The sequence below is a fragment of the Rhea pennata genome, chromosome Z, assembly GCF_028389875.1.
Source record: "Rhea pennata isolate bPtePen1 chromosome Z, bPtePen1.pri, whole genome shotgun sequence".
NCBI classification, from domain to species: Eukaryota; Metazoa; Chordata; class Aves; order Rheiformes; family Rheidae; genus Rhea; species Rhea pennata.
In genome coordinates, this window is record NC_084702.1 from 37,550,097 (window position 1) to 37,622,185 (window position 72,089).

Sequence of the window (72,089 nt, forward strand, 5' to 3'; positions counted from 1 at the left end):
GTGCCTGCTCTGGCATTTGCCTGACCCTTTCCTAAACCAGTTCAGCTTGCTTAAATGGGCAGAAAACTAATCCAAGAACAGTAACAAGCAGTGATTGTTCTTCTATTACGTAGTTTAGAAGTAGAGAGTATGCAGGAAAATGCATGCAGTAATTCTGCTCTATAAAATACTGATAAGGCCTCACTTGATATAGTCTATTCAGTTATAGATACTGTTAATGAAGAAGACTGTGGATTAATTAAGAGTTCAGAGAAGGGCAACAAGAATGAAAAGTACTGAAAATATGACCAACAGAGAAGACTTCGGGACCTAAGAGTTCAAAAAAGACCTTTTGGGTTCAAAAAAGACTGAGAAATCACAAGAGTCTTTCTCTAATTTCTAGAATAAACATCATTTTAAAACTTCTAAAAATCTGTATTTACTGTTATCATGTTTATTGTGGCTATAAACTGCAGCACTTTAATACGGAATAAACTCCTATATATCACCCATAAAAAGATAATTACACTAAGAGAAATTGGTTTTTAAATATAAGAATATATGAAAGAAGCTGCCAGGCAAATCATACTTTTTTTGTCAGCGTCTGTGGGCATTTTGTTTCCATAGCCAAAACTACTCAGGCCTCCAGGCCTTCTTAAAAACCTACAATACAAGTACCTACGACCTAGTTTTCAGAAGCTCACAATGATCAAAATTCAAGAACCCGGAGGGCAGCAGTAATGGCGAGTGCTGTAGTGTCGAGTGCACTGTTGTGCAACAGGAGGAGGCACATCAAAAAGCAGCAGCCAGGACTGAACTCAGACAAATTCAACTCAGAAGAAAATGCATTCAATGGTGTTTCAGAACCAGAGTAAATTACCACACAAGGAAAGAGGCTTCCTGTCTCTTGATGTTTGCAAACAGCCACTCGCTATTTCTCCAGAGAACTTACATTACTAGAATAACCGAGCAATGCCTCCCAGAAGCCAAACACAGGGTCTTCTCCCCCCGGGGCACCCGTCCCCATGCCCCCGGGGATTACACCGGGATGATGTGCACCCCTCGCCAGTGGGAGGCAAGCGCCGCCTGCGGCCCACACGAGGGGCCAAGCCCCGGAAGCGGCGTGCACACAGGCCGCCACTGCCGCGGAGCGGGCAGCGCCAGGCTACGCGCCCGCCCGATGCTCACAAGTCTTATTCTGGATTAATTCACCCTTCAGGGAGGGTGAAACAGGCAACTGGCCGATTAAGAGCTGATGTACACAGCCACTGCCTTTCCTGGCTCTGGCAGGAAACTGCCCCCCTGCTGCTCGGGGTTATGTAAGCGACTACGGCCCTGCCGCAGGTGGAGCCCGCAGGCCGCAGCCGCCCCCGCAGCCGCCGCTCTCTGCGCGCACCGGCTCCCGCCCCACCACGAACATGGCGGCGGCCCCCTCACAACCGCCCCCTCACAACCGCCCCCCCCCCGCGCCGCGCCGCCCCCTGGCGGCGAGGAGGGCGGTGCCGCGCCGGGCACCGCCCTCCTCACCGCCAGGGGGCGCTGCCGCCGCCGCCGCCCGCGCCGCAGGCGCCGCGCCGCCAGGGCCGGAAGCGACGCGCGGGGTCGCCGCCGTTGCTAGGCGGAAGTGCGGCGGGAGGCGGCGGTTGGCGTTTAAAGGCTCCGCGGCGCCAAAGGGCCACGAGTGGCGCCGCCGCCTCCCCCCCCACGCACACACGCACACACGCACACACCTTGCGGCCCGGAGCAGCGGCAGCGGGCGGAGCGGGGAGATGGTGTCCAGAGCCGCCGACCGGCTGCTGATTGTGGTCTCCGTCCTGGAAGGTAGGTGGCGGGCGGAGGGTGCCGCGTTTCAGCACCGCGGGACGAGCCGGTGGTGCTGAAGTGCCGGCGCCAGGTCGGGTGTGGGGCGTTTCGCGGCACCCCCGGCTCGCAGGCCGCTAGGTCGGCTCGGTCCCCGGCGTGTGTGGCGGCGGCTGCACCGGGGTGATTCCCGGTTACGTGGATCAGCTCTGCCCAGCTTGTTTTGGGGAACAGTTTGCCCAAAATATTGTTTAAAAGAATGGTGAAAACATCCTTGCTTTCCTGAAAAATTCTAACTGTTCTTAAGTTACTCTTTCCTAATACCTAAGCCTCCTTTGCTGTCATTTAAATCTCTTATCGCAGCCTTTCCCAGAGGACATGGAGAATAGCTTGTGACCGTTCCCACTGAATGAAGCCTTTATGCAGGCCGAAGTCGTGCATCCCATTAGTCATCTCTTCTCCAGGCCAAAGAGACCAACATCATTAGCTCTTCCTTATGGGCTAGACTCTCACCGTCTCTCTGGAGTCTTTCCAGTTATTTACAACTTCCTTGAAGTGCTACCCCAAACTGGATGATGCTTTACAACGTTGAGTAGAGCATCACCTGTCTGTCCCCAGTATTTTTTGCATTATTCCAATGTTATTTATTAGGAATCCACCATTACCCCTCTTAGTATTGACTTGATTACTGAGCTAATCATTTGTTATCTTGTATGTGTGCAGATTATGCTTGCTGAGGTGTAGTGAGTGTGTGCAAATGTATGTTTGCTGAATCCTTTCTCTTTGAAGTGTGTGCTATTACTGTTCTGACCTTAACAACAGTTCTGTTGTTAAGATTAATTTAAAGTCAGATCTTGTCCTCTAAAATGCGTGTAGCTCCTTCCACCATCATCATGTATGTTCCCTTTGTTTTGGCACTTAAATTATTGAAGAAAATATGAAATCATATTGAACCCAGGACATATGCTTCCAGTCAAGTAGTAAATAATTGCTAATAACAAGAAGTAGTTAGGAAAAAACACATTGCTTTTTTTTTTTTTTTTTTTTTTTTTTTTTCCTAGATGTGGAACTGTGGGGTTAACTCTTCAGTAAAGCCAAGATATTTCATATTTGCTGTTTGTCTCCTGTTTACTTGATCTAGTGCGCTATTAAGAGGAAGAAAGAAACCAGGCAACAGATACGACTTAATCATGAGAAATCCATGTTAGGTGTTAATGTTTTGTTATGTCTAGATGTTTCACAACTGGTTTGCTTCATGTTATGTTCTCCTCTCTTGCTTCTGATCAGTGGGAAAATTTTTAAAATATGAAGAACATACATTTTCCATATCATCTTTTGAACTTAAAACTATTTTATGTGATTGTTTTTTCTATGAAGTAATGCTGACTTTTTTTTTTTTGTTTTGTTTTCTTTTTTTTTCTTCCCAGTGAAGTTGTGGTAATTATACTGTGTATTTTTGCAGGGCGCTATTTTCCAAAACGACCAAAGCGTATGCTAATAGTTGAAGCGAAGTTTGACGGTGAACAGCTGGCTACTGATCCTGTAGAGCATACTGATCAGCCTGAATTTGCCACTGAATTAGCTTGGGAACTTGATAGGAAAGCACTTCATCAGCACAGGTAACATTAAAAATTAAGTGTGAAATAAAGTTAATTTGATTTGGAAATAAATTTTCTTGTCTCTACAGCTGGTTAGATATGATTTCTGTCTTTTAACTGTACACTGACATACCATATTGTTGCCACAACAAACAAAAGTGGTATGTGGCAAAGCAAGTGATGTTTAAACAATTTGAAGAGTATATTTACCTCATTTTAAAAAAAATCTGAAAGCAAATTAGTTACACTGAAGTCAAACACTGAATTCAAGCTTTCTTGTCTATACTGTGTCATGAAACAGAATAGAATTAAGTTAACTTCAAACCTGAAAAGCCTACTTAAAATATTTTTAAGGACATCAAGTAGAAGAGCTGGAAAACTGAGTTTAGTTTCCATATCTGTTATTTGGTCCTCACTAAAAATATGGATGTGGTATTATGGTTCTGTCCTGTGTATGCTCAATATGGCAAAAGTACAAAACTAGGAAGCTACATTCTCAGCAATGGCAAGTGTATGAATAATTGTGCAGAACTGCTGTTGCTCGAACCACTGGAAAATATCTTTGTCAATAAGTTGAAAAGGGCAACTTCATAACCTCATGAGAAAGCATAAGGTACACTTTGACATTTTTCTAAAGACTTTGTCTATGTTTCTAGGTATGTTTACATAAATCTTTCACATAAGTCATACTTTTTAAATGCCCTCACACATGAAATTCCAATTTTATGTGAATTGCTCTAACTATTTCATATCCATTAGAATGGATTTATTTGTCGCTACTTTTTTTTTCTTACAAAACTTACTGATTTGTTAATTGTGTCTCACTTAATGCTGTATTTTTAGGAATTTGATGTAAAGTTAGTTGCGGGCTTATTAGAACTAGTTATGTAACAAATTTTTAAAAAATTATATTGTCAATATGCTTGAAACTTGTGAATTACTTTTGTGAGCTAAATGCAGTTGCAGAGATTATGTTTATATTTTTGATTTCAACTGAGTTATTCTTACAGGCTGCAGCGCACACCTATCAAACTCCAGTGTTTTGCGTTGGATCCTATAACTTCAACTAAAGAGAACATAGGCTATATTGTACTTGATTTAAGAGCTGTCCAGGAAAAGAAACAGGTATACTATTGGCTCTCAATATATTAGTAATTGATGTTTTGACAACAGTTCTCTTACAGGTACAACAGAACTTGATATAAGGAATGGACGTAATTTTGGGGTCTTTGAAGAAATCTAACTTTTATTTGATCACGTATTTCAGTCTCTTTTTTTTTTAAAAAGAAAGATCTTAATTTTCTATAAAAGAACATATATGTCCATATATATGACAAATGAAAATGCTTTTGTATTCATCTTATTTAAATGATGAAATATTTTAAGCTGCTTCCTACAGAATGAAAAAACTAAGTATGGAGATTTTTTAAAAATTCTTACACTTTTGAATTTGAAAAATGAAATATTTGTGAGAAACATTTTACTTGCCATGATTTAATCACCTGGAAAATTTATCAGGGTAACTGATGAGTGTCCATTGTCAAATAAAGACTTTAGGCTTTTTCAAAAAAAAAAAAAAAAAAGAGGAAGTCTTTAATAATGGGCCTCTTCAGAAGATTTCTTAGGTGATCATAAGTTATACTTCAGCCAAACACAATTTTCAAACACAAACTAGATGACTGAATGTGACTTCAATGGACTACATGTTCTAGCCTCTTAATACAGTGTGGAATCAATGTAATATACATAGGCTTTTGATGAATTAGACTTACGTTCCACTTGGTCAAAACATACCTGGATTTTCTAGTACCCTGGTTTCTTATTTTGGCATTGTAAACCTTAAGGATTTGTGATCCTTGTTGTTTCCTATGCAGTCTTTCAGCTGAGAACTTCTCTCTCATAGAAGTTCTCTCTCAGAGAAGAGAGAAGATTCTCTCTTTTAATTACGAATTTATAGAATGTTTTGCTTGCTGATTTGTTTCATGTGCAAGCCAGTGGAAAAGAATATTTTCAGCTCTTCTGCGAATCATATAGATCTTTGTTAATATACTAATCGCTTAGTCAAAATGAACCATTTTTTGAAATGCCTATTGAGGTACTTTCCTATGTGATATGGTAGAAAGGCAAGAGCAAATTTATTCTTTAATGTATCATTAATTTATTTTAATATTCATTATTATTAATATAACATTATCTTAATATATCATTATGTTACGATTGTTCTTGTTTTTTAAATGTGTTTGGTTTTTATTTCTGTTTTTTGTTTTTAATTATGTAGACACCAAAATGGTATCCTTTACTTAGTAACAAGTACACTAAATTTAAATCTGAGATACAAGTAGGTGTTGTGTTGGAAACTGATACAAAAGCAGTGGTGGATGGTTTTAAAGCAAAGGAGGCACCTCCTAGAGAAGGGAAAGGTAAGTAGCAGAATAAAAATATCGTTGTCTTTTAATTATAAAAGGTGTTTCTTATGCAGGAAGAATATAGCACCTTTTGCAAATGTTGTATTGGTTTGAGCTCAAAGAGCATTTTATTGTTATAGCACTTCCTATACAAATAATTTACAGCCAACTAATGTACCTTGTCATGATGGGTATAAACTCTTATAAATATGCTTCACTTTGACAACTGTGTGACTTTCAGCTGGACAAAGATGCAAACTTTGCCAATCAAAGCCAATCTTTGAGACTGAGGGAGCTGGAGATGCATAGCTACTTCTAGCGGCATTTTAGTCACATTTCAGGGCTCAGGAAAGTTCTGTAACTAAAGAAATAAGAAAGGAAGAACTTCATAGGATGTTTTTCCAGTGATGTGATTCTAGAGTAGTGCAGTTGGAAGGTTATGAAGTATTGGAATATTATAAAGCAGGCCAACAAATAAATGATCTTTTTCCTCATCTAATGTAAACTGTTCAATACTTGAATCATATTACGCTGATAATATTTTTTTTTGAGGTTAGGTCCCCTTTAGATTAACTGCTGGGATTCATTCCACTTCTGAATTCCATTCTACGCTTCTCTCAAAAGTAATTAGTGAAACGTATCAAATCGTAAGTGTTGAGTGCTAGGCAGTACAAACTGGTTTGCATATTGCATATTATTGCGTATTCCCTTGAAGAGGCTTTGTATTTATCCTCTGATGAAGAAATACAGATGAGCAAATCTAGATGAGCAAATGTAAAGTCTTTGATACAGTGAACTCGCCATGAGTCAACCGGTCTACAGGATCTATCTAGTGACATATTTTTACCTCATGCTAGAGCTGGATCTATTAGAGGTTGTAGGCAGCACTTGAAATACCTTAGGTTTTTGCAAGCTAACTTCTTTGAGATGGACAGTGACCATGGAGCAGCTGACATCATGCTCGCTCATCGTCAGAGAAACTAGCATGCTAGAATCCAGTCTAATGAAATTAAGTTCCAGATTTTAATAATCATTGTAATACTAAATTAAAATACACACTAGTATTCTAGCATTCTGTCTAGCATTATCTTCAAAACAGATCTGTTCTCATTGAATTGAAATTAATTTACAAACTTCTTTTTAGCTATTATTAGAGGCTTAGACTTTCATGCTGAAATGTGATAGAACTAAACATTCAACTTTGTATTGTACTTGTAAAAAGAAGATTAAAAATAAAGGTAATTTTTTTTTATATGATTACAAAGAAACATGAGTACATCATGCTAAGCTTCTCTGTCTTTATTTTTATTTTCCTTTCCTCCCCCCCAACCTCTTTTTCCTTCTCCTTTCTTAGTATCCACCCTTCTTTCTGGACTGGACCCTAAAAGTATTGTAGCAGTCCTGAATGAAGAGGAAGGCTATCATCAAATTGGACCAGCAGAGTATTGTAGAGACTACTTTGTTCTGTCTGTAACTATTGTATTTGCCACACAACTAGAACAGGTTTGTTTCATTGCTACATTTAGTTTCTAAGAAGTACTATGCTACGTTTCTATTCTGACATGTTTCTACTTTAGAATTTTTGTTATCTTTTAAGTCTCCTGCAGTAAATAGTCTTGTCTGCTTATTGAATTAATATAGATTAATTTTAAATTAAAAAAAAAATTTAAGTGCCTACATTTCAAATTACAAGTGAAAGATTATTATTCTTTTGGGACATCAAATTGTAATGCTTTTATAAATTATGCATTACTCTAAAAGGTGCCTGTACAGACAATATAAAATTCATCTTATAAACTAGTCTTCAAAATGTAAAAATAATGACAGGATTAGTAAGTCTGTAGAGGACTCAACTTCACCACCTCAGCTGTTTTCCAGGGAGAAAGAGGAAGACTTCAAAGCATCAAATTTTACTCTGGAGCACTTTGCCTAAAGTTAGAATTAAAACTGGTATTGAAATTAAGATTTGACTGCATTCTTCTGTATATAACATACTAGTACTACCATATGTATGTGATGACCAAAGGCCTAAAATTGGGTAAAGCAATAAAAAACCTTGCCACTAGATCTTCTGGAAAATTCTCTAGCAGAAATAGATTTTTTCCTAGAAGTACACTATCTCAGGTATGTTTTAAGCTTAGCCATCTTTCAGATAAAGGTTAGAATATAGCAATGAAATATAATCACCCTGTTTCTTCAAGTGTAGTTACAGGTATGTTAAGCTTAAGTGCTACAGTTGTCCAGCTGTTAAAGCTTGAATTGAAGTACACAGTTGATAAAACTTAGTATTCAATGGAGAGTGGTGCACATATGCCAAACCTTGACTAAAATTAAACACGTTTCAGAGCTGTAAGCTCTGGTAATGGTAGGCTTCATATCCTACCTAAGGGAAAGACTTACCAGCATGGATGAAGTCCCATGCTAATGTGACTATTTCAGCTTTGAGACCTCAGCTGCTGCAACTCTGCTGTGCTGCACTGATACAGTTGGGTTTCTCTGCACTATCTGATTTCAAACTATGGGCAGGCCCAAGTTACCATGAAAGTATGACATGATGTCAAGTCAGATTTTATTTGATCTGAAACTCATAGCATATGATGCTCTCTCTTCAGAGGAAGTGCTTAGATTTTCTATGTCAGAATTACAGGTCTTTATGAAATAAACTTAACTGTGATCACTCTGGGGCAGCTTGTGCCATTTTTAGCATTGAACCTAGAGTTGCAATAGCTAAGGGAGGGAATAGTTCTGATTCTGTTTGTTCTGATAACTTAGGTGACAAAATATTATATGATTATATTATTATATGATTATATTGATGTCTAAACTGCATTGTTTATTTAAACTACAAATATTTTGTAAAGGCACTGCTTATTTCTGAGTATTCGTACAGTGCCTGACTTCACTAAATATGTGACATTATTACAGCCCTTGATGCCGATACATCTTGCAGCTAATTTTAAATGACCCATTTTGAAAGTTAGTAGTTTGTTTGCGAAGTCAGATTTTTATTCAGCTTGAGTAATAATATAAAAGCATTTCTATTAATTTTTTATTAATGTACTGCAGGCTGTGATTGAGATCAGCTGCTCTGAAGCTTGCCATCAATTTAAGCTCTTTAATTTCCAAGCTAATGCTTAAGGGTTACTGTAACTATATATTAACGAAAAAGAGACATTCTTCTTTTGCCCTTCTTTTAGTTAGTTCCTAGTACTATGAAGCTTCCGGAACGACAACCTGAATTTTTCTTCTACTACTCATTACTTGGAAATGATGTCACCAATGAACCTTTCACTGATTTAATTAATCCAAACTTTGAGCCAGAAAGAGCTTCAGTTCGAATACGTAGCACAACTGATGTCCTCCAAGTTTATCTCTGTGCACAGTCAAAACTGCAGGTAAGCTGTTTCTTTTCAAACATGATTATGTAAATGAAATAAGTTTCCCCCCTCATACTGAAACTGGAAGGAATTTCCATTTCCAAAGGTAGACAATATTACAGTATTTTTGGCCCAAATATAAAATTATTTTTCCTGTGCAAACCAAAACTGATTATGAGGGAAACCCTATTAGCAAGTTTCTCAGCTCAGAGCAAGTAGTCTCTTTAATATGGCAGCTATAGCAAGCTGGTAAAGTTGCACTTCACGACAAAAAGTATTGCTGAAACCTCCAGTGGGCTAATTTAGCATCTTTGACAGCTCTGAGCGCTGGGACCTCCTCTGAACTCAGACCATCTGCAAGCCACAGTCCTGCTCTGTGCTGTCTGTGATAACCTTACCCACAGCAGCAGCTCAGGCCACTGGAGTCTCTTGCTGAGATTCCAAATTCACTGCCATCAGCACTGTTTGTGAATAAAAGGAGAGTTCTGGATTTGTTTTTTGTTTGTTTGTTTTTAATTTCTTAGCTGCCAAATATTAATTTTTAAATTAAACTCTAGCCATATATATTTGATATGGGATATTGCTTATCTTTATCTTGGGTAGTATTTAAAATCTCTGTGGTAATCTGCTTCTGGCTCATATTTAACTCATTACAAAATGAGACAATTTTACTAAGAACAGCATAGAGTTTTTAGTTGATAAATAATGCACATATATAGTTATAGAATGTAAGTCTTGCATCTGGACTCTTTTTAAAAACTGTTCTTTTTTGCCTTCTCCGTACTAGATTATACGCTTTAAACTTATATGGACCGTTTTAACTTTGTTATTGTTTGCTAGTTTAGAAAAAGGCTTTGTTTAACTTTGTTTCATAATTTTATGTCACAATGTTAAATATTTTTCTTTAAGTCTGTTGCCTTGATACAAAATATTACGTACTTACATATTTCATCTGTGTTATTTTTCATCATTTTCATTTTGAATAGTTCAGAACGGTATTTGTCATGAGGTCAGATCCACATGTTTGTTTACAGCTTTGTTTCTCTGACCTCTGACTAGGCTTCATGAAGTTAATGAGGTATATGTAGCTAGATAGATTGGTAGCTGGAACATTGTAGCAGTCAAGTCTTCATCTTCTAAAAAAGTCTATTAAATATAAAGATTAGGAATAAATTGATCTCATCTGCTAAAATGGTGCAGAACTGACCTTTTTTATCTGAGGAAATATCAAATTGGCATGTACATTTCAAGGAGAAATATGTATACTAAGCTGTGAATGGAGGAAACAGTTGGAATTAAGAACAAAGCTGATTTCCTGAAACCCTTGCTATTAAAGTGAAGTCTAAATATATGCACACAGGCTGAACTTTCAAATAACTCAAATTTTTTTCTTTCTTCCGTATCTTGCCATGGTGTATATTATATGCTTATACCATATACAATTCATACTGTCCTTTAAAAGCACTTAAAAATTTGAATTTGTCATCCAGAAAAAAACATTGACAGGTAGCATGCAGTGATCTGCTACTATGCTAGCCCTAGGGAAATCCCCACCTGCTCAATATTGAAATTTCATAGCTCTCTCTTTTTTAACTACTCCAACCCTTGTTCTCAGCATACAGGGATTAGGGTAAGGATGCAGGTTTTAATAATTATTTTTATGCTACCTCTAGCAGTGGTCCAGTTTCAGACATTTCAAGTGGAAATACACACACCAGTTATTTTCTAGCACTTTTATATATATATACAGATCCATCTTTGCTGTGGGGACCAGTCTCTTGGAAGCACTGAAATACCGCTGTCTGGACTGTTGAAGAAAGGAAATGTGGAGATTGATCAGCGCCCTGTGGCAATAGAAGGAGCATTCATCCTTGTTCCGCCAAATAGAGCTAAACAAAAACTGCCGCAGTTGCCTTTGGACATGGCTCCTACTGTTGGAGTGTCTATAGTTCTGCAAAAGGAAAGCTTATGTGCCCAGGTATGGCTCACATTTATTTTTGGTTTAGATACTGTTGCACAGTTTCATTTAAAAATACATAAATATATTTCTAAATCATATTTGTCACTTAAATATGTAAAGAAAACTCTGAAGGAATGAGTTGCATTATATGAATCATCCTTTCGCTTCCTCATTTTTATCTGTGCCAGAAAAATAATCTCAAAAAGAATCTCAAACTATAAAAATGTTGTAGACAAAGTTTTTCAATACAAGAGATGATCAATAAGAAAACCATATTATTTCATTCAGCCTTTCGTCCCCTTAAATGCTCCAACTGAACCTGAACACCAACAGAACAAAGTTCTTTCACCTACTAGAAGAAAAACAGAGGGCTTGGAGCAGAGATGCCAGAATGTCCCCTCTCATACCGACCAGTCTTCTCCGACAGAAGATGAAGCAACAGAAAGTGAAATGGAAAGTCTTAAGTCTGACAAAGGCATAAAACTAAATAAAACCGGTATGTGGCATATACTTTTCCCCCTAGTTACAAAAGTTCAATCTTGAATCACAGACGTGTGTTTTAGGCAAGTAAGAACTATGTATGTGGAAAAATTAACAGTGGGAGAGCAAGTAATGTATTTTGAATGTCGTAGTTATTTAAAACAATTGGAAGAGCCAGACTGCATAGATAACAAAGTGACATGGATGGTCAGCAGCTTGAAATATAATACCAGAAGTGTTTTGAATTTTCTGAATTTGAGAATGGGGAGGTTCAGTACAAAATCATGAAGAAAATGATTTGTCTGAAGAAAAGATGAAATGATCCAGCATTCAGATTTATTAAGTAGGAAGGTAGAGGAAATGCAGGATTTTTAAGTGCAAGATGAAAGTTTTTAAGGGCCTTTCTGTAGGAGGTGGCATAATCAATTATGAATACAAAAACATTTGTACTGTGTAAATTCCTGGACAAAGACAAGCAGGTGGGGGTTTTCTGTTCTTTGTTTTAACGTTAATCCCGTTGTAGGACACAGGGAGTTGATAACCCACAGAGCTATTCTAAGGCTTTTGCTTGTTTGATGTTAACTGAAGGGCCAGGTCGGCCAGGGAAGATGAGGAGTAACGAAGATGAAAGGGAAGAAATACTATAATCAAAGAGTAAAGCTCTGAGGAGAGAATGTATTTGTTAGCTTTATCTTCAGTAAGGTTTAGCAAAGAAAGTTGAATGGTTATTTTCTAATTTTACTTCTATTACTGTTTTTTTGAGATTGGTCCTATATAGGACCAGTTCTGTAAAGAAAAATCTGTATCTTAAGACTTGCTCCCACAGATTGTCTCCTAATTCAGACAAATTTCATTTAATCAGAATAGCCCTTATGTAAGCAAGGATTAAGCCCTTTATATGAAACATATCAAGAACATATAAAGAAAAAATGTTATGATCGCAGCAATAAATTTGAATCTCTTGCTTTTTGATTTTTGTTTTGTTTTAGTAGCTCTCTATGCCTTAGCAAGATGAAAAACATTATCATTTCACAATTATCTTTCAGGGCTGGTGGCTGAGCCTTGCAAAGAAGTTAACAAACAGTACTCTGAAGAGCTACCAGTTTGCAAATCCCAAAGCAGAGCAAAGTCACCTTTACTGTCAGAGCTGCAAAGTAATGCAAAATATTTTTTTCAAAATTAGTATGTTGAATGGAATTTGAATAGATTCAGATAGCTTAGATTCATTTTTAACTGTAGACTGCTTGCAGTTTTGTATTCATATGTCTTAAATTTCTATCCAGCCATTGAATTACACAAAGCAATTCAGTGACATTCAGCCATTTCAGGTAAAAATTAAAATTATTTAAATTAATTCCTATGTTATGCTGACTAGATGATACTGAAGTAATTTTTCATTTTTAAATATTTTTACTGTTAGTTTATGGAGTGGGGTTTTTTTTTCACCATCAGAAAAACTGAATTGCCAATACTAGCAACAGTGTATTTTTTTTAATGATAATAGCTGAAACACATGAGATGACTATGAAGAAAGACCATTAGAACAGCTAGCAGTTATAAAAGACAATGGAGTGTTTCTCTGACAGGTTTTTTTGCCTCTGTGCTTTACAGTCTTAAACAGTTTTGGAGGCTGCCTTTCAGAGACCTTGTCTGTAAAACTTAGTTTGACCTTTTGTTCTTTGAAGGCACAATTGGAGGTTTAGGCACCAGCATAAGGGCTTGAGAAGGTTGGATGACTTCTCTGACTAACTTGATGCAATTGAACAGGCTGCTTACTCTCACTGTAGCTTCTGTTTCCTGCTTATAAAATGGCTATAGCAATAAGTGGTTTTGATAAACAGATGTGCTGTTTACAGATCTAGCTATAGAGTTTCAGTTTTTCTTTCAATAGTTAACCTTCAGCTTTGGAACAGAAATCGCAGCATCCTCACTTGAGGTAGTGTAATTGACTTGGTGCTCTGTCTTTCCAGGCTCAAGTAAAAGAGGTTAATTCAAAGCAAACTAAGTTAGTACAAATTATTTTCTGGAAGCCAGCTTCTTCTGCGTGCACTCAAGTCGTCTAGGAACAGTTAAACAAACTGTTGAAATGGAAGACTAAAATCCTGCAGCATTCCTTTGCAGAACTGAATATTTTAGATGTTTATATAATTTTTTTCCAACAATAGATATTTACATAGCTTTAAAAATAAAAGATAATGAGAAAAATAGTCTTCTGTAAAGTTTTTTTTGTTGTTGTTTAAAGCAGCAATATACAGGTGGAATGAATATCTTTCATATTTAGTATTAACTTATATTAGAAGGAATAGAAGTCTTTAGGTAACCATCTTGTATATACTTGCATTTAAAATGTGAGGCACATCTGTAATATATTATTAAAAAAAATCGTAAAAACACATGCACAAATCTCTTTATTGTGTTTTTAGCTGACAGTGCTCCAGCAGCTGTATCTCAGTCCAACCCTGTGGGTGCATCAAGTTCTTCTGAGCCTGCTTCAGCACAGAAAATTGTCATTCCAGCAGCCTCTCACCATTTTTGCTTTTCAATAGATTTACGAAGTGTACATGGTCTGGAAGCTGGGTTTCCAGTAAATTGCATTTTAAGGTATGATTTATTTTGGTTGATCTTATTCTTGGCAATAATAGCATTCTTCAATACAAAACCCACCTAATTTGAACTTGACATTCGCAGCAACATGCTGCCTGATGCTTTTTATCTTCACATAGCTGCTTTTAAGTAGCCAAACATTTTGAAGTGTTCAACTAGTTCATCACTCAAGAATTGTAGCATTAAAGGTAATACATAACACTTTGCCTGCATTGGAATTTTTATTCTCTCTCACTTGAGTATCAGAGCCCAGGCAATACAGATCACTATTCAGCCATTAGAGGAAAAGGAATATTACTCGTTACCTCGCTTTCTGGCTACCTTTCAGGCTGATTGAAGGAGTGATTTCTGTAGCTTCTGTGTCTCCACAGAGCTAGTTGTTGTGTTTTAGTAAGCTACAGATAAACTTGTATCTTTGTGTGAGATACTGAATCTAAAGGAAGCACACTTCAGCCTTAAAGGGAAGAACCACTGAAGTATCATTTTGAGAGGTAGTGCTAGGGATTTTTGGATGGTCTCTGCATACCAGAGGCAAACCTTATTAAGAAGAAATAGTATTTGTTATTAGATTGACTTAGGACATTACAAGGAAGAAGAGCATTTAGATACATGAGCTTTGTGTGTTTGAAGCAAAAGCAGCAAGCTTCACCTGTTAGTTTGGAACAATTGCTTAGAGATTAGTTTGATTATGTTACTTCCTGTTAATGTGAACAAGAAGTATAAGATCGTTTCTGAAGCATAAGCAGATGTTGGCAGGGAGGAGGGTGAGGCATTAGTCTCTGAAGGTGAGAGACAGATACGGAGGAATAAGAACTAAAAGGATGAAATATCAATAAAAATAAAAACATTGAAGTCAGCATCTCTGTATTCAGTTAATTTTTTTACATTTCCAGTAAACAGCAATTTTACTTTTTTTTTCTTTTTTTTTTTTTTGCTAAACAAGCAAACAAGACCATCCCTACATCAGTGAACTCTTGGTCCTAAACTCTAAGGAAGACCTAAAACAAAACAAACAAAAGTTCTACTGTTAGAGAGTATCAGTTATCGATGACACATATGAATTCAGTGGTTCAGAGCAGTTGTCACCACTATGTTAGTTGCTGTTTCACATTACATTTTCTTTTTCAATCAGTGATGAGTATGGCAAGAAATTGAAGAGAGAAATTGTGAAACGCTTCAAAGCTAGGATTTCTGATCAGTTGCATTTTCACTGCACACCTGGAGCATTGTTTCATTCAGGTCTAAACCAACTCTTTAAATGATATTTACAGAAGCAGTTGAAGTATGGAATTTTATAAGTGGCAGCAATTGATACAGCATTATTGATTAATCAGCTGACAGCATCAGTTTAAGAATATAGTTCTATTTTCTTTTTTTGTTCTGATAGCAAGGCCAGTTCAAAAAGTTTTTGGCTTCCCCTTTGTAATTTTATCATTCACTGAGTTGTGCCAATAACGTTGTTTATCAGGCCACATGGTAAATCATATCAGAAAAGCTACCTGACTTCTGATAACCAAGTTTCAGTTCTGACACTGGGTAAAAGTGTACTTGGTTATCAGTTACTTCTTGTTAAACCATGCAGATAGTGTTAGTTGTAAGTAAATTTATATTTACTTCTTTTAATTAAATGCTTTTATATAGTTCTGAGTATAGTATTCTTTCCTCCACAATTTTTTATTTAGAATGAGAAATAGAACTTTTAATTAAACAAGGATTAACTCCCATGGTCCTGAATGTCAGCATAGATTGTTTCTTTGATGAAAAAGTTTTAACAACAAATGTAGGTGATACTGGATCAGTGCCAAAGTAAATAAAAATTTTCGAACATTTGAGAGCAAAATTCCACTGTTGGATATATTTATGCAACTTCCATTGACAAGTTGTACCCCAATAAGACTTCTGATTTGGTTTTCCTGTTGTACAAGTATAAGAAAAAAGTATATATTTGTTGTTTTGAATATTTTCTGTTATTTTTGTTAGGTACTCTTATCCCTTTTTTGGTAGTGCAGCACCTATAATGACAAACCCGCCGGTAGAAATCAGAAAGAACATGGAAGTTTTTCTTCCCCAATCCTACTGTGCATTTGATTTTGCAACAACACCTCATCAGCTTCAAGACACCTTCTTCAGGTGACAACTTACTACTTTTAATTACATTGAAGGTTTTTAATCTCTGGTTTTATCACAGGTTCAAATCTTTTAGTTAAGATCTTCAGTTCAGTTTGAGAATTTAGTTAAAAAAAAAAATCAAGCATTAATGACACAGAAAAATTAACACTGTTTTTCCAATTCGTATGGTACTGAATTTAAAGGCAAGGATTCTAGAACTCCTGCTCCTGTCTGTGAGTACTGATTCACATAGGGATTACTGCTTACCAAAACAGGTGATGCTATTGCTCTATGTTCTTAAATTAGAAGTTGATCAATTACTTTAACAAAGTACTTTTATTTCTATTGAAATAGATAGTTTTGTTTGTTTTTTTTCTTTTCAATATTTGACTATCTGGTATTTTTGAAATACAGTAGGTGCTAAGAGAGTTAAGTACACTGAAGGTTGTGGCCCAATAATTCCACATTATCTAGAGATAATTCCACTAGCTGTTGATAGGTGATTAAGACATGGAATAAAGTAATCGTCAGAACAGTGGTATTTTGAAAGAAAAGGCAAAGGAGAGAAATTCTGTGAGTGGCAGTGACTAGACCATATTTGTACGTATTCATAAATGGAGATCTCCATTCAATCAATCATTTTCACTGCAGTATTGTTCCCCTCTAATAACCGAAAGAAGGAATGCTGACCTGACTAAAGTGATAGAGAAGGTACAAAGCTGGGAGTTGGTCTCATTCCCCTCTGAATGAGAGGGAGTAAGCCCATGTTGTTGTTTGGCACTTGTGACCAATGTGGATTTGGGAAGATACATTTAGAAGGGGATGTCCTTGTCCCAAAGGAAAAGGAATGTGTCCTTCTTCCGTATTGATGGTTGCCACTAAAATCATTCTTTTGTTTTAGGTTACCCCTGCTTGTTGAATTGTGGCACAAGGACAAAATAGCCAAAGACTTGCTTCTAGGGGTTGCAAGACTTCAGCTTTCAAATGTTTTGGCTTCGGAAAAAACTCGGTTCCTGGGGGCTAATGGTGAACAGTGCTGGCGCCAGATCTATAATGAAACGATCAGTATCACAGCAGCACAAGGGTAAAAGTTTTTTTTCAAAAATTACCTACTCTGTAGCTTGTTTTGAAGATTTGTTTGTTTATTGTCTTCCTGAAAAAGGGACAAGCTCTTCCTGTTTACTTTTTTTTTCTCTGATTTGAAAAATGTTTCTAACTTGAAAAATTGAGTCATTCTTGAAAGGCATGTGTTCCAGTCACACAGATGCACCGATAGCCCTGCTGCAGACAAAATGAGGACATTTGTTGTATAGATTTTTCATGATTTTGGAATTACTTTAAACTCTCCTAACTTGCTTGATAGAATCTGAAAATAAGCATATAAAAAAAAAATGTTGACTAGTTGCATGTCAGCAAAATCACAGCTAGGGTTCCTGTTAGTCTTTTTGTGTAAAAGAGTTGTTTTGCAAAACCCTTGAAAGTTATAATGTAGATATTTCTGTCAATACATAAATATTTATTTCAAACACATTTACAAATAATCTTACTGTTGTATTAGAAGTTTTAGAGAATGAAAAACCAAAAATGAATAGCAAAACAAAATAGTGATTGTGCGTTTCTACTGTACTGTCAAATTAATAGAAATTTATTATCTCATGAAGTGGGTTGCTTTCATTTGAAGGAAGTCCTGTTTAGTTTTTGCTTTAGTTTTTTTTTTTTTTCCCTAGTATGTATTTTGAAAATTATGTTTAAACTTGCAAGCTTTTAAATTAAATCAAACTTAGATTTTTGTGGGAGATGGGAAGCAAAAATCAGGGGACTGACACAAACTGATACATTCCCTCTCTCCTAAGTAGAATATTGACTTTGCTAGAATTTTTATTATGTGGAAGATAACATGGCCTAATCCTGTGAAGAGTCATGCTTTATGATTTCACTAGATGTTAAACTTTGCTTCTCTAAAGAGGAAGAGTTACTGTTAAAATGAGACCTGTATTTGCACAAAATTTAATAACCACTAGATGGCATTCTCAAATATAATTAGCTTTACGCATTTTGCTATGCTGATACATTTTTAGCTTTGCTCTTTTTGGGCTAACATTCTTTATACACTAATATGTTAAACTGGCTTTCAATAACTCCTATTTCTGAATGGTCTTGCCTTGAATTTTATTTTTTTTATCGGTACAAAATAGAAGGTATTAAGAAATTTATGCAGTAATTTATCTTAATTTATGTATGGTACAAATTTAGTCATTTTTATCTCTGAAATAACAATGTAGAAGATTGCAGTCCTCTAAAAATATTTTAGTGTCTTCTATTAGTTGATGTAATAAAAATGGTCGTGCTCTAATTCCTTTTATACCTGCTGGGACAGAAAAATTACATGGAAGTCAAAGTCACAGCAATTTCTGCAACCTTTTGTTGCAAACTACTTGATATCTGATGCTATAGCTTGCAGGCTTTAAATGATTGAGTAGTTGTCTTTACATCAGTGTGCAGTTGTAGCTGAAACCATAGTGTTGCTTCTGACCTATTACAGATCTATTCTACAGTGTGCTTTCACATTAGAGTAGTAGTAACTCTCAGCTGCGTGATTTCTGTGTGTATTCTTTCTCTTAATATCTTTCTAAGCAGAAAATTACCTTTGTTCTACTGCATTTTGTCCATGTTTGCAGAGATAGGACATTTGGGGACAAACTGTTCTACTAAAACAGTGCAACTGTTTCTAGAACACAGATTTGAAAAATATTTCACTCTTAACTGGACTCTTTACTGCTGTACTAAAACAGATATTTACCATAAGAGACTAACTGGTTTAAAGTTGTCAGTCTTCTGTTCTGAAGCTTCTAGAAATGTGTTTTTAGGGATCCGTGGATGGCTTAGCACAAATGATATCTGAAGTGATTTACTATGTTATGGTTAACTAATCTAGACAAATAATCCATAATAAAAGTTGTGGATAGTTTTTAAAGATGTTTAACACCCTTTAAAAAAGTAGGACTGATGAATTTCATTGAATATCTCAGAATGAATTCAGCAGCAAAATGCTATCAACGGTACTGCTTGTTAGATATAAGACCAGGTAAAACTTCTGAAACGTTCTCGTTACAAACATGCGTTTACTATTGTAAGCTATTAGTTAAATAGGGTCCCAATTACAAGCACGTCTTTTAGAGCAGAAAGCTTTTAACTACTACTGAAACTGTCATGAGTCATAAACCTATTGTAGATCTGTAAACTCATCTTTAAATTAAAAATATATATGAGAGAACATGCTAAGGCTTTTGGTTAGGCAACTGCTTTCAAAAAGTCTCTTACATGAAACCTTTCAACATTTTAACTTTGCTGTTTTACATGTCATCTTATAATTAACCTTTTATATTTTTAGGACAGTCTTTATTAAAATAATGTCTGATGCTATTTATAGGTCAAGTAACAGAATAGCAGAGCTTTCTTATACCATCGCTTTGGAAGACTATGGGCTTGTGAAAATGCATGAAGTTCTGGTGTCGGATTCTTCTCAGGTAAACTTTCTCTTAATTTTATACTTTCCCTTTAACGTTTAATTGAAAAGTTGAAAAGCTCATTGAAAAGATTTCTAATTAAAAAAAGTCCATTGTTGTTACGATCAGTGTATAGGTGCTGGTCAACAGCAGCATGTCCCTCAGCCTCGTGCTCCAGAAATCCAGCCAGAACCTCGAGAAACTCTTGAGTACAAAGCAGCACTGGAATTAGAAATGTGGAAGGAAATGCAAGAAGACATTTTTGAAAATCAGGTTTTTAGTCTTTTTTTTCTTCTATTTTCTATATTGCAGGACTTCTTGGAGAAGCTTTAGCAAGATTAGCGGGAGGCATATTAACTGCAGATTATTTTTTCTAGAACTTTGCCACTCTTTCAAAAAAGAAATGCTGTGGCTTGTGCAGAATATATAAACTTAAGAGATGTTTTCCATAGTCTTAAGGAAAAATGCCAACTCTTTACTGTTTATTAAGTGACTGAAATAGGCACCAAGAATTAAAATACAGAATATTCCTCTCAATTTATGAATGTAATAGAAACCCAAGATACAGATTATTACTATTAAATACTAATGTTGTGTTTCTTTTATTCTCAGTCGAAATCTGCTGTCGTCTTTCCACTGTTGAAGTAATTCTGTTTATACTATGAATGTTGTTCTTAAAGTGAAGTTGGCCATTCTTACAAAGGGTCGCATATTTCTTTCTGAAAGATATTGAGACTATAATTTCTATTTAATTAGGATATTCTTCTCAAATTTAGGCTGACTTTGCATCTTAGTTTTTAATATTGTATGTGAGAAGTATGCTATATTATGCTATTGAGCATAATTAAATAGAGGATGTTTCAATATCAGAACTGAACCTTGAGTTACAGTATGTCAGTGTGTTAAATTTAAAGTTTTCTTTTTTATTTCACTACTCAAGGCTTAATTCTCTCAGTGTTCTCTCCTTTATAGTTGCAACTTTCTCTATAAGGTCTGCACATGCTAAAACATGCTATATGGATCTAGGAAAATGTGGTTTCTGGTAGCTTCTTGTATTTCTGAGAGTTTCTAACTTCTTGATAACTAGCTTTGTGCTTTCAACCATTTGGAGGGTGTTGGTTTTTTTGCTTTTAAAAGCTTAAAAAGAAAGAAATGGCCCATATGCAAGCACTTGCAGAAGAATGGAAGAAAAGAGATAAAGAGAGAGAAGCATTAGTGAAGAAAAAGGTAAGAAACTAATTCTTATAATCACTAAAAGTCTCATCATAAATACCAGACTGCTATGAAATCAAACAAGATATTTAGTAACTAAAAGATAAAACAAAGGGTTTGTCATAACAGTATGTGTATCAGTATATATGTTCCTAGCCCTAAGAATACAAAAAAATGTAAGGTTGCCCGTAATGATAGAAACTATTTGATTTACTTCATTTCAAAGCAAAGACTGGTGGTACATGTCATTTAGTGTTCAATTAGAAACTTCTATGTTGTCTACCTTTTGTAATAATATCTGGACAGAATCCTTGTTATAAATCCTTTAGTTTAGTTTTCTTTCTTTGGGGGCTCTTTAATTGCTTTTCACTTGCATGGTCAAAAAGCATTTTCTCTACAGATCAACTAGTTCATGGTAACCTGTTCATATGTCTGAGCCTGTATTGTATTAGAAGTAAAGGATTTCTGCCATAACTTCATCATTAAGACTTGGAGACTTATTTTATATAATATAGTTCTGAATCTAATATTGCACATATTTTATATCATAACAAAATTGAAAAACCAGTTTTAAAATTTAGATTCTTTGCTTCCCTAAAAGATTATTTTTATTGCAGGAAAAGACTAAAAAAAAGTAATTTTTTTTTAAGGTAGCAGAATACACTGTTTTGGAAGAACAACTTCAGAAAACCTTGAGAGATCTAGATAAGCGAGAGCGACAGCTTTATAGTGCAGAATCAGAGGTAAAAAAAAAATGTTTGGTCTTTTAAACACTGCAGTTGCATGAGGTATTTCTATAAAGTTTTTCTGCTTTTTCACATAAGACAGCACACAAACATTATTAGTGACCCATGCAGCTATTTCAGCTTTTATGCATTCACATTGATACAAAAATGAGCACTACTTTGTAGCCAAGTATTTGTTACAGCTGTGCATATTTACTAAAATAAAAATTCAGCAAACTCTTATGTTCTTCAGTAGTGGCAGGACCAAGGAGGACAAGGGAGAAAGCAGTAGCCACCCCACTCCTGGATTCTAGTGCACACCCTACATCTAGGGGGGCAAGACGAGGAAACAGGATGGGAGTTTGGGGAAAGCTAGTCATACGAAAAGAGAATAGAAGAAAAGAAACTTCCCATTTTCCTACTCCGGAACACTCTCATAATTTTATAGGTGGGCTGCTACAGTGATTGTCATTTCAGTAAATTATATTTTTACTCCTGCAGCTTGGGTAATAGTCTTTTTTATCATATTAATTCCTTCTGAGCTTGTAAATCAAATTAAGAATGCTCCCAACACAGGATTGGCTTGCTCTGCCTGTGTCCTGTTCTGCACTGGGGCTGTCTTTCTACCACTGAAGATACAGTTTGCACTGTAAATCACTCCTGACTTTACCTTTAACTTCTATGCAAAATATCTGGTGATCACATTTGGCTGAATGCATTTCTGGGTAAAAATATTTATTTTGAATCTCAAACATGTTTGTCTCAAAAATTTCTCTAGATTTAGTTAGATTTTTTTGAACGCTTAGAGATAATGAGTATTCATTCAGGATTCCAGAAGTGTCTAGACAAAATGATTTAGAATTCATTCAGCAATTACATGGTTTAAGAAATGGGCAATTTAAGGAGATTTTTGTTCAACTAGCAATTATCCAGGCCACTAACATCCTTCTAGAAAGTTAAAATGTGTCAAGGACTCTTTTTTTTTTCTTGTTTAGCTCAATGAGAAATGCTGTCAGTACGCTCATTTTGAAGAATGGTATCTTACTAAGCTGAAGATGTTGTCTTGGCTGTAGCTGTGACTTCACTGTTGTTTCTACATAGAAGGGGAAAGTGTAGTTTTTTAACCAAATAACTGTAATTTTTTATATATATCTATATATGTTCTCTCAGTTAGGAATCTCATTTAGAAATTTAGGTGAGGGATACAGGTGGCTTCATTTTTTATAATAGTTAAACAAGTATATTTGTGGCCCAAATATAGTAACTGGCAGGTTATTAGTTAGATTAAAAGGCAACATAGGAGGATACATAAGATATATAGGTATCAAATGAATTTCTGTTGTTTAATTTCTAAATCTGATAAGTTTTTCTATCATAAATATATAAAAGAAAGCTCTCTTACTGATGGAATAATATAACTTAATTATGTGTCATTTTTAAGCTTCAAAGAGTGAAGAAGGAGTTACTAGCAGAGCATGAGCGAAATATGCAGGAGTTACAGGATTCTGTACGGCGAGCCAAAGAAGAATGTGCACATCAGGTTGAGCTGGAACGGTCAAAAATCAAACAGCTAGAAGAAGACAAGCTTCGCCTACAGCAGCAGGTAAGTGCATTTAAATTTTTTTCTTTTCTTTTCCCTCTCTTCCTAAATAATCATTTATTTATTTTTTAGTAAGCATGTGAAATTGAGCATTGATTTGAGGCAAGCTCATTTGTGCAATGTTGTAGTGAATATTTTGATCTCCAGTTATTCAGTGAGTCTCATGCTGGGATCCATCTCTGTCAGTGTTACAAAGCAGCAGGGCCATTTTGCAATTCCATGGCTGGTTGTTTTGTTTTGTTCTGGTTTTGTTTTTGTTTTTAACGCTAAAAATTAAACTGCAGCTACAAGTATATAATACATGTAGAAGCTGTGCTTTGAACTGCATTATACATTTTGGTAATTCAGTAAATTTAGCAATTTATTAGTGAAATATCTAAGTAGCTTGACTGGGTAATTCATTATGTAAATTCCATTGTAAAAAAAAAATCTATCATCTTTTTACTGGGAAAAATTTATCTTGATATTATGATCTTCTGTTCATAGTAGTACTTGGAGTAAACAGAAGAACATAGATCATATTTGCTTTGGTCTTCTGAAATACCCTTTGAATTAATGAAAAGACAGCTGTTTTTTTTGAATGTTAAAACATAGCTTAACTTCTAAAACTTAGTATAGCTTTCCTGAGCAGTTAACAACAAATTAAGTGCATAAATGTTGTAAGTACATAAAATTTTAATAATACTTAAAAACTTTTCAAAGTACTTAGGTTATGTAAGTAAGTGAGGTATTTGCTGTAGTGTTTTTCATTTCTAATAGGAGAGCTGTTGGTAATCCCATAGTAGCTTTGACTAGTTGAAGAACTGTGTCTGCTAAGGGAATATTTTTGTATTGGGAAGAGCTGTATTTTTCTTAGTTTAATATTAAACACTAATATTAAGCTATTTCTTTTCATGTCAACATATGTTAACTACAATACAGTGAAGTTTTCTAATACAGCCACAAAATAGAAAGAAAATGCTGCCAATCTAGGAGATGCTAATCTTAGTTTTTTCACTGAACAATCATTAAATTTATATAAGCAGTTTCAAACAGCAAAACACAAGCCACTTCAAAGTGACAAGTGGGTCAGTTCTGCATCACAGATGTGTTGGCAGCTAATAATTCTGTATCAGTCCAGACAAGATAGGAAAGTTCTTCAGACTCAAACAACCAAATGCCACCACCTGCCTTGGACTCATCTCCTAAATTCATTCTTTTGCCTCCCACTACCATCATAAATGCCCTGTTAAAAACAAACATACTGTATCAGACAAATGATTCAGTTAGTCCAGCACTGTGTTGTAGCAATGACTGAATTTTGAGGGGAAGAAAATAGGAAATCGGACAAGTAGAAAACTGCATTTTGAGATATTCACCAAAACCATCACTTATACCATAAGCCAGAGGCTGCACTTTGTATTTACTAGCCATCAGTGAAAGTATTCCTCGTGTCTGATCCCTTTTAAAAACAATTTATATTCTTAGCATTGCAACATCCTGTGAAAGTGAGTTCTACAATGTGTTGTATATTTGAAAAAAAGCTTCCTTTTGCTCATTTTAAGCTTGCTGCCTAATAATATTTTTGTGTTGTCCCTAATACTATACTGCTAGAAATTAAGAACAGTTGAAATCATATTGGTTTTATAATGGCATCTATTCCATCAAGTATAATAAGGGCTTTGTAATTGAATAATATTTAATAGAGGAAGAACATAAGGTACTCTATCTCTTAGAACTTTTTTATTGGATGTTTTCTTAGTTTATTAACCTGGTATATTGAAAATGTTAGCTATTTAAACATTTGACTTGCATAGTTTCTTTAGAGCAAAATAATGTAATGTATTGGCAAGAAACCATCTTTCAAGTTTCTTATTTTTAAGATGAGAAGCCAAGCTCTGTCTTTTTTGGTATCTTCAAATGCAGAAGTATACTGTGAGGGCAGAGGTACATAGCTTTAAGTCATTAGTCACTGAAGCCTTTCTGCTTCAGCATTTTTTTAAAAATCATTATTTGGCTGTACAAAGTATTAGTTGTTTCCTCTTCCAGACATTCCTAAACAAGTTATGTTGGTGGAACTGAGTCAGTAATAAAAATTTAATGTAGCAGATAAAAGTGGGCTTTCTTAAAAGCTGCTATGTATGTAAATCTGAATAGTTTTGTTTTCTGTGTTTCTTTTGCAAGTCTCCTTTTAGAAATGCAAACAGCAGTGTTTATAAACTTTAATCTCATTATGGGAAGAAAGACTTGTTTTTCTTTCCAGTAATAAAGCAAGGGCCCCCTTCAAAATTCTTCTTATTAAAGCATTGCTGTGTGCATCATCAAGAAATCATTAATTATGAATGTGTGGTTTTCAGTGTCTGTTTTATGTCAGGTAATTGACAATAAAATGTTTGGTTCAAGGACTAGCAAGTTCTGTAACAGAGTTCTTTGTGTATGGGATTTTTCTGTTAACTTATTTAGATATCTGGATATTTTTAATGCAGCTTTATGAAGCAGAAAATAAGTATAAAACTTTGGAGAAGGAGTTCCAGCAGTACAAAGAACAACAAAGTTGCAAACCAGAAATTCGTCTACAATCAGAAATAAATCTTCTCACTTTAGAAAAGGTACCTTGAATTTTTCTAGTCTTTAAAAACTGGCACAGTGTTCCATTCGTTGGTAAAGGAGGTGTAAGAATAGTCTTTCATGATTAACCTGGTTAATTTGTCCATTTTGTTTTACTTTTCCCAACAATTTCTTCAGTTTGTAAGCACTCAGAGACACCTAAGGTCAACAGTTGCCTTATATGCATAGAGGAAATTGCAGGACTTTGAAACAGATGAGGAAGGAAAAAACCTAACCTACTTATTTAAATGACTACCTCCATTATTTATACTGGGGACTATCAAGCAATCGGTTCATAAAATTAAGTAAAAAATAAGAATTTCTTGTTTTCTTGTGAGGGTTAATTTAGACTGATATACCATTATATGTTTGGGGGTGTGGTCTGGTTTTGTTTAAGTATTTCTAAAAAAAAAGAGATTGTGTTACATATCAATGGAACAGAATCCCCATCTTAAGTTGTATTTTTGGAAACCATGGACACATTCAGTAGAGGATATTCTACTTAATTTAGACCACATAAGCGCCCACAATTTTTGTGTCCACAATTATTGAGAGTTTTGAGTTAAACTGTTCGCAGAATATTTTTTTAAAAATTAGGCCAGATCTTTTGGCAAAAAAATGCACTCAGTTATACAGCCAGTCTGCATGTTACTATATGCTTGAGTCATTTCTAACAATAGTACAAGCAGATGATTCAAAATGTTTTTGTCTCTGCAGACTTTTTAAAACTCTTACTTTAGTTATATTATTAGACTATTTATTTTTGTTAGATGTGTTTTTTTCTTTTGATAACATCTGTTTCAAGATCTTGCCAAATGTAACAGTAAATAGATTTTGTCTGATTAAAAAAAAAAGTCACTCTTTCAGACTTGTTGATAGGAATGTTTCATTTTTCAGGTTATCATGCTCTGTGTACTTAATATTAAAAGGCATCCAACTGAAACAGAATTTTTCTTTTGCAAAAAGCACAATGAATTATTTCTGTCCAAAAGTGCCTAACAATTTTTTTAAAGATTTACTATTTAGACAGTAAGAACAGAGTTATGCAATATATACATAGATCTTAAAAATGAGTTGAACAGGTAAGTGCCACATTCTTTTCTCTGAAATAGATATCTTGCATTAGTTCCAGGGGAAAATAATATCCACATACCTTTAAAAGCAAGACTTGTCTATTAGTGTTCCTGTTAAATTAGAGTTTATAGGCTTGCTATATGAAAAAAATGGAAGGGAGGGTCAGGAAGTTTTACTAATTTGAGATTCTTAAATTTAAAAGGTTACATCAGCAGATTTAGTGCTAAAATCTAATCTTTTCCTTTTTGTATAGACTGCTATCCAGTAAAAATAAGGCTATATTTTAAACAAGAAAATGTTCATGTGCCATAATATTTATGTTACATTATATAACAGCTTTAGATGATGTTGTATATTACACTACATAAACACTTTTCTTAAACCAGACCCTTTGTATATATACATCCTTCAGTGATTGTTACTGCTGTTATTGCTTCAGCTGATATGATTTTAATTGCTTTTAGGTTGAACTTGAAAGAAAGTTGGAGTCAGCTACCAAGTCAAAACTCCACTACAAACAGCAATGGGCAAGGGCTTTGAAAGAACTCGCGAGGTTAAAGCAGGTATGCTGGTCTTTTTCTTTTGTCATGAGACAGCCAACTTAGTGCAGCGTTGGAAGCCGCTTATGATTACTGTATGTTATTAGAGATTTTCATCCTAATAGTGTAGTTTTTCTGGGTTTTTTTTTTCCCATCAAATAATTGATCAGACTTTCCTAAATAGCTCACTTCAGAAATGAAATTTTAAGCTATTGCTTGAGATGAGGTTTTTCTTTTGGGAGATAAAATTAGAAGTTCTGACCTATGCTGATAACTGCCATATGCCCCCTACATCCTAGTCAGCTGCAGTCTTAATTGTTTTGTATTTTATTTGTAAAATGAGTAAAGAATATTAAAAACAAAAAGCTTTTAAAAATACTTTAAAACATGCTGAATTCTTTAAAAATAGGTAAACTTGCAATAATCAAAATTGCAGATTACTTCCTACTTTTGAAAATCTAATTTTCAATAATAAAACAGTATGCTCTAACTGCTGTGTTTTAATAGAGCTCATATATGAGGCTTTAAAATACATTCTTCAAACTTGTAGTAGTAGCAGCTTCATCCACACTGAATGCATATGCCTTTGTTTCCTGTCATCATCTACCCTTCAGGAATTATAGTAAACACTAGTTAAATAATATACTTAAACTGGCAGCATTTTCATTGGCCATGATGAACAAATGAGTAAATCATTAAACTCTGTTGCTGAACAAACCTTGACACAGGCCTAAAGCTTCAGAATTCAAGTTAAGTAAACACTTACCTGACTTCACACTTACTTTCTGCTTGATGAAAAACTTTTTAAAGAATTATAGGTCCTACTTCATTCGTAGTTTTAGAATTTTATCTTTGCAGAAAGTAGGAAGCTACACCTCTGTTTTCTGATTGATCATTACTTTTTAACATTTCTTTTAAAGAAAGTAAACACTATACAGTGACTATTAACTATGAAATTAAACTCAATTTTATTTGCTGTCTTCAAATATTTTTTTTTTGTTGTTGTTGTTTTTTTTTTACTATTAATTAAGGGAGTCATGAGTTGTCCTTTCCAATTTCTGAAATACCTATGCTTAACAAAGTTGTTAGAAAGAGAAACATATTCCCTTAATCAGAAGGATAAGATTTATTTAAGCAGCCATGAAAAGGCCAAACTAGTTTTTTCTTAATGCCATATTTTTTAAAAAAAATCTGTGTAGAATAAAGGAAAAGCCTGTTGCTTGCCAGATCAACACTAAGTATGTATCACCATCGGATTTTTATTATAAATTTCATCACAATAGATCTGGCAGTCTGAATTTAGTAACAAAGGCAGATGATTTCAGCTGACTCTTGCTGAGACTTATGGCCTGAAGCATGAAAGTGAGTTGGCATGTACAGTAAATTATGCTACCTACATCTTTTAAAGGGATTGTTCTTTAATGTAAAGGTGGGCTCTTGTATTTTTATACTCCTGTGCTTCATCATATTCTATCAATAAAGGATTTAAATGACTTTAAAGAGCCAAGTAAAAGTTAAAGCAGAGGTGATCAGGCAGCCATTTACTGTGTTTTAAATAGAAATTTGGAAACTTTCTCCAGGAATTCTAGATCTGCTTTAGTTCAGATGATTTGTGCAATTGCACATAGTTTGACCAATTCCTTGTTTAAATTGGATTAGTACCATGTTAATTTTGCATTGCCTCTGGTGAATAGCCACAGGGTTGTAATCTGTGCCAGTAATTTGTCACACCAAAGCCCTCTAGAGAACTATACAAAACATTTGTGTAGTGAGGATTAGACGCTGAAAGCCATATCTTAGATTGTTAATAAATGTTAATGACAAAACCCAGCTGGTAAGTCTTGGAAATGAGATCTAATGCTTTGTGCCCATTGCCAAAAAAATGTTTAAACAGAGATTTCCATTACTCAAAGGTGACCTAGTACAGTCAATTTGTGAATTAAAGAAGCATAATCTACAGGCTAAGCATTTAGTAAAATGCTCTTCTGACTTGCAACCATAAAAGTCAATGTTTCCTTAATTAAAAAATTTCCTTTTACTTTAGAATGAGTTGTTAGCACACATCTGTGGTGCTTTTATATTTTGTAGAATGAGATATGCACTATATAACTTAGAAAACTATGGGACTGTTAACAGAAAGAGCTCTAAACTTCTCCATGTCTGGTATTTTGAACGTTAAATGCAGCACCAGCCGTTACCAGAAAAAGCCCAGAAGAACACTAGAACATTTGCATATCATGCTCACACCCCTGTTACTGAAGCACAGAAGTTAGCACAGTTTATAAAGCTGATTGAAAAACTGTAGGCTTTACAATAATGTAACCCAGCTCATTTCTTTCTTCTCCTCTTTTTCTCTGCCCATTGTATTAATCATTTATTTATCAAACACCTGTGCAGCTTTAGGAAGACAAAAATTTCAACAAGTTATCCACATATTTATGTGCACCCAGATAGGTTTTTATTATTTTTAAAGGTATGAAGAACTTTGTCGTTTAAGATTTGCTGGCTAGGAGACCTGTAGATGCTACACAGATGAGACCTATATAGCTTTATGTATTTGAGCATTGTTACAGAGAGCAATTAAACTACCTACACAAGATTGTACGCATGCTTATAGAGGTTTGAGATACAAAACGTAGTAGCTGTTTGATTATAAGAAATAGCTTTTTAAAACAAGCACCAAAGCTAAGAGAAATGTAACTTTTGGTAGCTAATATCTGTTACACAATCTAGAAAACGAAAATAATCTGAAAATAACACGCATATGTTATTCAGTGTTCCAGGGGAAAGTGGTTGGTTTTGTTTGCTTTAAGTCTTTTACTGTATTTGTACCCTACAAATATGTTCAAAGCAGCACTGATGCTTTTGTTTAATACCACATGGACCTTACTGGCTGGATGACATTCATTCTTTCTTGGTCCAGCCTCCTGTTTATCTACACAGTAATTAATTTGATTAATTTAGAAGTAATTTAGCCAAAGATGGGATGTAAATCTTTGTTTAAAAAAGAAAAGAAAGGGGGAAAAAAAACAGTTGGAGGTCCAAGTCTTGGTTAAAAACTGTGTCTTGAAACCATCCAGGCCCCCCTACTGACTTGTCAGCTCTGGGTTATTTTCAGAAAACTTTACTTGAGTTCCTTAGCTTCAATCGTAAGTTTTTCCCACAGACTTGCATGGTATGTGTGAGTGGGAGAGTGAATAGTGGCTGCTATTTAGCCATTGTTTAGTCTACTGTATGTATGTTTACATCTCCCTTTTGGATTTATAGGCAGCTATGGCAAAATAAAGATTGTGCTTCCTTGATTGAAGAGCCTCTTAGCTAGAGCACCTGGTGGCATAGAAGGATTCTTTTACCATCTGATTATAATTGTTCCCCCCCCCCTTTCTCATTAGGGGTTAATTTCTATTTAATCCCAGTATTTCTATAGTACCATAGGCTTCAAAACATGATTGAAGGTTCCACCATGCAAACTTCTAAAATGATGCTCATGTTCTCAAACACTTATATTACTGAGATGCAAACTAATGAGGGAAAATAGTAAAATATCAAAGTCAATGATATGATAACTAGTATGTGCCTCTTTGATTTTTAAAAGGTATTGTTTGGATTGATTTGGCTTTGATTTGTTTGATTAGAGTTGTAAGAAAAGGATGGCAAGGGTATCAAATTAATAAGGGGGAAAAAAGCTTTGTTAATCTCCTATCAAAATAGCTGTCTTTAGTCTAGCAGCTTCTGATTCTGGAATTTTAAAATGTAAAATTCTAGAACACACACGCATATTCTCTCTGGAAAAACTGTATGTCTACATCATACAGAAAGCCTTCACTATAAGAATTTTAAATGTGTGTGTATGTATGAACTCATGTGCAAACTGAGATACATGTGAAAACACTTTGTATGCAGTTATATGTGTGTTTTTAAGCAAAGTCTATAAAGAATGAAATGAAGATTTTGTTAGTGAGACTAAAAGTGCTGGACTTCTTTTTTATTAATACTATAAGTCTACACAAGTGTTTTGTTGATATTGTTCTCTTTCATTTTTGCAAGATCTCTCAGTAAATTCTGATAATTTTAAGTACTTTTATGCAATGGAGTTCAGTACCTCCTCTGTTTTTGTGGTTCTTTATTTTTTTTTAAAAAAAAAAGAACAAAACCAAAAAAACCACCACTGGTTGCCCAATGATTTTTTTTAAAGACTCTCTCTAAAGTGGCACTGGTTTCATCACCATGATGAGTAAGAAATCCTTCCCTCTCTCCTGCCCTAAAAAAAGACAGTCTTTTTATGGTCTCTGAACAAGTCAAAACAAAATTGTATATAATTTTTAAATTGGTGCACCTCACTTCTTATCAAACAAATGTAAATTCTTTGCCATCTTCTTATATTGGTGGATTATTGGGAAATGCATTTCTACTGCTCTGCTATGAATGTTATACATAGAGCAAGTTTGTTATTATTCACCCTATAAACTGTTATGACAGACTTTTAAAGAAGTCAAAGACTAATGTTGGGAAATGCATTTTAAAGTCACATAATACTAAGTTTATAACTTAAATTACACACTGGAACCATCATAAATGATCCCTTCCTGCTTGCTTTCATGTCTCTGAATTAGACTGGTATCAAACCTGATGTTAAGGGAAGCTTACCTCAGGAAAAAAAAATGTTAATTTATTCAATATTTCATTATTAAATATCATATTATTCTTTTAAGATGCTACAGAAATTCTCCCTTTTCATTGTTATAGGACTAGAATTAATCTGCTTCTTTCCCAAATAATGCCAAATATGTCATGTGTATATCATAATGATATTAAACTTTGCTTATGCACTTAGACCACATAAATGTGATTATATTAGAAGTATAATCTGAAAGGAAGTCCTATCCAGTGTTACCTTTAAAAACAAAATATCCTGATAGTAGTTTTTGTCCTTCGTGAAGAAAAGGAGCACTTGGTAGTCTGCATCCACCTTATTTCTCTGTAAGTGTGGGGATATTGTGAGCACTGCTGAGGGTGCTCAACACTGGAGATTTCTAGACTTTCTTCCAGGAGAGAAACCTCAAGATGAACAGGCAGTGAACAAAAGTTGCAGAAGGTCAGTCTTGCTTTTCCTTCATCTGTTATTGGCTTTAGCATTGTTCCCTCTTTTGTCCTTTCCTTCCTGACATTGAATTTCACTAGATGTGTTTCTTCATCAAGGAACTTGTGGTTCTGAAACTAGTTTGTTCAATGAAGGCATGAAAGAACCAACTGATATCCTTTCAGATGGGGGGGGAAAAAAAGTAGGAGTTTTCTATCCTCTTCCTGATTTGACTGAGCTTAAGATGTTCCATTAGTGTTCAGTATATATACTTCAAATGTGCACTGTTTTCTTTCAGAGTTTGTTTTAAATACCCTTTTTGCTGTCAATCTGACACTGTGGGCATGCTGCCAAACAGCAGAAGCCTCTGGATCACTGAACTTTCCTGCTTCAAATAGCAAGGTAGCAAATTATCACAAGATTTCTATGCCTGGGTGCTGCTTATGGCCAAGGTACCATTCTGTCTCTTCCTTGAAGATGCAACTATAAGAACACTCTTGCAAAATTTTACCTTCTTATTCAATTGGAGAATAGATTCTTCAAACTTAAGAACTGAATTAGAATATTTCTATTCAATAGAGTTGCAGCTGCGTAGTGGTTTCAGTTTATTCTGTGCCTCATTATATTCTGTTTAAATAGTAGGTAAAATGTCTTATTTTCTTTCCTGCCGTGTTAAAGTCTTGCCCCACTCCTTGTGAGTGCTACTCCGTATCAGTTTTCCGGTAGTTAGTTTTCAGATCGTTTTCCCCAGAACCTACTTTCAGAAAAACATGTCTCCTAGAATTACTGAGATAAACAAACTTGATAAACTCCTGTTAATGCCCTAGCTTCCTATGACAGTTTTAAACAGAGCACACTTAGAGCATGAATTAACTGGACTACAGAGCTAAGGGACATTTCTTAAAGAAATTCATTCTGTTCTCATAATCCAGAACAGTTCATTGAACTAGAGCTAATCATATGTACAAATTAATAGAGCTAGCCAGGATAGAAGAGGAAAAAGACATTTAGACCTCCCGTCTTCTATAAAAAATCCAAATTACGGCCTCAACTAAGAGAAGGATGTCATAATCTCATCCTCCACATTAGTGGGGTATTCTTCCTTTAGCTTGGAAATTGAATTAAGTAACTTCTGAGGGACTGACAAGACTCTTATTGTTGCCAGATAAGGTCAACAGGAAAAGCAGGTTGAATTAGATGAGTTAATTCCAAAAGTAGAATTTGAATATGCAGCCACTAGTGTTTTCACATCAAGGAGACTTATAGCAAATTTCTTCAAAAAATTTGCAGTCTAATCAGGGAAAGCATGTGGTCCCCAGTCTGAAGAACTAGATTCCTTAACCTTTATTTACAGAAATTAGAAATTTTTAAATTTGGTCTATATTTAACAACGGAGCTACTGTTGTTACACCAAGCTATTTGAGACTTTATCATTTTATTTTATTACCCTACATTTAGCATCTACATCCTACAATTAAGGAGATTGGAGCTTGCACTCTACACAGATCATTGTTTTGCTTCCGAGCAAAAGGACAAAAATTGTATGCTTGAAATTTGGCTTTACTGTGTGGATGTTATTGCTTATTCAGGTATTTAGAAACCAGAGAACACTATTGTGAGCTTCTCTGATTTTGTAAGTAGGTAATACAAGTTGGCTGATTCTCCTGTGTTAAATACTGCTTGAACACTTATGCCTGATCTATAGCGTTTTTCTAATACAAATGTTTAGTGTAATTCTAAATGTTCCATGATTGAAGAAGCTGCCAACATGTTTGGTATATTGTTTCAGTAACTAATTTTCATTGTTTTAATAAATGGCATCTTCTTTGCAGTTGGAATTTTCCTAGTTTTGACTTTCAGCCATTGCCTCTCTTCGCAAAAAGAAAAGAATTGGCAATCTGATGTGAAATGTCCATCTAGCCCAGATTCCTGTCTCTGACAGTGGCCAACAGGAGATGCATAACACCTAGGAACGAGGCTTGGACATCTTGGAATACTCTCCAGATGCCAGCAATCAGTTACTTAAGTACATCATGAGCCAGAGTTTGCGTTAAGACTGTCATGTTTAACGACCATCAATGGATGTATTCGTGATTTTGTTTCCTTTCCAAGCTCATTCATATTTTGCTCCTCATAATATCCCACTTTAACAACACTGAGTAAGTAAGTTTGGATCAGCAGCAAATTTTGCTTCTTCCATAATCACTGCCTCATGTATGAATTTATCAAAGAGTGCAGAGCTCTCCTTGCTATTGTGAAAATGATCAATACCCATCCTTCCTCTGATCTTTTAATCACTTGCTAATCTGACAGACAACTTTATGAAGCTTTTGGTGTTTGTGGTTTGAGGGCTTTTTTTATTTTAAGACTAGTTGGAGGTGCGACTTTTTTACAACAGCCAAGTTCATTCTTCCTGGTGGATCCCTACAGCCAATTAATTTTAACTATGGTTTCAGCTAGTTTGTCCACTGTGGAAGCAAGTACTGGCAGTTCCTGGATCATCTTAAAATCTCTTTAAAAAATGGGAAAACAGTTTTTAATTCCTGTGGTGTCAACACCAATTTTAGTGATGGATTACACCTCTAGTTAGTTTTAACTTTGTGTTTGAATTTCCCTGGAACTCTTGAAATCTTCTGGATAAATACCATCTGGCTGTAGCAACTTGTTACTATTTGTTATATGTATTCGTTAATTCCTTTTTTAAAAATCTATTCTACTTTAATCTGAGACTGTTCTGCAAACCTGTCCCACATAAAAAGTGTCCCTCACATGGGAATGTTCTCTTGCGGTGGATGAGGGAGAAAGGGACTGTTGCCTTATCTTCCTCAAGTGCTTTTTTACACTTTGATCATTTATCAGCTGTAGAGACTCTTTGGCAAGATTCCTGCTTCTGGTTTTGTTATTAGAACGTATCCCTTTAGCAAATTGTTCTTCAGTCTTCTTGGCCTGTCTCACTGCATTTTACATTTAATGTGCCAGACTTGTGTATTGGATTTAGTATGAAAAAGTATTTTGAGGTTACTTATATTCACATTAACTACTAGAATTTTTGTTTATTACAATTCTTTGTGAATTTCAGATTTTTTCTACTTACTGATCGTCAACAGGCAGTGCTTAAGAAGATGGCCTCTAAATGTAGTCTGGGAATTGGGACTCAGACAACTACCTGGCTAAAAGCCTTGAGTAGGCTTTTCCAGATGTTATTGGGTTGGCAGTATAATGAACATACTCAGATATGGAACAGATATAAAATTGATCTTATGAACATTGTGTTAGTGTGAAATAATTGATTTTGTTCAAATTAAAGCCAAACGCACGCTTCACATTATATCTGAATTCAGGATGTTCGTGTAGCTTGCTGCCTTATTTTTTAAGGCTACAGGAACAAGTGACATTTTTCTTCAGGACTCCTAGCTCTGAGTATAAGACTAACTGTATTGAGTCAGGGCACAAGGGCATATTGAAAATGACTGGGAAGAAAATAAGAGAAAGGGCTTCTCTTGAAGTTGAGACATTTTAATGTCACCGAGTGGTAGTGGACTTGAACTGTAGTTCTGTTGTAATGTCTTTCTAGAGTTGCAAAAATCACATTCAAAATAAACTAAACTTAGAATGTGTGAGTGAGTTAGATAAGTTATTCTGTGGATTTCATCTAAGATTTCATTTAGAGTAGGAAAACCATGAAAGGAAACCTAACAATAGTTTTAGATTTTTCAAGCCTTACTTTGATTGTAGCTTCAGAATAGTTCTTGACACTAGGCAATGCAGGGCCAATAATGCAAATTTTGTGCAGCTATTTAGCATTTTATGTTTCTTATTTCTCAAAAGAAGTGTTAAAATTTAAAAGACTGTGTAGCAATGGCAACCAGATAAATCTCAGCATCTTGAGCAGTTTCACAAGTATAAGTAAGTTATTTATTGGCCTAAGTCAGAGTTTGTAGAAGAGCTTCAAACATATTCTTGCTTCTCAGTTAATGGGAAGATGTCTGTGACAAAGCTCCAGCTCCAGCTGGGACAGCTGTTTGCTACAATTGCAATAATCATTGGTATTACAGATATCAGCAACTTAGACATCCTGTTTTAACTCCTGTATTTCTAATACTACTGGAGACTTCTTAATTGTCAGGAGTTCAGCCCCTGAAGTTTTGCGTGGGTCAATAGAATTAGCATTTTTATATAAAAGCATGTAGTCAGTTGAGTTACCTTTTCACCCCTTCCTACCGTAGCGTGAACAAGAAAATGCAATGGCTCGCCTTAAAAAGCAGCAACAAGAGCTGGAGCACATGAGGCTGCGCTATTTGGCAGCGGAAGAGAAAGAGCTGGGGAAAACAGACCGACAAGAGCTGGAAGACATCAGAAATGAACTTAACAGGTATTAAAGCATCTCTAAGATTTCCCTTCCCCTGCCCTGCCTCAAAATATCAGAAGATTCAGTTAAATCAAAATTATAATTGGCTGTCAGTCTGGTAAAGGAATACACTTTAGTGTCCCTTAGCTAAAGATGGCCCATCTATAAAATGTAACAGTCCTGTATTATAGAAAATCTATGCTGAAGGCCACCATACCCTGGTTTTTATGCTGTGCTCATAGTTGTACTGCACCATGCTTTTTTGTTTGTTTGTTTTAAGCCTTTAATTCTAAGTAGAACTGCTGCATTAAGGAAAGAAAGAGGTATTTCTTACATTTTAGGTATTCTTATATTTGAGGTATTATATGAATGTTTCTTTTACTGATTTATTTTTCTTTAGTATAGGGATTTTTTTTTAATAAAAATAACTTCTCAGGAGATAGGTAACTTCAGGAGTTCCTACGAAAATAAAAGTTTCTAATGTGGCATATCCTCTGATATCTTCCATTTTATCAACATCAGGCTAAAGCAACAAGAAGAAGAAAGAAAGCAATTGCAAGATGCCAGAGAGAATTCTGCTGGTAGAGTGGACAATCTTCATTCCAGAAAATTAAATGAGAACATGGACGATTATCTATCTCGTCTGATAGAAGAGAGGGATACCCTGTTGAGAACAGGAGTATATAATCATGAAGACCATATTGTGAGTGAACTTGATCGTCAAATCAGAGAGGCTATTGAAAAAAGGAACAGCACTAATAAGAGCATATAGGAAACTATAAAAAGTCAGAGCCTAAGGTGGAACGGAGTAATTCTGTAAACCTGTAGTTCTTACTCTGCAAAGATGTAAGGACATGCTTGATTTTGCACACTGTCGTTGGCCTTTTTGAAGTCAATGTAAATATATGCAACATACGAGGTTAAGCACAGTTAAGTTTTACGGGGTGAGGGTGGCTGCTTTTTTAGTGTTTTTATACTCATATTTATATGTGTAAATATATATTTATTTTGTGTACTCTTTGAAATGTTTTCTCCTTTTTTTGCATCACCCTGGCTGGATTTATTTGTAATATTTTTATAGCCCTAAAGTGTTTTTTTCAATATTGTCATAATTTATTACATTTTTTTTTAAGAAGAGCTCTTCAACAGAACTAGGAAAAATTGACCTTAGCTTAACTGAAGTGCTGTACTTGAACAAATATCATTTCTTGCCAAATTGCAAGGTATTTCATTTTTGCTTCTGCAACTGTAGTCACGATAACTAAGTTCAGTAGCTAGTATTCTTTTAAGAGCATAGGTTTTGGAAAACTTAATAATAGCCAGTGACAAGATTTGGGGGGGGGGGGGGAGGGGAATACCTCAAAGTAAAATCTATCAGACAAACTCCATGAAATACTGAGTAACTAAATCTGATCTTCAGAAAGAATACAACATCCCTTTTTCCTAGCAGTTTTGCACATAGGCCTGCCTGTAAGGATGAACATGTGAGGGGGTAAAGCTGTAATTCATACACCTGTGCGTGCTTGTATCTAATGATCCAGTGATATCCTTCCTAATGAGGAAAGATATTTGAAGTGCTGATTAAGTGCAGATACATACCTCATTTAAATCTGAACACATACATAATAAAAATAACAAGAGCTTTTCTAAATAAAGATGTTTTCCTTAATCACGGTCTAACCCATCCACAGTGACTAACCTGAATTTCAAAGAGTATTTTCTCCATACCACTTGAATTGTATGCTTTTCAGTTGTTGAAATATAAACAAAGTATCAAGTTGTTAAGTACCAGAAGAGATCCACCAGAAATGTTAGTTTGTGCATAATCACAGTTGAGTAAGGACAGTTTTGGATACCAGCCTTCACTCAGTTTCAGTAATTTTAATATAACATGTGTGGGTCTCGCTATGTACCTAAACTTACAGGACTGTCTTACCAATGGGGGTTTATGTCTGTCCTGTTGCAACAAATGTTTTTCCATTTGAATCTTGTATATTGGGGGGGGGGGGGAGATTTCTAGGATTTGTTTTGTTTTAAATTGAGCAAAGTTACCCACACAAAAAGTCCTTTTTCTAAGCATTAAAAAAAAAAAAAAAAAAAAAAGTGTACTTCCATGACAAAGCTGTTTGTTTAAGCATTGCCTTCCTTTTTTGGATGAGTTACAGAATATAGATTTTATATTGCACCTGGGTGTGCCTCTTAACTGCACTGTTTCTCTTCCTCTAACCATTAACCTGCCTCCTCTGTAATAAACTGTTCATTTAGACCCCCAAGAAAAAGCTTTAAACAAGTCATATAAATACCAACATCTTTTTCCGTGGAAAATTATTACTTGTCAATCTTAGATTTCACAAGAAATGCTTTTGTGATACTTTGTACACTTATGTTGTACTTGTATTTTTTCAAAAAAAGAGGTCCCACTGATAGCAAAGGGAATAATACATGTTTATAAATACATGACAATTTTAAATTTTTTTTATATTATGGCTGTATATCTTATCACTGATGCATGATCATATGCAATTATAATAAAGTTAATAAGGAGGCTGTTTGTATTTCAAAGGGAAAACTTGCTCAAGCCATTTTTCTTCAAATGCTTGATTTGCTAGCAGTGTAGTTTCTTGTTCATACACGAGGGGGCGCATTAGACTTAAAGATCTCAAAATGGTTGAGTTGAATATAAGAATTGCTATAATGAATAATTGGTGATCTTTCAAATTTGTATTCTTTGACTTTTCAGGTGTGTTATTAAATAAAATTCACATTTTAAGTATTCTTGGAATTTTGTGCGTTTTTTCCAACAATATTGGAACAAAAACTTTGTTTAATATTGCAGAAAATACAAAGTTTCAAAGTTGTGTCATTTGAAACAAATTCATGAGATAACCAGCTTAATTTATCCAGCATAAAAATCCTACTGGAAATTAATGCATCTACAGTTCTCAGTCCTGCTTCTATATGCATTTAAATAAAGGCCAGTGGAGGCCAGAGGGCAGGGGGGGAATCCAGGCCTTGCTGATATCATTGCAGACCTCAACTGTTAATTTTGATGCAGCCAGGTTTCACTAGGGAAGCTGATGTAATTTACTTCAAAGCAAGTAATTTTACTAGTATGCTTGCAGTGTAAACCCAAATGCCCATAAATAGTAGTAGTTATACTGACGTTTTTGTTCTATTGACAAATCAGTTCAAGCCTTTATCTTCCCTAGTCCTCTGGCCCGGAACTTATAGTTGGTTCTGAATAAAGAGACTTAAGAAGTTGCATCCTATACTTGTCCACAAAATCAGTAGTTCCCTCCAGATATGAAAATACCTAGAAACACTGTTCTTGAGTGCGATAATCCTGTGCTAGAGGATCCCTTCTCATTGTGCTAGTTATTGTTACACTGGCAGGGACTTGTTGATATTACAGAGCTTAACTGCCAAGAGGTTACCTGAAATTATCTAGTATGGGCTTAAAGGTAAAGCAGCAAGTGCACATGTAATCTGTTTGTAGACCTTCAAATGAAGCTTTAGCTAAGATTTTGAGAGCTGAGGCAACAACAACAACAACAAAAAAGACCCTTTCCCCTCTACTAGTTACTAGAAAGTTCATTAGAAATATTGTCCCTAAATAAGTTCTTAGCTATTCAAGCTCAAGCAGTAGAATTCACTATGAAAAAAAAAAAAAAGAAATCTGACACTAAATTATTTTTAATAGAAAAGAACAGTGTTTTGCTTTGAAGCTGGATTATTAAAATATATAGTTACATGATTGATCTTTCCAGTATATTGTTTTTTGGGGTGAAGCTATAGTGACTCTATCACTATAATATTTTAGCAGTTATCCAACACTTTCAACACTAATGGACTTTCGGAAATTGCTGTTGCAGAAAAGAAGCAATGTTATGTCTGGCACTGAGCTTTCAAGTATTCAAGCCACAGTTCTCCTTCATCGCAGTTTAAACGCTTTTGCCTTCCATGCACTAAGATAAACCTTATTGCACAAATAAAGATGGAAGTCCTCTATCATATCTTCTAAGTGCTACTGAAATATTTATGCCATTTATTACATATTTACACAATTACTTATTTTGCTACTGCTGTGCCTAAATGATCATGACCTGTGTCAAGTCTTGGATAGGAAGCACTAGCCCCGCTATTGTTAAAGACAGAACTGTAGAAGGCGGCTGTATACTTAGATCTCATTTCATTTGTTTCTCCAGGGGGTTGTATTAGTAGTGTTTTCATTAGAAATGTTTTTACAGATGTCGGCTATCCAGATATGAAGTCTCTGTGGTGGAAAAGCAGTCAGGAGCTTGGCATTCAGAATAGAAACGAAAAAAAAAGTCAGCTTTGAGAGACTAATTTATAGAAAAATAATTTACTGACTTTCTAATGTATAAATGTACAGTAACCCCATGGTGGCTTTAATGTAGAGTAATTGAATTCTTGCAAGTATAGAAATTATTTTCTGTTCTTAAGAAACCATACAGCCTGTCATTCCCCATCACAGAAGACTAAAATTGTCCCCATTAATAACGTTCTTGAAAAAGCAGCACCCACTACTTTGCAGTCCAGTACTGTTTTTTTTCCCCAAGTGAAATACTTGTAGTAGTTTGACAGGATTTTTAAACAATTTATGGATTACTGCAAAAAGTTTTGTCCTAACAATACACATACAGCACTGATCATTGTGGAGCTGCACTGTTACTGAATGTTTGACCAAAGGGTTTTGGTGCAGTTACTGAGACATAATTGCATTGACAAAATAATATGTAATCAAAATTCAGAGTAGGTTTCCTGGGGCAGAGGGAATCTAGTAGAACATGGTCTACAGTCTAATAGCGTTTCAACAGTTACTGCACGTAAGTCAGATTTAGCTGTACTATGAGAAAGGTATGTTAAAAATGGTTTTCAGAGAAGATTGATTTATTACCAATATCATTGTAAGTTTTGTTTTACAAATAGAAATGTAGATAGGGCTGCAGAATTAAGGCAATGGGGTTGTGACTGAAGCAGGCATTTAAACCAATAAATATTCTATAGAAATTAGGATTAAGGGGTGATGGTTAGTCTTCAGTATTTTGGCAATTGTTTAATTGCTCAACATAAGTGGAATTTTTATTATATATTCTTCACTCCTGGAAGCAGAGAACTTCACTGCTTTCATGTTAAGAGATGTTGGTTGTACAAGATACTAAAGCATTACTGTGTTGACCTGAGTAGGCTATTTTTGAATACAGGATGAAGGTTGTAATACACCAGTTAATCCCAATCAGGACCAACAGGCAGACTGAGCTATTGCTTGCACAACCACCACAGAGGCAGCTGTGAAGGCTGAGTCCTGCTGTACTAGGCATGAGGTTGACAACTTTGCATGCAACAGAACGAGACAATCCAGCAGTGTAGGCTTATAGGCAGCAGTTTAAACTAATGTGGCTGATGATTTCATCAATATTAAAACATACTTGATTTAAAGCACAAGGCCCAACCTGTTTTTCTGAGGATCACTCAGGCAATGTGGAGGATAAGTTATTAGACTGTATAATTATACATTGGTACAACAATAATGCTTTTGACTGCAGTTTTTCCTAAATGAGGATGCCTGTGATGCTTAAAACATTTTAGTTTGCTGCTATATCCTCACCTTTCTGATACCAATCCAATTATCCACTGATAAAATGGAGATAATAACCTCCAAATAAATGAGAAACAAGATGCCAAAAGCAAGACCACGTAACTACCACAAGGAATCAGTAGGTGCATCTCCATAACCATGAGAGGGCACTGCTGTTTGTGGGAAAACGTGTGTGCAAGCGTGCGCACTCCTGCGCTAGCAATATTTACCTGGCCCATTCTTTCCCAAGTGACCAGTTTCCTGCTCTTACCATTACTTCAGCCTCCTGCCCCATGCAGATGTCACCGCATCGCATTACATTTTATGCAATTAAATTGCAGCTCAAAGAACTGGGAAAATCATATATAATCATATAACAATCATATAATCAGTAAGGTTGGAAGGGACCTCTGGAGATCATCTAGTCCAACCTCCCTGCTCAGCAGGGTCACCTAGAGCATGTTAGACAGGGTTGCGTCCAGGCAGGCCTTGAAGATGCCCAGATTTGGATGCTCCTAGAGTCTCAGACCCAGACATACACTCCTGCTCCCTCTCCGGTCCTGCGGAACAGTTAGATACTGCTTTTTAATCCATGACTGTATCTTCCTGTTGCATATATACAATGAATCATTAAAATGGGCCTGAGGTTTATCAGAGTATAAAGCTTTTTATAATATTGATTCCTATCTCATTTTCATAGATTATTATTAATGCACAGATGGAGCATAACAGCAGAGATTTGTAGGCTTAGCAAGAAGAAATCTTAGCAGGCAATATTTATGTAATGCCCTGTGAGGGAAAAACAATGCTATTTGTTGGGCAGGGCAGCAAAGCCCGCCTGCCTAAAGCTTGTGTTGCAATAGTTCATGCAAGGTGGCAAACTATTTCCATTAGTGTAAGGGGATCTCACAGCTAGACAGTGGGTTGGGTACAAAGTATGCAGTTTCTCTCCTTGCCACTGCTCCAGTGTGTTGAGTGATCATGAACAGGGCTCTGTGCCTCCACTTCCTAGCTGCAAAATGAGAATAATGGTGGAAAACCCTTGTTGTATAAGTGGTTCACAAACTGCTTTAAACTTATCTGTGTGCAGGATACCAGCTTGTTAATGCCCTGAAAGGGAGAGTTACTAGCTTCTGCCAGGCTGTTTCTCCAGGGAGTAGAAATTATTTACACTACCTAGCATTGTTCTTGTTTAATAGATAAATTTCTATCTTCTTTCACTACTTTGGCTAATCGTCAAACATTTTCAGAAAGAGTATGAAACTTTCTTCAATTTCTAAGGAGATGAAGGGAATCTAAGGCTGCAGCTTTTCAGGAAAGGTTGAATTAAGCTTCTTTTTAAGAGATGAATAAAAAATAAAATCATTTGATACGTGCAGACAGAGGGAAAAAAAAATCTGAGGTTTTGGGCCTGCTCATGACTGTCCTGTATGTGGCACAAGGAAGCACCATCTACTTCTGTCTCTCTCCACATCAGTAATATGAACATGGTTCCTCATTATAGCGATGTTTTGATGAACAGCTAGTTAGTGCTTGGTTGTTACAGCCATTTGGAAAAGAAAAGGTCAGATGTTGTTTGCCATCTCCTTCCTATTGAGTGAATAAGCAATTGTGAGGGTTTTAGTGAAAACTTTTATAGGAAAATCATTTCCTGTCTTCTCAGTATTGAAATACTAATAAAAGCAAATCCTGATTATCCTAATAAACATGACAGATATAGCTGGAAACAAGTCTTAAAGCAGAGTGGAGCCAACTCATAACACAATAACACTGAGCCACAGGATGCTTGTGCAGGACAGGTCACCTGGGAGAAAGTTGCCAGGTCTCTACCCTGGCCTGGAGGTCAGCACAAACACAGGGGGCTGCTGGGCTACAAAGCTCAAACCTCTCCCTGTATGTCTTTGTTTAAAGAGTGGAAAGTGCCGGTTATACAGGTTTCCTTGGCTTTCTTTTTTCCCCCCTTCTTTCCCTTCATTTTATACTCATTGAATCAATCATTCACAACATTTGCACCATCACTCCTGGAAATATCCCACCACTATAAAAAGAAGGTATCCTAGCTCAGATAAATGCTTGTAGAGTTAAAAAAATAAATGACTGCCCATGTCTTTATTTTGCTTACTGCTTATTTTACCATTCAAGTTTCAGCTAAAAACGTATTTCATGCTTTCTGGCATGCAATTCATTTGCACAAACAACATACCCTCTTGTGTACCACAAAATAACAAGGTTGGTATGAGTACAGGCAGGTCTGTTGTTTAGACTGCCAGATGCAAACTTCTAGTTAGACAATTTTTGGCAGTGAAAGCATCTATACTCTGTTACGTATACACCAGTTAATCCTGACTTATGAAAAAAATCAACCAAGAAAAAAAATGAAAGTCCATTTATGACCTCTAAAGTCTTGTCTTGACTTCTATACTATAGTAAGACTATAGTATAAGACATGATTTAGGGTATGTCACATTAATGACCATAATTCTTAAAATCTTTTTTCTGTGTCAATGTCAAGGTCTTGAAGACCTACAGGTCTTTAAATATTGACACTATATTTTTACACAAAAGTTTAAGAATGAAGACCGAATCAAATGAAATACAAAGCAACTTTCAGTAGGGTTAGCTCAAAATTTGTGCTCTTTAACCTAGGAAAAGAGAAGAAAACAGCCATTCAGAGGTGTCTGCTTTTTAACAGAGGACCAAGATCTACTATAAAGAGTAGAAGCATATATAAACAGACTATCCATATGTAGTACAAATAAATAAATATATATATAAATGTGCTGATGCGTGATGGATTGTAGTTAACAGACTATCAAGGTTTTCTTCAAGGCAGAAAGATTTGCTTTATCTTATACATTTTTTTTCTTAACTTTCTTGTCTTGTACAGAGTAGTATTTCAATGGATGAGCTGAGTAATGTAATACGAAGAAACAAACAAGATTGTTTTGGGGGACATGGGAACTCCTGGCCCACAATATTTTTTATTTCTGATTCTCTTATCTGTATGGAGCAAAAAAACAACCAAACAAAATCGCAGTGTCATTTACAGTCTTCCCTGTGGAAATTTTTAGAATTCTGCATTTATTCATTTTGGTCTCATAAATACATGTTTTCAAAATATTACAGTTTCAACTCCCTTTTCTAGCTCCATTTCTGTTATCATAGTATCTATTTTAATGGCTATTAAGCTACAATGTCCGTACCTTATCTTTGTCAGTTAATGTATCTAATTCCACCATCCCAGAGGGAATAAACCTGAAGCTAAAGCCTGCAATATATTAAAGTATCAAGAACGCTTATGCAGAACAAACAGAGGATTTAGCTTGGATAAACAGCAGAGAGCTCAGTGTCTTTTATGTCCAGAGCTCAGGACTGGAAGAAGAAAATGACTATAAATCACCCCTGTGAAACAACATAACATAAATGTTGTATGTTTATTTAAAACTTTATACAATCATTTATCTGGGCTATAGCTCAGTTTCAAAAAGTGCTCTGTGGTAATGAGGTACTGAGACTAGCAGTGATCAAGAGTAAAATGATATATAGTCTTTAACCAGAATTTGCGTATGGGAAGAATGGAAAGCACTTAAGCAGACACCAAGTATCTATAGCTAGTAGATCAAGCAGAGGATAATGCAATAATAACAAAAACTTTGATAAATTTTTTTCCTGTTTCTCCTCAAAATATCACATTTCTTGTAACATGACATTGTTTTGAGAGCTAAGTAGCCAGCAATTTATGCCTTAATTTTCACACTTGAATAAAGGCTGATTTGTTGTCACTGTCTGAAGCATGACATGTTGCTCCCCCAGACTTAGACTAAAGGACCAGGCTAAATCTTCATCTGACCTTGCATTCCAGCAAGAAGCACTCTTTAAAATACGCTGCCTTCTACTCTGGGTAATAATTCGCTTCTGCAAATTCAAAACTTGCAATTGTTAATTTTTTTCTGCCCTTAACACGGGAAATGGCCACTGACTATGTATTTACTGCCTAAAGAGACAGGAGAGGGAAATAAATAAATAAATAAATAAAGCCTAATGCGAGCAGCACGAAGGCACTGAGCCACAGCCGGCGCATGACATCACGCTCACACACACACCGCTTTCCACCACTGTATTTTTGCCTAAATGTTATTTCGGTTGCTCTATCTCTGCAGAAACACGAGCTATGACACCAAATCATTTGCAGGGGATCCCACCAAATGCTTGAGGAAAATCTGTGCTTGGCAGCAGCAGCTTCTGCTGAGGTTTCAGGGGCCTCAATCACCCCAGCTGCTGTATGCCATGATTTTCAATGCTTCCCGACAAATCTCCCATCCCTTCGACAGTATGTTCAGGGTCTGAGCACTCTAATTTAAGATTTCCCAAGCTGATCTAGCAGCAGCTTAAAGCCTAAGTGTTCTGTATTACCAAGAACATTATTATTTTAATTTTCAGGAGTGCAGATTTATTAGCGATCGAAGAATTAACCATAAAAACAGCCACACTGTTTGCACATAGATTTTCGTTAAGTTTCATTTTGTGGACCATAAATAGAAGGGCCTAGAGACACAAAGCTGACTCAAGTGCTGTATCTGCTATCAAAAACACAAGAGGCAAAACACCTTCTTTCCACCTCCCCATTTTCTCAGCAGTTGACAGTGCTCCTTTAAAACAGTGCTATCAAGAGCACAGACACATAAATACTTCTGTACCTATGCAGCTCTGGTTATTTTCAAGCAAATATATTTATTATGTCAATAACGATAAAAAAGATGACTTATTCAATAATTCATAATGGTTTCAGAGCTGCTGGAGGCTAGTAGTGCTCACTTTACTTTTGATAACTTATAAACGTAGATTATTTCCATGACAGACTGAAATTACCTTCTGATGAATATTTATTTGAGCTTTAATTTTCTTATTAACCCAATATATTCTCAAAAAGAAGATGGCAACGCTACCATCTTCTCACCACTCTTCTCCCAGATGCAGGTAGCAAAATCCTCTAGGAGCACTTTGCAGAAGGAACATTTTAAGCCTCTACCCAAGCTGCCAAAACCAGAACGAACTGAATAACTTGGGACATTTTTGCAGCGGAAGCCACCTTGCAGGTCTGGCTTTGGGGTGTTGGTTTTATCTAGGCCTCTGAAAGGTGGAGGGAGTGCTGCACTTCAGCCATGCCTGCTGAGGCGTCCCGCGGGGAGGGTGTCCCAGCCCACGCCTGTCCACCACGCCAGGCAAGGCGAGGCGGTGGGAGAATCGGACGCCACTGCCCAGGGCGCCCTGGCCGCGTGGCTGGAGCTGTTGGAAGCACCCTGCCTCTTTTGGAGGCTTATTTGTGGTAGGCGAGGGTCAGCTCCTTGCCTGTGCGAGCCATATATGAATAGCACTTCTATTTCAATCTTCTTGCAAATAGTTCAGATTGCCTCTTAAGGTTCCCTGTGAGGGCAAGCAAACTATTGCTGCTGTATTTTCCAGAGGATAAAAGCCTCAGTGGTATGAGCCACAATGCTGAAACCTTGCAGGAAGGGGACAGGACCAGAGAGGAGGAGAGCGCTCCACATTCAAAGTCTGACACCATGTCCCTAAGGCTTGTATCCTCCTTTTTTCCTCTGGATAAAATAGCAAATCGAAGATATTCTACTGAAAAAAAGACCCAGCTATATGTATGTGCCTACCTATCTATCAATCTATATATCTCTCTCCAAGCAGCTCCAACTTGTTAAGTGATCCCCAAAATGTTCTCTTGATGGAATCTGAGTAGTGAAGAAAGACTTACTGTACATGTAAGAAAGGTTGCAGAGAGCAAATTTAGGACAGCGTTGGCTAGCTCTTTGTTGCTTAATCTTTTCAAGCTAATGGGGTTTGAGCTTGTAAACAATGTTTTTATGGTGAATGGAAAAATAATTCTTAAAAATGAAATTACTCTATTAGCTTGATTTTGCACACACAAAAAATATGCAGCTCTGGGAATCCATAAATACAGGCCTGGTTAAAAATAACCCATGCTCTAACACCAATAAAAGCTGGCAACAAATGTTTGAAAACTTGAACTCTGTACAAATATGTAAGGAAAAGCACGTGGGCGCTGGCTGGAGCCAGTTTCCCGGCGGAGAGAAGGCTCCTCCGCCAAGGGCGACGGCGCAGAGCGCCCGAGGGTGCCGTCGGCGTGGCTGCAGGCGAGCGCCACCCTCCTGTTTTAATCGCTTAAGAAGTTACTTACGATATGCAACTAAATATTTAGTTATGCAGAGGACAGCTTGTCACAGACAGCTTTGTTGCTAATGTATACAAATGCCGGTACAGCTCTGGCTTCCTCCCGCCGCGCGCAGAGATACGCCCGCACCGACCACAGCCTAAATAAGCTGATTTATTTGTTTCAGTTATTTGATAAGTGCATCATACCTCAAACCCTAAGAAACCACTTTAGGAGGATTATAAGTTTTATGATGTGAAAAGATTACCCTGAGTGTGTCGAGCAAAGTTTATATTCAGAGACTCTGCAGGAGCTGAGGTATTCGCAGAGGCTGGGGAATGAAGGCTTGATAGATAGAAAGGGGATTTTCTTTGTTTGCTGCACTTTTTGTGGGATTCTCCCCCCCCCTTTTCCATTAAAAGAGTGGCCCCAGCAAGCCCCTGTGTTATTAACCTTGTGACTCTCCTCAGCCTTCCCCCCCGCCCCAATAACAGGAATTTCAAGATCTTTTTTTTTTAAAAAAAAAAAAAATTAAGACACAGTAAATTTAGTCGAAAATGAACGAGGCAAACAAGGAGGGCCCCAGGCTACCCGCGCGCATGGGCGCAGGTGCCGCGAGGAGCGGTTGCCACACGAGAGCAGGCAGCAGACCGAGGTTCCCTGGGGACTGCCCCCTAGCCGCGAGGTGCCCGGGGGCTGCCCCCCGCCGGCCTGCTCCGCGCTCAGCTCTGGTTACATGAAACCGGGCTGAAGGGAAGGCTTCAGGCCGCGGTGCGGAGGTGGGCACCGAGCACAGTGGGGGGGGAGGGGGGCATTCCGGAACATTCCAGAAGGTTCCAGGTGGCAGTTGGGCCCCGCCCACTGCTTGGCACCTGAGGCAGCACCTTAGTCAGCTCCAAGCCGCGCGTGGGGGCACTGGCAAAGGTTGTGCTCCCTGCTGCACCTCCAGTTTCATCAGGAAGACCAAGCTCCCCCTCCCCGGAGCAGCTGCTGCCTCTGGCGCCCCATCCTCCGCCTCGCCACCGCCCCACTCCAGAGCGCTAAATAACGCAATGGCGCCTGGCTCCACGTACCCTGCAACCGTTACCACAATGGCATTTGTAGCGTACTGCGTCTCCTGCATCTTTTGTGAGGGAGTTTTTATGTGTCACTAGGAAATACTGGGTAACACTGTTTATTAGCCTCATGGTACTCTGGCCCATCAATACCTGTCTAGGCCTGATGAGATCATGCTACGATTGTTAATCAGAGCGGAGAAATTAGGTGGGGGGGAGTGGGGAATAATGCATTTTTTTTAAAAAAAGAACAAGTTTTACATAAAATGTTACAGGTAAACATACAATATGTTTTTCAGGGCAACACAGCAACCAATCAGCCCGTGTTAGAAGTTTAAACCTAACTTTCATTTAACATCAGACATGTCTTTTTTTCAAGGAGAGAAGAAATATTGCGTTTGCAGAATATGCTTGTGATCAGTGACTGGTTCTTTTAACCGCTATCAGCCTCCTTAAGACCCTTTATTCAGAAAAGCACTTAAGTACACAGCTGGCTTTAAACATATGGAGTGTTACTGGGACAGTCTCATTTATTCTTCATTAGGCTAAAAGGTTTCGGCTTTAAGAGATTCTGACGCGGCTCGGTGTCGATTACTCATTCAGAAGGCTGCTCTCGTCTTTGAGTTTTTCTGCTTTGGCAAGGAGTTAGTTACAAGGGGAGGGAAATGAGTAGTTTTGACTTCTTTGTATCTTCTCCTTAATAAAAACTCAGAGCAGAGGCTTGTCCTGTCGCCAAAGGGATGCCGAGCACTGTGCGAACAAAGTGAGGGATGCACCAAGGCCAGTGTCTCCGTACAGCAAGTGCCGCAATGATGAGCCGTAGGGGTCACTTTGCAGCGTGGCTCTGATTGACATCCGGTTTTTACAGCTCATTACCGTTGTTTAACACTGATATTGCACAGTTCATCTTTGCAGTGCTGCCAGCAAGGTTAGGGGAGGGTAAGCATTTTATAATGGACAAGTGGAGGTCAGACAGTTAAATGACTTTTTCTAGGACTATAGCAGAAGGCAGGGTCAGGTCTATAGCTAGAAGGCCGACAGCTCTTCCTCCTACCCTCTTTCACTTCCTAGTAGGTGCCTTTTAGACTGTGAGCAGTGGGAAAAGCCCAATATACTTCAGCAACAGAAAACCACATTACTTACAGAACCTGTTTTGCTCATCAAACTAAGCAAGAATTACAATACGGAATTTTTATATCTCTCAGGCCAAACTGATAATGCCAAATCCAAGGTATCATCTACCAAATAGATTGTCTTAGTCAAGCTTGTGATGTACAAGTATCTACAGCTTCCACTCTCCTTGCTGGTTTTACACCATGCAGAGATTTTCAGGAAAGGAATGAGAGGAGGAGAAGACTAGAAATGGATAACTTGCCCTACAAAATGGTTCTTTTTGAGCCTGGAAAGTCATACCAGCAGGGTGTTATAAGACTGCTTCCAGCACCTCTCCCTGTATGGTCCAAGGATACAGAGAAGACTTTGTTTTGCAAGCCTGGCTTTGTCCTTCCTCCTCACCTCAGGGCAAAGGATTTGGAGTGGGTCACACCTGATAAGATAGGTCTCACAGCCAAAAGGACTCCAGTGAATGATTTTGGAGAGTCCCCAAAGGGTATTTAAAGGATTCTCACAGAAAATGCTCTGAGTTTTGCCACTACTTCAGAGACTCTTGAGCCTTTTCTCCAGAAGGCATCACAGCCACACATCAGAAGGTCTCTATTGTTCATTCATTTTCATAGCACTGTTGATATGCACTTACACGTGCTTAATACAGTCCTGAGTTCAGGGCTTTCATTAAAAGAGAAGAGTAGGTTTGGAAGAATGTATTTCCCCCTTTTTCAAATTAAATGCATGAGTTCAGCGAACATTAAGAGAGATCACAAATCTAAATAAGATTCCAAGTAGCAAAACCCAAAAGCTGTGGTCACAAATCAGTAGATGCTATTAGGAGCCAAACACAATTAATTTCACTAAAAAGCCGTTGCCTCTGTTCCCTCTGAATTAGGCAATAGAAGGAAATCCATCTAAATGAGATGCAAATGTGTTTCCCCAAGACCTCTAGGAGCTGCTTATCCTGCTGAGCATCTTTATTTCTGTTCTGCTCCGAAACAAACAGGGGCTACACATTTTAACGATAGCAACTTACTTCCCGGGTTTTCCTGAAACGGAAGCACTGCCAAAACCACTCCTGTGCAAGTCCTGACATAAATGATGATTGCATTGAGTATGGAGACAACAAGGCTGTTTAAAAGCACAAATTTACTGCCCATTGATTAACGCAATTCCTACAGGTCCCATGAAATTTTTTCAAATGGATATCAGATACAAGAACAAAGCTGAGAAATCGAATACAAATCTGCTCTGCTCAAGGCAAAAAATCTGTGTTTGTGCTTTGTTTCTATTTCACATAGAACCGAGCCAGTTGACAGCACATCTGATAAACAGAAAAAAGCATTAAAGAAATACATGGGTATTGGTGGAGTCTTTGAGTTAAGAACGTATTTCTTAATCTTTGAGTTAGCTCATGTTGTCCGACCTGGACAACAGGACAAGGGCTTCGCTTTTCGTCCAGCATGCCCTGGATGGAGCCTAATCACTTCTTTGGTTAAAATCGATTTGCATTGACAAACGTACATCTTCCAAACAGACATTGGAGTTTAATTTGAGGGTGTGTGTTTGGACACTAAGTCTCATGTTCCTGCACGTGGAGAGCCTATATAGCTGTGTCAGAATGACTGGAGAAGAGCACTTCAGCTCTTCGGGCAGGTCCAGATCCTGAAGCAGCCAGCAAAGGGCAGAAAATTTTTCCACCTCCATTTGCAAATACTTTCTACTAAACACTTCCATAAGCCTTCTGGGCACTACAATTCAACCCTGGATTTGAGCTTCAGGCTTTTAGTGGTGAGGTATCTTGGCTTGATCTTAAGCTTCCAAAACTGGAAGCTAAGTTTTGAATAGTAAACTGTTGGGCTGACTATGGGTTACATATATATATGCACGCTTGATCAGAGTTCAGCGGTTCTTGTATTTCTACTGATTTACAATGAAAACAATGTTTTGATGGTTCTGTGCAGTTTTTCTCTTTTTCCTCCCATCAGAAAGGGCATAAAATCATTCACTTTTAAGCTATTATGCTTTCAGTCATATCTTGGAGTCCTTATGGACCTATGTAATTCTGACTATTGTCATTTCCAATAATTTAGAACTTTAAGTGATTTTTTTTCCCTATCAGGCTCATTGGCAAAATGAGTATTTCATATGAATACAGTAAAAAGGATAGAAAATAATTCAAGGTGCCCAATGGCCATAAAAAAATAGGAAAACATAGAACGAAAGTGATAAATATATTACTTCAAGTTTCTCCTAAATCATACAATGAGGGAAAGAAGAAAGAGCAAAGACTTCCTCTGCACTTATAGTAAGCTATCCCTCTTAATCAGAGCAATAAAGGAGCATGACACAGTATTTGATTTAAAACTTGTGGTGTACTTGTCAGAGGCAAGAGAACTGGGAGTTTCTTTTTTAAAAATATATAGAAGTCTTCATATAGTTTGGTTTTTATCAGTTCTGAACTTTGCATGGTATCTCCCTAAGCCGCCTCCATATCTTCAGTCATTACCATTAAGTGACATTCTTTTTTATTTTTGTGCTTTTCTCAAGCTAGAGGAGGCCATCAAATTCCACAAATGGAACTTCCTGTGCCCTTAAAATAAAATGCAGGCAAGAGGCAAATGGTGAAAGATATGTCACCTTCATTGTGATATAAGAGTAGCTTAAGTCAAATAGATGTATGTACATACAAAATATGTATATACTTTTTTTTTACTAGTTTGTGCTACTCTCTTCATTTTTGCTTGTCTAATAATACAACAGCGTATTAGTTTAAAGCAAGCTTAAGAAACTATGTCACTTCAGGGACTCAATTTTTTTTAATACGTCTGGGAGCTTGCTGAGGCACTGTAAGCGTTCCCACAATAAGGTGGACAAAGTGAAACATCACATGGCCACTTCAAGATGCCTATCACTCATCATGTGGGGTTTTATTTTTTCCTAACAATTCATTAGATCTCTTGGGAAAGTTACTGTGCCTTAGAAGCCCCTTTGTGGGGCAGAATGAGATGATTTTGTCCGGTAAATGGAAACATGACATTTCAACCACTTTCCCCACCAAGTAAGTACCAAAGAAGGTCGCTTGCACAGCTCTCCACAGTCAATCATTCCCATCAATCAGACAGGCACCACTCTTACGCTCTCATTTAAACCAGGATGTGTTTGCGTTTCTCATTAATTCGTCAGCTTCCATTTGGGAAACATTCTTGTACAATCAATGGAAGTCAGCAGGTAAACCTAAATATTTGCACAGGCTCTACCTAATGAGATCATTTAGACAGCTGTTGACAGTAAGTGTCACAGGGACAGGAATCAATCCTTGGAAAGAATGGCTTCAAGAACGCACACCAGCATACATACTCCCCACATACACATAGCCCCTCTCCATAAAAAACCTCTACGAGCATGGATACATATGCACATAATGTATGCATAATGCAGAAATAATGCTGAAGCTCAAGTTGAACTTCCACATATGAATAAAACTAGTGGTACTATTTAAATACAATAAATACATGAAGAGTTGCATTGCCAAATTGTGCAAGGTCACATTGCAATGTGTCGGCTGTAAAGATTTCTAAGGAGCCTGTTTTCTTGAGTAATAGCAGTTGGAGAAATGCACTTATCTGAAGAATGAGACTGTTATAGGTTTCTGTAAATCAAATCTTAGCCAAAGAGCAGTTCCCTAATATCCATTTTCCACTTCACCACTTTGACTATAACACATATAGTGGGCTAAATCCTGCTCAACTCACGCAAGGAATCCACTTAAATCAATACTGGCATGACTGGCACTATATAAACACCAAAGATAGATTGAGTGACAGCATGTGAGCATAGGCAGGAGGGTTTGCCTCTTGCTATACGTGAGTATTCTTAACAGTGTTCCTGGGCACACAGAACCCATGCAAGGCAAGGGTTCAAGACAGGTTTCAAGACAGGTCCTACCACTTGCAGAGGGAACTAGTAAAAAGAGAATTTTCCTCATTGCATGGCCTTGAACTGTCACTATTAAACTAAGCTGAAGAAAGGATAAAAAGCTTATTGATTGAAGAGTAAAATGCAATGGGTCCACAGCTACCATCTTTCATGCTCTTATTACCCCTCTTATACCCTCAGGGAATGCATTTTGTTAACACATATTTGTGGGTCTTAGCAGCACTGAGATCACCAAAAGCCTTTCGGGCTGCCTTTAAGATGGGTGGAAGTTTTTACCCTAAAAGTTTTCCCTCACAGTTGTTAGGACCAAAGCAACAAGGCTCTCGGCCCTCACAGATTCCCATCACAGATATGCATGAAATCAGCTTGGCTTCTTTCAGAGCAAGGTGTAATGGGGAGCATTAAACATAGCCATTTCTGGAAATGCCCCAATGTACAGAACTGCCACAAAAATCAGTAAGTAACACTCTGAAGGTGGTAAAATAAAATTCAAACTGAACCTGGGGAGCCAGGATACTATGCCAAGAGCTGGCTCCATTACAACACACTGCTCCCCATCCTGCTTGCAAGCATATCTGAATTTGAGGAGCGAGACATGCTGGCCTGTATCTTGACACTTGGTTCTCTCTTTAATGACTAGCTAGTTGACCTGCATATAGGCCATGGCTAGCAAATAATACCTACATCTATAAAGCTTTTTTTTTTTTTTTAATAGATTCAGTTAAATACTATTATTCATAGGAAGCCTTACAAAATCTAACATTACATTCACTTCTAAGATATAATCGCATGTAAAGTCTTTTCTTTTTCTTTCTTTTTCTAAATCATTTTAATGCGATCATTTGTTGGGCCTTAGGGTAAAATTACATTTCACAGCTCCCTTGTTCCCATGCTATGGTAAAAAAGAGATTGATGTCTGAAATTTCAACTGTATTTGTCTTACAAATTTGTCCGACTCCCTGGAGAATAATTGTCTCATATCATTTGAAGGCTGGTAATTCCTTTGGAATGACCTCTGTGTTATAATTACAGCAAGAGTACTAGCGTGTAGCTAAGCAAAGTGAAAGTTAATGTTCTTGGTTTCTAGCTTTGTTATTCTTATTAAACTGTTCCCCTTTAAAAGAAATACCTGGAGATATGGAGTCTTACTCAAGAGGGCTTTTTGCAGATAACACAAAATGTCTTTTTTCCTGCAAAACACTTACACACATTAATGATTATCTGAAGGTTGCAATGTATTCTTAAAGTCATTGGGCATTTCTGGAACATATTAGCAGGACTAGAGACTTTAACACATTGTTCACCTCAGAATCATTTATTTTCTCCTACTTCAAATGTTTTGAAGCTTTTGGCTATAGAATCAGCTGTGGTTTGTGTATATATATTTTTTTCTATCATGGTATGGGATTGAATTGAGAATAATCTAAATATATACATGCTCCTTAGGAAAGAAAGTGCTGGAGAGCAGGGAAGAAATCTAGAGAAAATAGCAAACAGATCAAGAGACATACCAAATTAGATGTGTGCTTGCAGCAGTAGCAAAAAAGGCAATGCAATTTGGAGTACTGCTTTGTCCCATTTGTGCTGGTCTCTGTGGACCTCTGGAAAGTGCTTCGTAGCTCTCAATCTGCAAAGTGCCAGGGCGGCATGTGGGGGTGTAAATAGAAAGCTTTCCACGAAATTGGTGGTGTATTCTCCCTGGTATGCTAGCCCAGGAATGTAGAATTACTATTACCATTATTAGGATTTACATGCTGAAATCCTGTCTGCCTCAGTGAAGTGATAAATACCTCAAAATATTATGCATTATAGGGTCTATTCTATTCTTGATTTACAAGGCCAGTTACCTATAGTAACCTCTGTTAATGTTGGTGGGAGTTTGCTTTATAAATCTTCAGTGCACAAAGACAGGACATTGGAGTTAATCTGGCATGATTCTTCTCTTTAAACAAATCCAGTGACATGTTCCAGTGTCTGATTAACTGTACTTCTTACACACATTTTTAGTGTGATATTTGAAGGTAAAAATGCAGCTTGGTGAGTATGATGGAGCTACATGGATGCTTCCTTCAAAAATTAGGCATAGACTCCGCTTAATACTTTGCTCTGATAGTAGTTCTAAAATGGCAACATTTATCAATTTTCATCAATTTTTACAAGAATATTTGAGATATTATCAGAAACTCTGCTCTCCTACACTGGAGGCTTAATATTTATTAGTGGACAGATTTTCACTTGCCATATGGCCTTAGACCAGTTCATCTACATCACCAGTGCTCCGAATAGTAGAGGTCTCAAACACTAGGAAGGCACTTCTTCAGTATTAAGTGATTTGGGTCTGTAACTGCTTCATTACTGTTAGGACTAAAACAAACTATTATTCCACCAACCTTTTCTTTGTGCTGTCTTGAAAAAGGTTCATAGCAAAAATTTAGAACAGAGGATTCTGAATTGGATGCACAAGCCTACCCTTGTAGGCAGCAAGGAAGTCTTCATCCAGGTTTCATCTACTGAGTTCCTTCTGTTTTTTTCCTGTGTATTTTCTGATGATCCTAAGAGTGTCATCTCTAGTTTACAAGCTGATAGTAGTGATACATAATTTTATAATATTCACTTGATTTGATTCATACTTTTTTATTATTATTAATTTAGGACATGAGAAGCTCAAATTTGTATCATAAATGACCTAGCACATTCACAACTGTATGTACACGAAGTCCCCCAAAAAAACCTTCCCAAAGTCCTTTCAGTTAAGTGACTTGATATATTCATAAAGCAAGACTGCATAGAGGCAGCCTGGTGACAGAATTAGAGGAAAATGAGAGACTTTGTTGAAGAGTAATGAGAATTAATGTTTTGGCCATCGCACTTGATGGATATGTTGGAAAAATAGTTAAAGTGCTTGCTGTGCTAATGTCAGCTGACATAACAATTGTTTCCAGAGCACCAGACTTCTGAATTCGCCTATAAAACACTAGGGAACTCGAACAACGCAAAAGAATGTAAGATTCGGAGGGGAATGGGGGTAGGGAAAGGAAAGAAAAACATTATACACATTTGGCTACTTCCAACTCATTTTTCCCCCATTGAAAGAGCGAACATAAGGGTGTCTTAGCTGTAACCCAAGCCAAGTTTGGGAAGAGCTTCAATACTGCTAGCTTTAGAGCAAAAACCACTCCGTTCACTTATGAAGTGCACTGAAAGAGCCTTCAGTCCATGCCTTTAGCCCTGCACCAAAACACAAACTGGGTTATAGAGAGAAAAGTTATACAGACTTTGGCACCCCTCGACCAGCTCTAGACAGTTCCCTTTGCGGAGCTCAGAGAAGGCAGGCATGGGGCAAAGAGGCCGGTGCTCTGCACACGCGTTGGTGCAGACGGCACTGTCCTGAGCTTCAGCAGAGCCATCTCACAGCACAGCCTCACCACTGGACCACCTGGCAGCAACGAGCAAGGTGAGCTGTCTCCCACAGCAATTACAGAAGTGGCATTCCCTTCACAGGTCAGGCCAAAATGCTCCTGCATCAGGGATTACTTTTGGATACTCATTCCAGCTGGACACCCTGACACAAATCATGCCCCAAAAGCCCCCTGAGAGCTCTCAGAAATCTAACACCCTCTGTAAACCCCTTTCTGTAAAGAAATATATCATTTTAAAGTGCATTGTATAGTTCAAGATACTACAGAACAACTTTATTTGGACTGGACCATCCTGTGTTTGGTCTGGCAAATGCCCCTATGGCAAGGTCCTCTGCCATAGTTCTCATGTTGCACACGCTCATTAAGACACCTCCCTGTAAGGAGGTCTGTTTAAAATAACAGGCAGAATATGCATAAAATTACCAGCTTTCACAACTGCAGTGCACAGAAGGGCTCAGAAATTACCAGAAAAAAAGAAAAAAAAAATGTATAGTGCTGGAGTAAATTGTAAGATCTAACTATTACTGTGCCAATACCAAAAAACACCAACTCTTTTATATGAGGAAAGACCCATTCATTCTCATATCATATATGCACATCGTCATAGTTTCCCATAGACTAGAGACTTAGTAGCTGAAAAGGCAGGAAAATCTCTTTTCTTCCCCCTGCCTCACTACACATTTTGTTGAAGCCATGTAGGAGCCTGCGTGTCATTTCTCTGGACTTGTTCGTATATCAAGGCAACAGGATGATCTAAAACACGCACTTCATGCAAAGAGCAGCTTTGTAGCACTTGTGATCGAGCACAGCTGAAAAGGGGATTTCCATGGGATGACCCTTGGTTCCCACCCACTGCTAGGGCTGCAATGCCTGAGATTGCTCATTCAGTTTATTGCAGAAGCCCCAGGAGGCAGCTGTGAATCACTATGAAGGAGAAAATGTCCTTACTGCATAGTCCTCCCCCCACCCCAAGGTTTGACCCAGTGGGGGCAAGCCTTTCATTAGGACTTAAAGTTTAGGTTTAAAGCTTTCCTGGTCCCTGGACAAGGGAAGTAGCAGCCTGTAGGCTGCTACTCTGCTAGTATACATACTTACACACACTGTCTTTCCACTAGTTTTAAGGTATCCAGTCTGACTGGAAATTACTTAAAGAGCCACAGTTGAGCTCTCCCTTTTACAAGATGATGGTTCTGATTAGCCCTAATTGTGTACAGTTTACCTTGATCACTGAAAGTGTTAGCTGTTTTTAAACACTGACTCTAGCCTCGTCTTAAAAGGGTTTGGTTTTTCCTGGCTCTAGCTTGTCCATTTTTCCTCACAGAAAATACTCGCTAGACCACCAAACTCTACAGATAAAGAATCAGCAACATTACAGCAATTCCACCAAAAGGTACCAATTGCAGCAAGATGAGTGCTATTTGGCAAAGTCTCTCTCAAACATCCTGCTATCCATGTATTTTCCTAAGCCATATATTTGGTACAGGTTAAATGAGCAAGGCATAACTGTGTTAGTAACCATGATTTCTATTTTATAGCAGCAGAGATGGATGTGACATTGTTACACTGAGAGACTGCAAGTTCCCCAGGCTGTCATGGGAGAGTCTCCTGAGAGAGAAGTTCAGGAACAATTTAGAAATTATAGACCAGATCATAGAGCTATCATAAAGCTTTCATCAGTCAATAAAACAGGCTTTTCTTTTCATAAAAAATGGCTCAAACATTTTTGTCTTATAAAAAGAATATTGATGTTGGAACCCTGAAAACTTTGTCTGAACTTTTATTCTCTCTGCTTCTCTTTTCATTTCCTGTTTTTCTTTTCGTTGTATGTAGTGAACTCTTTCATGAGTGCTTTAATGCTTTTTGATCCACTTATGGGTGAGGTGCCTCAAATAACACCTCCATGTTGCCTACCTCTGATTTCCACCAGCAGGTCACAAGACAGCCATGACCTCTAAGAAGCGGTGACAGGGACATCTCAGTCAGGCGTGTATTTCCCTCAAATAAGTAGAAGGATGTGTAATTGGATGGGGATGAAAATTGCCTTGCAAACTCCTCTAGTATTTCCAAGGCCTCTGGAAAGAGCATTGTGAGTAGTGCCTACGCAGAATGTTCTTCTTGCCGGCTTCGCAAAAAGAAAAATATCCTTTCTGTGAAGTTTTCGCTTGTGTGGATATCATCACAATTTCATTTCCATCTCAATGTTTTCTTCCTCAGTGGAAGTCAGAAGTGGATTGCCACTCCTGGTTGAGCTTCACCTCACCCTGTAATTGGGTAGAAGCGTGAGTGATTTTATTGCTGACACTGGGCACCCCAAGACCATCAGTGGCCCCACTGCCATCATGCACTTGCCCCTCGGTAAAACAGCAGCAGCACCACTAGGCTGAGAGCCCAGGGAGAAGTGCTGCATCTTGCCTACTGTACTCAGATCAGCATTCCCTGGCCACATGAAAAAGAGCAGTACAGCGTTTCCTGTCACTCCACTTCTTCCCCTCAACAAGATGTGTCCTGTGCCACAGCACACTGCAATATACTCTGTGCAGTTAGACATGTTATCTGGGGTGCATGTATTGTGACTGTCTTATACAAAGATGTTTTTCGGGAAATAAAGGTAAGGCAGAGACCATCTCACCCAACTTGATTACTATTATATACTCATTTAGCATCAGCTGGAAAAACACAAATGCTACTCTGGTACCACTCATAAATGTTTTGTAACTAGCTGTCAAGAAGATATCTGGAGAAATCAGTACTGGTACACAAACACACACACCAAAAAAAGGGATAAATCCAGCACATAACTTATTTACAATGAATAATTTGCTGCACTATCTGTATCTCCACACAGGCAAAACTGCACAGCAGCTGACAGCTCTGGGGGTGATGACAGCCAGAAAATCAGCTCTGCACAGAGCTGTGCTCTTCCCATGACTCAAACTTTCACAATTTAATGGTAAAGAATTTAAATTATTGCTGGGCAGTTGATTGAAAGTTGCTGTACCTGTTTTCAAAACGTTGTAAGTAAAAATTGATGTGATTTTGAAAATGGAAAACTATTGTATGAAACTCTTCAGCACCAAGAGAGCTTCCTGGACTAGGGCCATAAGCTGCATTTGTTCGAGTCAATTTTGCATTAATCAGTGTGCCTTGAAAATTACGTCCTATGTTTTTTTATTTAGTGGGTCATATATTTTAAAAAGTGCCTTTAAGTGTTTTGATGAAACATATTAAAAATCCACTGTAATGCCTAGATGCCTGACAGTGTTAATATATAGCTGGTACATTTGCCTTTGCAGTTTAAATAATCTGGAAGAAATGCTTTATTATTTATTTTTGAGTTTTATCACTAAAGATCCATAATATCTGGAGATTAAATTTATGATGCTTGTCTTCAATACTTTCAAAAATATTAATATTTTCTACTCAGTCAATCAGAACATGGGACTTCTTTTAAAAGAAGTTTTCTAACCAGAAATTATATAAATGATCTTCTGTCTTTTTGCTCAAACAGGAGATGCGAGGCGTTTTTTTGTTCCCTGTATGGCACACAGAGTACTTTAGCAAAAGGTAGAAGTCAAGCCTGAGGGAATTCGGTTTGGCTAAATGTCCACGGGTCTGATGCTTTTCCTTTAGCCTATCTAAATCTCTTTGGTCACAAAATACAACTGGACAACTCATACCAAAAAATTCATCTAAACTTTCTAGTCTCTTGGAGAAAAAAAAATTGCTATCATGGACTATCCTGCTATTAGCACAACCACATCATAGTCCTACCTCCACTACTGAGCACAAAGGTGAGTACAGATGCAAATGACTGTTTTGGGGTTCACCTTAAATTTCAGAGTTGAAATAAGTATGTGTGTGCAGAGACACATCCTTTTAAATAAGTATAAGGCAAGTGCAAAGGGCAAAGTAGTACACACATGCTGCTTTAATCAGAAAAAATCTCCCTATACCTCACCTTGGCATGAGCTAGCAATCACAGCTCTCTGTTCTTTGGCTGAAGCAGGAAGCGCTCCTTCTCTAACCCAAGCTGAGAAGAAAGTTTTTGCTCCATGTAGCAAGCTGCAGAGGCGCAGTGCTCCAGCCAGAGCCTAGCTGGTGGCATCTCTTGGGGCAAGTCAGAGCTGCATGAGCAAAAGATTAGAAGCACTAAATGACAGAGGAAGCAGCAATGGACAGAGTTGGATTTCCAATCACTGCTTCCCAGAAATTTAGATGTTTGCCTTTTTTTTTAATAAAGAAAACTACTATCCTGCAGTGAGAACTGCTTCATTCATGCTCCAGCACTGCCCTTGCAGGCCCCAGCAGATGCCAGGCCTTTTCTGCTGAGCTGAGCTCCAGTGAGGAGGAAGAAACTCCCAATTTCAGCCTTCTCCTACAAAGGGGCCACCATGGCAGGAAGAAAGGACTTCATTGCTGCCTCCTGGCCTCAAGCTCACATACTTGAGGCCAGCAGGGAGGGACCCAAGCTGTGAATATGAATATTCACAACAGGTATACCCACAGCTAAATGCAAAGCGCTGGCTTCAGCTTGGTCTGGGTCTTGAGCACAGATATTGTTTCATTACTGGTCTATCCAAGCTAATTTGTCCATCTCCAGTAATTTTGCCCAGTGGGCCATATCTCACAACTTTTAGTCTTTATTCAGGCTAAATGCCCATTGACCTCAGTAAGAGCTGTGCCAGGATAAAGATTGAACAAGGACCACAGGCTTCTAACTGAATATCTTAAATACCATTTAGATATACTTTCCTATAGAAAGATCTACATTTAAATAAAACCTATAGAAGTAGGTGGATGAAAAATAGCTTAAGAGATACAATTCAAAGTAATTGACTCTCCAATGTATTTGTGAGGTAGAAGGTAGGAAATGAATCTTTTGAAGAGAAATACAGCCTATGTAATAGACAGGGAGTGGTCAATGGGTAAACAAGTTCTGGGTGGGAGTGAAGTTATGTGAATACGCAGGAATTATTTAGAGCTTTCCCCAGACTATGAACATGACCACACAAATACAGGCTTGTCACAAATATATATGTACAGAATGATGACTCCAATTCATTACACTTAATGGAATTCTATGTGTTTTGCTGGGCTGCTGACCTACTGCAACAGCATTAAAATGCACTGGAATACATTTTTTACATTACAGAGGAAATATGAGAGGAGTCTTTAAAAGGCTTTGCACTTACAGCCAAGTCCACCATTGGTGTAATTCTCTGAGTTCACTTCCACTAAGGATGAATCGAGCCCTCAGCCTGGAGCAGGAGCATTCACTGACTACTTTCACAGGAAAGTTATATAGCAGGTTTTAAGAGCTGTTCTCTAGCCATATTTATTTGAGCTATTGTAATCCTGCATTCTCATGCAGTCTCACATGGCTTTCTAGCAGCTGACAAAGATGTTACTGAGCTCAGACACTACTTATTAAAACCAGAGGGAGTGTGCAGTGGCTGCTATCACTGCCTCGTGCAGGATGGGACTAGAGCAAAGATCACAGAGCTGCAGACAGAGGCTTAGAAGAACCAAATGTGAGAACTGGAGATCTAATTAGCCTGAGCTCTCTTATCTTGGCCTGCTCTGAAGTTGAAACTTGTGGAGCTTTCTTGGCCTTCCATCCAGGTCTGACCTATCCTCTGAGACTATGTGGATATTTTTGGCTTTTTAGAATATACTGCACAGATCACAGATCAGAAAAAAATTATAGCTGGCAAAAAACCTTACCTCATTTAGCCTGTCTGCTTGTCTGTGAAGGATTGTTCCCTAGAGTCTTTGTAGTATTCACAGAGTTTTTGTAGTATTCGTAATACAATCTAGAACTGGTGAAAAAGTGCAAATTTGTTCAGAAAAGCCAGCCTTCTAAGGAAAGGGGAAAGGGTTGCTTTGTAGTAGCTTTCTTTATTTTTATTTATTTATTTTTTTTTTGTCCCAAGGAAAGACACTACAGTTCAGACAATACTCTAGAACCCCTCTGGCTACCTATGTGCAACAAAGGTTTTCCATAGCTATTTTTCTTTCATCATAACCCATGTTTCAAACCAAATCTGAAGCAGCTGCTAAGCACCAGCCAAGCTGATTTTCACCTGAGGTGAGAATTAAAGACAACTGCATGTCTCACAAATAATGCAACACAGTAGATGCTGTAATGTAGTATTCACACCACAGTAGCACCTCCCAGCTAATCAAGATAGACACACATGAACAGTCTGTACCAAAGCTATGACAATAACACAACAACGAGCACTTCAGATAGCACAATCTAGAAAAAAAAACCCAAAACCACATAAAACAACTTACGAGAGAGCATCCAGACGTGTCCAGCTTGAGGGGCTCCTAGGAGATCACACAGGCCCCACAGGACCGCAGCAGCGTGGTGACTGGGCTCCCTCAGTGGCCACCTCAAAAAAGAGGGCAGCTCAGGAGGCAGAAATCCCTGCAGGAACCAGGCTGAGCTGGTACTGGGCTGGTAGGCTCAGCCCTTTGAAGCCTACCTGGCGAATGGTTGGGCTACAAACCAGCACACACCCCCACCTTGATGGGGCAGAAGTGGGGAGTGGACTTATCAACTGCTGTGATGTGTATGAAACTTCCCTTTAGCTAAGTGAAGGCTTGGGAAAACTGTGAGAATAATATAATGATCTTGTAGAAAATCATCACTCCAAAAATATAATGTAATCCTCTACAAGTTGCATGAGCCTTGTGGGATTTTTTTTTTTTTTTAACAGAAGGTCTAACTCTGCTTAATTACCTGGTTACTTCTTCTGGCATCCCACTTTCACCCAGCAAATTTGCCTGTTCACAGCTGCCTTGAATGAAACTCCAAATTGTGATTAGTAGTTAATTTTTCTCTCCATACCACATCTGGTATTGCTTAAGGTTATGCATAGTCTCTTAGCAGAGTCATTTTCCTTTCTGCAGTACAAAATGAAACATATTGATTATAATTTTTTTCCACTCCCTTTTATCTTTTTATTCAAAACTTGGAAGACAATATCCAAAAGTATTTTTCTTTCAATTTTTCTTAGTTTCTGTAACAAACAAATTTATATGAAAATTAACCTTGAATGAAGACAAAAGGATATGTTTTGTTGTGCTTTTGCCAAAAGCATGTTTTCCCTTATGAAAATCCTGTAATAATCTCAAAATACTGGATAGAGATCTTACAGTTAGGACACCAAATATAAATCCAAGCATCCCTCGGAGCCCTACAGCATTATGAACCAATCTAATGTTGCTTTGGAGGAAATCAGATGATTTTTTGGGAGCATGCACATTGCTTTCAGTAAGGTAGACTACAGGCCCTGAGTCAGGAAAAGTTCTTCGGTCACAGAGAAACTAATGCAGATGCGTAACTGAGCATATACTAAACTCTCGATGAAGTCAGTGGGAATTACTTGCCTTCCTCGAAGACCTGTGAGGGAAAACTAATGGGTGAGGGAAGTTCTGTCCTCAGCCCTTCAGTAACTGTTCATCGCTGGACTTGTTATTCAGTTTTCCCTTATTTTCTCTGTTTTTATTTAAACTGCAACAGAATTAAGGATCCAGTTAACTCCTGTAACAGACCTGGCAATCAATTGATTTATAAAAAGGAAAAAAGTTTTGGTTCTTAAAATACTGGCTTTCTGTTACCTTCCACTTGGAATTCATTGTTTTTAATACCTACCTTTCCTCCTCTGGTACTGTAGGGAAAGCCAAATAAACAAAAAAAAGATCCTTCCCGTGATAAGCCTGGGTCTAACCTGAAGGACCTGGGACCTCTGCCGAGCTCCCGGGCCAGGCGTCTGCACTAGCAATGTTTCTGACCCCAGACTGCAGTATGGTTCATGCACAAACGGCCTCTTCTACCCTTCATCATCCCTCCCCATCCGGTTTTCCACATCCGGATGGAGAATGGGAACTGGAACTGTGGCCTGCACCATGGAGAACGCCTGCCCCTGACATAGCCTGAAGGATACATTTAAACTCTAGTAAATTAATGAAAGCTTTGGACCAGCTTTTAAATGATTTACTTCTGTCACATTAGTTTTAAAAATATTCACCTTTTTAACTGTGTATCTTTTCCACCCTTTCTACATACAGAACAGCTTTTTCCCAGGCCACTGCCTACACTTTTCATTGCTATTCTCTGAACTTTCTCTATCTCTATTTCTTATTTTATCTTCTATTTCATGTTTCTCCTTTTCTGAACAAGCATTTCTCCTGTACAAAATTCACACTTCCACAAGCTCCTCTTCACCTCCTTGTTAATACATTTTCTTCCATAAGGAGGACCCAAACTGAACCTTGAGATTAGGAGAGGGAGAGGCTGACTGAGAGGCTTTCACACTGTAGAGGGTATTTTCATGAGCTTTGTGCAATTTGGAAAGCAAATGAGATTAAGCAAAGGAAACAACAAAAATGCTACAAAAACAGGAACTATACCTTTCTGATTAATTCTGCTGCTTCTGTCTTTCTTACTGAAGATAAGCCTTAATATTTAGGATAACCTTACTAGGGAGTGGAGTTATTTGAGAACAGCTTTCCTGGCAAGGACAAATATCACTGTCGGGATGCAGCTGTGCTGTTCCTGGGCCTCACAGCTGGGTGATTTACCTTTTACACAGTCAGGACTTGTCTATTTTGATCATCAGTTTGCTCTAATGGGCAAGCAAAGACTTCTAATGTGTAAAGGAGTGATAACTCCTTTATGTTATTCAGTTTATGTGAAAAAGAAATATAAACACCGTTGAGGCCCAAATGTCTTTCCAGACTAGCCTTCCAGAGTGACGAGTAGGAGCATCCAGTGCAGAGCTTGCGTGCCTTCCCTTCTGCAGCGACACTCAGCATTTCCTGGACATGCTCTACAGGGATATAACATTTAAGAGCCATCAGTGTTATCCTGCAGCCTGTTGTATTTGTGGTATCGCAGGCTGATGCACTCTGAAATATTTGCAGGGAGCTAGGAATTAGCAAGAGGATTTCACAGAGGAAGAAGAATTATTTAAAAGAGCAGCTGAAATGTATTTCTGCTCTGAATGTCCCCTAGAGCCTGGCTAGTGGGGACATTCAGCCCATAAATATGGACTAAACTCTATTTTCATAATTGATTTGCAGTTCATCTTTAAGTGCTAAGGAGCCCGGGTGCTTCAGCAGAGCCAGCAGCTCGAGTCCCATGCAATGGCCGGTCCCTGCCGGCTGTCCTCACATGCGTTATACCAGAGACAGCTGAGGCAGAAAGGAGCCCATGTAATAATTCTCACTGTATCATTTTCAAATGTTAGTGACTTACAGGCCCTGCTCTCAGGTCTGAATTTGCCTTCATTGTCATTGATTTTGTAGTATATCTCGTGCCCATTGCAGTAAGTTACTGCGATCATAAATGATGACTCATGAAGCCGAGGCTGAAGTCAACGCCGTGGTGGGGGCGGGGGGGAGGTGGAAGAAATTAATGGATGCTCTTGTGCTTCTTTGTGCTTCTCCGTGCCTGTTGTTTGAACCTTTCATTGCACCTTGGCCTCAGGAAGCCCGGGGATGTGATCACAGAGAAGATCCCTGTGCCTCAGAGCTTGCTTACACCTCAGTAACGCACAGGGAACGAGGAGAGGAGAGAGATCAAGGTACACACTCAGGTTTTAAAATGTCCGTGCTCCTCAGGTAACTGCACGGCGCTGGCCCAGAGCAGCAGGACTGTGCTCCTTGAGGGTTAGCTGAGACACTGTTACCTAAGGGAGCTGCAAACCTACAGTGGTGACAACAATGAGGTGGCCAAAATTTAATAGGTGCCCCCCGCCCCGGAGCGGGGAGGAAGAACCGTTCCCGTCGCTGCGCTCACGGATGGCGCTGCTAAGGCAGGCTTCGCCCTGCGTGCCTGCCTGCCGTTATCTTCCCGTCGGGGCTCAGGCACTCGCAGCAAACAATAGTGGATCCTTTGAGAAATACTTTCCATATTGCATAATACGCAACTTGGGAAAAAACGCTTCACTGACTTCAACCACAGTATATTTTTTAAGGAGGAAAACATAATCCAACTGGGGGTAAAAGAGCTCGCGTAGCCTTTCTGCAATAAAGGGCTCTTTGATAGAATTAAACTGGTGTTATTTGTTGGCCATCCGAAGGCTGCCTGTTACCACAGACACCACAGAACAGCGCCATTAGTTATGTGATGTGCCGCAGCATGGCCCGGGCTGATTTGCAGCGTGGTGGCTGCAGGGTAGCCAGCAGGGCTTGGACGGCTGAGCTCTGCATAGCAGCTGATGCAGGGGTGGCCGCTGGAGTCGGTGTCTGCTGACACAAACGTGACATGAATCTCTCGTGGTCCTCACTGCGCTCTGGGTGACCACACCGGGGACAAGGCCCCGCCGCTTCGGGCCACTGATGGCCTCCCTGTTCTGATGGGATACTGGATTTTTAAGTGTTGCAAGGTCAGTCGTAAGACTCCGAGCTATATGTGTATCTGCCAGCGACAACAAGTGAAAATAACTCCAAAACCTAAAAGATCTGAAGTTTAAACAGAAAAACTGTTTCTGCCAAGCAGGAGCAATATCTGAAAGAATACTGGAAAGTGAAGTGCCGGAGCTCCTGGCTGCTGGTGGAGTTTGGGTGTTGTCACCATTGCAATGGTCAACGGTGAAAGAGCATCTGAATGGGAAAGGCTTGGTGGCACTCTGACCCTCTGACCAAATACAATGCAACGTGCAGCTCTTGGGATTTCCAGCGTTTATAATCCATATAGAAGAAACATTGTTATACAAACCTTGCCAAGTCTATAGGGCCTTTTAAATTCTCAAATAAGAGGCCTAAGAAATTTATGGCAGTGTTGCTAGATGTGGAGGCCAAGTAAACTCACAGTGTTGATCTTAGTTGTGTTTAAATTTCTCCTGCCTTCTGGCACTTTGAGCAGTAGTGGAAAGAAATCATTTACTCCTAGCAGCATTAAGCATTTAGAAATGCAAGGGTACCATGGAAGAGCAGTACGAGCATAAATTATGTCACACGTGGGCCCAACACTGGCGGTGGGTACATCGCTTCTCAGACACGGCAGGACTGCAGTGACACGAGTGGGCACGGACAACCAACAGCCCCTAAATGGACCGAGCACGATGAAATGTGACCCCGGCCATCGGCTCACCAGCTCTCCACATCAGGCCGTGGGCACTCAAAACACTGATGCGAGCAAACAAGTAGACAGAAAGCTTCAGTTGCTGAAGGCTCTAGTTGCAGGTGGAAAATGCGATTGTCTGTTAGACGATTGGCGTTTAAAGGCATTTTCTGTTTATCTATAGAGAAGCCTGTTTTTAATGTGCTTCAGTATGGGGTGGAATGCAGCATGTGGGCTTTCCCTTCCTTGATTTGTAATTCATCCGCAAGTTTAGGAAAGAATCCAGTCAACTTGGTATCCCATTAGGGATGGGGGCTTGCTGAGGGGAAGCAGAACCCCCAAATCAGAGGAGTGGAGCAGTGAGAGAGTAATAACCTTCTTGGAGGCAGCATGGCTTGGACTGAATCTCTAGGAAGAGAACCGAAACTATCCGTCCCTCTCAGAAAGGTTTTGGTTAGAAGCAGCTTATTTTTTATTCATTCACAGAGTGTTTAATTTTAAACATAGGGTAAAGACTGTCAAAAAGTCCCCAAGTACTACTGTGTGTAAGAACAGCAGCTAGATGATATATCATGTGGAAGATTACCTTGATTTAATGCAAGGCAAAATGCAGTATGTTGAACTCGGAGACAAATGAAGGACTTTTATCTGAAAAGTAATTTTAATGAAAAAATTGTTTGTGATACCACGGTCTTTTGGTGAAGCTTATTAAAGTTAGACTGCAAGATTTCTTGGTAAAAAAAAAAATCCTTATTTTTATGAACACTCAGCTTTATTACTCTCTTCCTTTTCATATCCATTTTCTTTTCACTTACAGAAAGTTTAGCTCTTTGGAAGAAGAAAGACTTAACAGAGAAAGAGAGAGAGAAAATAAGACTATACTTGTGCATGTGTACATATATCTATCTAGGGAGAGCTTGTACTTGTAACCCATGAGTTACATAATTCAGCAAGACTATAAGCTGTAGGAGACAACATTTATTATGAAAAATGTGTCAGACAAAAGTAGTATTAAAATCATTGTACATTTTGATTGCCTAAATCTGGCCTACATCTTCAGTAAAGTGTGATTTATTTTCTTATGCTTCAAAGCCATCTCTTTTAATTGTTATAAATCATACTACATTTCCAAGAATGAAAGGAGTGAAAACATTCATTTCCAATCAGGACTTTTTTCCTGTTGCTTTCTCTTTTTCTTTCGGGTATTTTCTTTTTTATGTACTTAAAAAAAATGGTGTATTTTAGCTTGAAAAAGGCACACATCTCTTCCTTTGTTACAAACTATTGTCCTTGTGCTACACACAAGACCTCAGTAACAAAATGTTACACAAGAAAAATGCCATTTACTCTATCACCAAAATTTTTCATGTGATTCACTCCAGAGGAGCCTCATGGCTGAAGATCTTTTTTTTTTTTTTTAAAGGAAGTGAGAGCTAGTATTTTTCTTTCTTTTAGTATAGTGTGCTAAAAATCTTCAATAGCAATTCATAAAATTCAAGGATTGCTAGTTCATCCCATTCCTGAGAATAAAGTTTATTAAAAAAAATCATTAAGGTGAGGTACAATTGCGGATACATTCTATTTTTGTATGTGAGACTACAGAATCTTTCAGAAAGTTCCCCGCACACGTCCTCTGAATGAGAATATGATGCCTGCAAAAATAGGCTGGTGAGGAAAGAAATGGGTTTGGAGAGACTGTGTTTATTGATCAATAAATCACAGTCACTATAAGTGACCTGCTGACTTCAAGTTCTTGAGGTCAAGGCACCCTTTACTATTCTGCAACTTCACCTCTTTACCGAGCCTCTTAATCAACCGTGTAAAGCCAGAACTAACACGAAACAATCAAGAGTTGGATGATTGCACTGGTTATTTTAAACAACTTACTGTTCTACTTGTGACAGATCTGGGGATAGATTCCATCTTCTCAGCCTTACTAAGTAGGCCTACTAAGTAGCCTTACTAAGTAGGCCGAGCATTTTGCAAAAAAAAAATCCCCTCACCCCAAATCTTGCAGAAGCTGTCACTCTGAGCTACACGTTCACAAGTACATTCACACACACACACACACACACACACACACACGATTTACCACGTGTCAAAGCTTGCAGGAGTTAAAAAATATTGTCCAGTGCTGTGACAACTCCACCTTTGGCCAAGCATTATCATTTTTAATGGTATTACTATATTAACATGTACGCAGTGTGCTATTATAATAAGGCTATTATCCCAATTCAGTTGGGTGATCTGTATTGGCATGTGTCATTTTGCCTGTTCTGTCAACGACACATCCAAAGGTGAGCAGGATGTAGAACAAATTATTGTGTAAAGAAGTGAGGATTAACCATATGTAAACAGTGATGCAGATTCTCTCTCTCAGCTGCGGTTCCTGAAGTATGTTTTAGGTAACGGTAACCGTAATGACAGCAAGCAAGAATGAGGCAGACAGATACAACTGCAAACAGCTTCTGATTCATTCTCATGCGGTTGCTTAGCCCCTTTTTACCTAAAGAGCTAAAGATAGAAAGGAGGCTCTGCTCTTCTTTAACGTGAGGGAATCAAATCTGGAAAGTTTCACCTCTGACGGATCTCTAGAAGCGTACTGAGGTCGCCATGAGTTTGCCATGGGATTTTACAGGCCAAGAGCTGTTGCACACAGGCTGTTTGCAAAACCTTCCTCTGTTGCTCAGGTGCCCTCAGTGCAACTACATTCAACACAGGAAAACCCTA

At 37.7% G+C, this 72,089-nt stretch overlaps 1 protein-coding gene across 6 annotated transcripts; it reads left to right on the forward strand.

Annotated features, from left to right (window-relative positions):
- The first annotated feature begins 1,619 nt into the window (after positions 1-1,619).
- On the forward strand, positions 1,620-39,755 carry CEP120 (centrosomal protein 120). Of its 6 annotated transcripts, XR_009961232.1 has the most exons (22): positions 1,620-1,800; positions 3,242-3,398; positions 4,388-4,502; positions 5,656-5,797; positions 7,137-7,285; positions 8,980-9,177; positions 10,910-11,137; positions 11,408-11,615; positions 12,646-12,753; positions 14,023-14,200; positions 16,184-16,333; positions 17,214-17,396; positions 19,743-19,839; positions 19,948-20,091; positions 20,956-21,045; positions 21,681-21,773; positions 23,197-23,358; positions 25,821-25,943; positions 27,480-27,578; positions 32,933-33,036; positions 34,467-34,793; positions 36,861-36,950. XR_009961232.1 is itself a non-coding variant. In XM_062600201.1 (21 exons), exons 1-21 carry the CDS (start codon positions 1,749-1,751, stop codon positions 37,752-37,754), a joined length of 3,072 nt encoding a protein of 1,023 aa, XP_062456185.1. In that variant the 5' UTR covers positions 1,620-1,748; the 3' UTR covers positions 37,755-39,755. The 6 variants fall into 6 exon arrangements, 4 of the variants coding, with proteins under 4 accessions (XP_062456185.1, XP_062456187.1, XP_062456186.1 ...); XR_009961231.1 differs by lacking the exon at positions 32,933-33,036; XM_062600201.1 differs by lacking the exons at positions 32,933-33,036; positions 34,467-34,793 and adding an exon at positions 37,505-39,755 and having other exon boundaries at positions 36,861-37,006.
- Positions 39,756-72,089: the final 32,334 nt, after the last annotated feature.

Coding starts and splice junctions, on each gene's coding strand:
- CEP120 (XM_062600201.1), top strand. CDS start 1,749: ATGGTGTCCAGAGCCGCCGACCGGCTGCTGATTGTGGTCTCCGTCCTG. Junction 9,178..10,909: donor GTGCACAGTCAAAACTGCAG/GTAAGCTGTTTC, acceptor ATATATATACAG/ATCCATCTTTGCTGTGGGGA. Junction 20,092..20,955: donor AAGACATTTTTGAAAATCAG/GTTTTTAGTCTT, acceptor TGCTTTTAAAAG/CTTAAAAAGAAAGAAATGGC.